The sequence below is a fragment of the Syzygium oleosum genome, unplaced genomic scaffold (assembly GCF_021117445.2).
Source record: "Syzygium oleosum isolate NSW1041296 unplaced genomic scaffold, Sole_v2.1 Sole_v2.24, whole genome shotgun sequence".
NCBI lineage: Eukaryota > Viridiplantae > Streptophyta > Magnoliopsida > Myrtales > Myrtaceae > Syzygium > Syzygium oleosum.
In genome coordinates, this window is record NW_026607508.1 from 1432814 (window position 1) to 1493761 (window position 60948).

Below are 60948 nucleotides of genomic sequence, written 5' to 3' on the forward strand. Positions count from 1 at the left end.
CTGAAACCTTTCTCCACATAAATAGTGCCTCCAAATTTTAAGTGCGAAAATGATTGCTGCCAGTTTCAAATCGTGGGTCGGGTAGTTCATCTCATGAGGCCTTAACTGCCGCGATGCATAAGCAACCACCTTTCCATGTTGCATTAACACGCACCCCAAACCTCTAAGCGAAGCATCACTATAAATCTCATACCCGCCCGGTCCTGAAGGAATCGTCAATACTGGCACCGTTGTCAATCTCTGTTTCAATTCCTGAAAACTCTCTTCGCACTTTTCCGTCCATTCAAACTTAGTTTCCTTCTTAAGCAACCTCGTTAATGGAGTGGCTATCGCTGAGAATCTTTCCACATAAATCGCCGATAATTTCCCCGCCAATCCTAAGAAACTCCGAACCTCAGAATCGTCGTCGGTCTCGGCCAATCCATTACTTCTTCAATCTTTGTTGGATCCACGGAGATTCCTTCTCCGAAATTATATGCCCAAGAAATGCAACTCGATTCAGCCAAAATTCGCACTTGCTAAACTTAGCATACAGTGCGTGCTCTCTTAACGTCCGTAGAACTCTTTCCAAATGTATCTCATGTTCCTCGAAACTCTTTGAATATGCTAGAATATCATCAATAAAAACAACGACAATTTGGTCTAAGAACTCCTTGAATACCCGGTTCATTAAATCCATGGAAGTCGCAGGGGCGTTAGTCCAAATGGCATAATCGTGGATTCATAATGTCCATACCTCTCGTCTTGAATGCCGTCTTTGGGATATCCTCCTTTTGGATTCTTAACTGGTGATAGCTAGTCCTCAAGTCGATCTTTGAAAATACCGAGGCTCCCTGCAATTGGTCGAACAGGTCGTCAATCCTTGGGAGGGGATACTTATTCTTAATCGTCACTTGATTCAAATTACTCGTAGTCGATACATAGCCTCAACGACCCATCCTTCTTCCCCGACGAATAGACCGGCGCTCCCCATGGAGACGCACTCGGTCGGATAAAACCTTTGTCCAGCAGTTCCTACATCTGAACCTTTAGTTCTTTCGACTCTGACAACGACATCCTATAGGGCGGCTTCGAGATTGGCTCAGTCCCTAGGGCTACTTTCAACCACAAACTCCACTTCCCTTTCAGGTGGCAATCCCAGCAATCCCTGAGGAAAGACATCGGGAAGATTACACATCTCGTTTATGTCCTTTAGCCTTGGTTCCTCAACCGACTAGTTAGCCACCAAATCATTATCTTTCTATACCTTAAAGACCAAGCTCAATCCATCCAATTTCAATCCAACAATCTCCCAAAAAACGAATCACATCGGTCCTTTACAAAATCGAAATTTCTAAGTAACACTTATCCTTCCAAACTCGTCCAAAAAACATCATCGCAACTAATTGAAATCCTCAAAATGATTGCACCTATTCACCATAAGTGATTATAAGTCTTACATGACCATTCAAGTTATAATTTCAAAATCCTCTTATTGCACCCACTATCATCACATAACGCATCCGAGACTTTCAAACAAATCCCTCACGATTCCTTCTCAACCACCGCTGCATATCTTTCCTTGTGCCTGCGGCTAATCCGAGGTTATTACGCAGGCAGACCTCTCGCTTAATGTCCGACTTGCGGTTGTTGTTGCCGTATTAACGATCTAGCTTATCGGTTCGGGTAGTTTCTCACTTGGTGACCATGTTGGCGACATCCAAAATACACTCCAGGTCCACTCCGGGCGGGGCCATTCCGTGCCTCTTTCCACAAGAGACCGACATGCGGTATTGGAGTAGTAACTCGATTCCCAAAGTCCTTTCTTACTAGAGGGACAAATCTCCGATTCTCCGTCATAGACTTCTTCCCAAGTTCTTATTGTCCCTAACCGGCGCGCACCACGATCCAGAAGCGGCCTATCTAGTCACTCATATCCATTTCAACTATCGAGCCCTCTCATACAGCTCATTGTAATCCCTTAAGACACAAGAGTACTAACCGATTGCAAAGTTCCGATTTCAATCCATCCCGTAACCTCCTTGTTCTATACACACGATCATTGACTAGCCTTGGTGCGTACTTAGACAACCTTACAAACTTGATCTCATACTAATCAACCTGACATTCAATTTTAGCGGCCAGAAGAAACTCCGTCATTTTCCTTTTCTCGCGCACTCTCGAAAGTACCTCCCATTGAAGGCCTCGATAACCACACCCAGGCTTGGAAATATGCTGCCTTCCGAAATATCCCACTTCGGGGCCCTCTTACCAATCCTTTGCATCTCCTTGAGAGTTGATATATAGCCGGGGGTCACTTTCTCCTCACTCGCCTTTGCACCCGAATACCTCCAAAGCAATTTAGCCTCAGGGGTCACCTTTACCATCGAACTTCGTAGGTTTGATTTCAAATATTTTCCAACCAGGTCGACGCATCTATCCGATCGCATTCACTTGCCCTTGACCTTGATTCCCAACATTTCCATTAACGGCTGCATAATAATGGCCTCGGCATCGCAAGTGGCATTAGTAGCAACAAGTGGCATTTCGCTCCTCGGCTTTGCCTTCCCATTAAAATTCCAACTTCTTCGAGTGCCCTCATAATTCCATCTACCCAGGGATCCTCCGCAACCTACCATGGACCTACTTGTGCGACCTGTCTCGACTCTCGACCTCAACCTCACAGCCTCAACCTCGACTACTCAAACTCACAAGGTCACACCACTCACTTACCCGCTATAATCCCATTCGGGGAATTAGAGACCTAAACCAAGCTATTATCGGTCTAAGGTCCTAGACAGGTATACACATCAGCAGTCAAGCAACCAGCATGCGATCTTACACAATAGCACGACATCTCAACCAAGGAGATTCGCGTACTTACCTCGGGTCCTGCCGCACCTGCACTTTATACGGGTCAACTAAAACAAGCACTCAATCAATACACAAACAGTCAGGAGGTACACGTAGCACACGAGGTTTCCCTACTGGCTACTCAAGGTCATCACTCCTTAACACTCTAGGCTTCGACCGAATTAGACCAAGCTGACCTTGATTTGATACCAAATCAAACGGGGATGTCACGCCCGCACCCCTCGGCGAGCCACATCCCTCACAAAGGTCGATTCGTGTGCGACGTCCCCAGACACGTCGCCAACCCAACACCCAAACACAGAGATTTACAAAGCACATGCGGAAGTAATTAAACCACCCGAACAATTAAAATACACCTAACCAAGGATAGCCATACAACAATAAAACGGATAAATATACACTTGTTTTGACATCAGGGAAACATATACAATATTCATATACAGCAACCCAAAAACACTCAAAAATCAAAAAGGGGGTACGTGGCTCGGCGATCAAACACTATATCTAGCCGGGCTCCTCCCAAAAGCGTTTCAATGCGCACCGCCATCCTCAAGGCCGGGGTCCGAAAAATTGGGTTTCAACAACAAAGTGAGAATAAATCTCGGCGAGTGAATTCCCTAAACCTAAATTAGGCTAAAGTGCACCTCCTGACGAGCACAAATCAACACACCAAGCAAATCATAATTGACTTAGGCCTTCGGGCCCAAATCCAACACTCACCTTGCCCTGCAGGTTAGGCACTTACAGTTCAAGCATAAAACACAGGACCCAGTCGCACCACATGTACACATCATTTGGTCACAACGCATGTCATGCTTATGCTCGCGCTCATACGCGTGCTCACGCCTCATCAATGCATTTTCGCACGCTTGCACTCTAGCACACTTGCCATTTATCAATTTCTCCTCCGACCCGCGTAAAACGCATCAGGTCCATCACTTCGAGATCGATCTCTAGGCTCATGGCACAACACCCGCGTAAAACGCATCAGGTTTGGCCATCTTCCGGTAGACCGGGCATCGTCCCGCGTAACACGCCTCAGGACGGGTTCACAACCCCGCGTAAAACGCATAAGGGTTTATTGTGATCACACATTCACAAGCACCAATTTTTATCTGAACCCCGCGTTAAACGCATCAGGGCATTTTAGGTGATCACAATGCACATGTCACTCGAGTACACTTGTAAATGCACATGCCGTGCCAATGCTCGTGATGCAAACTCATGGCCATAAACTTCACACTCGGGCATTCACGATTTTCACAATGAGCATTCAATTGCACAACGCCGCTTATTCAATTCACCACATAATATGCTCAATTCAATAAATCACAAGCCCAAGTAATCAACCATCCATTCCAGCCATGGCACAAACTTGGCACATAATTTACGCATACAAATTACACAATTGAGTCAACATCAATTCACGCACTCGAGGCCCGGCAAGAGACTCCATTCTTAGTCACACTAGGCACGTGACACGGCACCACAAAATTGATCACAACCCAGTACAAATCAGCCACTTAGCCCGCCAACCTAAACATTCTCGAAAATCACACAATTAAGCTCCAAATTGATCGCTCATAGACCAATTCAAACCCGGTATGGACAGCCACCAAACAAATCGTCCTAGGCCAACAAATGTTCTCAAAACACTCCATTTGACTCCCCAAAATATCACTCAAATCAGCCACCATGAGGACCAAATGAGGCACGCACTATAATCCACATTTGAACTCGAAATTAACCCCAAACTCGGGCCGAATCATTCCAATACTTTCAGCCTTCATGCAGCACATTCCAAGTCATTACACCTCATTAAAATGATCCCGTTAGACCACCAAAACCGCCATGAAAACAGCCGCTATTCGGTCTTCAATTTACACCCGCCAAATTCACAATTTGTACCCGAACCAAGGCGTCAACGCTCAGCCACTATCCAACACACCACAGACCACTAAACCTCGATTAGAACATCATGCTAACCCACCGAATGTGCCACAACATCAGCCCTTAACAGCCTCCACAAACTAACCCCCAAATTGATCGCGCCTTGTCCGATTCAAACCCGATATGGACAGCCCCCACACCAGTCACTCTAGGCCACTAAATATCCTCAAAATGCTCCATTAGACTCCCCAAAACACCATTCTAGTCAGCCACCACAAGATCGAATAAGGTGCGTACTATAATCCCCATTTCAAACCCGAACTTTCCCGAACTCGGGCCATTCCGATTCAAACCTGTCCAGCCAATGTACAGCGCCTCTCGGGCCACTAAACCTCCATTAATTCATCACACTAATTCACCGAATCCGCCACAATGACAGCCCCTAATCACCTCCACAATTTAACCCCCAAATTAACCTAATTAAACCCTAAAACCCATCTAGAAGCACACATTAATCTAATTAGGGTTTAGGGTTGTACTCATCGGGTGTCCTAAGCTTCAAATCGAGCCGAACACGCGGCAATGGCGGCTGGACAGCGGCGGATCCGCGCCCGGAACGAGAACATGGCGAGCGGCGGTTCCGGCAAAGCCCTAGAGCGGCCGAGAAAGCGAGAGGGTGGGGGAGAGACACGGTCGGGAGGGAGAGGGAAGGAGACGGGAGCTGGTGATGGTGGCGTGGGATGGGTGGTTAGCGGTGGCACCGGCGGCGGCGCGCGCTGGGCGACGGTGAAGATTCGGCCAAACAAGAGGAAGAGAGGGGAGTGATGGTGGGGTGAGACGGGTGGTGCGAGCGAGGGTGCTGGGCGGCAGCCGACGGTCGGGCGGCCGGGCGTCGGGTAGCTGGCGGCAGCTGGACAACGCGGAGGACGGGCCGGGCCGAGGCGGACGCAGCGGCGCGGCTTTGTCACGCGCCCATGAGGGGGAGAAAGGGAACGGTCGGGGGGACGGTTGGTGGACGGCGCGGCACGACGGTCGAGCTGGCTAGCGATGGAGCGGCGGCGGCGGCGGCATCGGGCGGAGCGAGGCGGTCAGCGGCGTCGGCGTGGGCCGGCGTAAGGAGGAGGTGAAGCGAACCGACGCGGCGAGAAGGAAGAGAAAGAAGAAGAAAAGAAAAAGAAAGGAGAGAGAAGAAAAGAGAAGAGAAAGAAGAAGAGAGAGAGAGAAGAGAGAATGGACGCATGGGGAAAAGGAACGTGCTCGGCAGAGGAGAGAGTCGAGAGGAAGAGAGAGAGAGAGAGAGAAAATAAAAGAAAATATTTGAACATTCAAATATTATTTGCAATCCGATGGCCCAAATTAAAAACCGAAAGTGGTCTACCGGTCTAAAATAAACCTCGCACATAAAAAGGGACAAATGCCAAATTAATTAGACCAAATCATAACGAGGGAGGTCTACTAGTCCAAATTCGCACGTGGTCAAAAACTCCAATTTTTCCATCATTCCTGACAATCTCAACGCTTGGTCACAACAATATCGACACCGTCCAATTTATTACGTCCCGAAACTCCCGAAAATCGATCGCCAAGTTCGGGGTCTAAATAACGGTCACCCGATCGAGTGCGATTCTAGCGAAATCTCTAATTTAAAAATAATAACCGAGAGTGATCAGTTCTCGGGCGAGATTTTACTATAAGCACACTGACAAATTACACGTTTTATAAATCCCAAAAATGGGCCGAAATTCGGAATGTCACAGCAACTCTTCCCCCCTTACAAAAATTTCGTCCTCGAAATTCACAATCCAACCCAACTATTCAAACAAATGGGGGTATTAGTGTCGCATCAACTCTTCGCTTTCCCACGTCGCACCTTCGATTCCATGGTGTTCCCAAATCACCTTGACCATCTGAATTTTCTTGTTCCGCAATACTCTCTCCATTCTGTCCTCGATCCGAACTGGCTTTTCTACGTACGACACTCTGTCGTCCACGTCCATCTCCTCGAAATTCAGCACGTGGGTCGGGTCCGGTTCATACTTTCTTAACATTGACACGTGAAAAATATTATGCACTTGAGACAAATTTGGTGGTAGCGCGAGACGATAGGCCAAGGTGCCAATTCTCTTTAAGACCTCGAATGGGCCCACGTACCTCGGGCTCAACTTTCCTTTCTTACCAAACCGAGATAATCCTCTCATAGGCGATACTTTGAGGAAAACGTGGTCCCCTACTTGAAATTCCAACGGCCTACGTCTCCTATCTGCATAATTCTTTTGGCGGCTCTGAGCGGTTTTAAGCCTGTCCCGAATCACCTTAACTGTTTCGACTGACTGCTAAACCAACTCGGGACCCGTGATGCTCCTCTCATCAACTTCATCCCAACAAACCGGTGTTCTGCAAGCTCTACCATAAAGTACTTCGAATGGTGCCATTCTGATACTTTGCTGATAGCTGTTGTTGTAGGCGAATTCGACCAAATGCAGCTGTTCCTCCCAACCACCCTTAAAATCCAAAACACATGCTCACAGCATGTCTTCCAAAGTCTGAATCGTCCTTTCAGACTGGCCATCTGTCTGGGGATGATAGGCCGTGCTAAACTGTAACTTCGTTCCTAATGCCGCATGAAGACTTTTCCAAAAGGCGGCAGTAAATTTAGGATCCCGGTTTGAAGTGATTGTCACTAGCACTCCGTGCAAACAGACTATTTGTCGCACATAAATTTCGACATGCCTTTCCAAGGCGAAGTCCTTTCGTACTGGTAGAAAATGAGCTGACTTTGTCAATCGATCGACTACCACCCAAATCAAATCATGACCTATTTGAATTCTCGATAATCCCATTACAAAGTCCATCCTGATGTGTTCCCATTTCCACTCAGGAATTTCCAATGGCTGCAACATTCCACCTGGCTTGTAATGTTGCGCCTTCACTTGCGGACATGTTAAACACTTGGCCACGTGCTTGGCTACGTCCACTTTCATGCCGTTCCACCAGTAATGTTGTCGCAAGTTCTGATACATTTTCGTACTACCCAGGTGAATATTGTAATTGCTACGGTGTGCTTCGGACAAAATCTCTTCCTTCAGTTCTGCATCACCGGGTACACATAACCGACCACGGAACTTTAGAATCCCATCCTCGTGTTAGTGGTTTGCCCTAGGAATCAATCAAGGTTGATATTCTAATATTAGTTGTGGATCAGGTTGTGTCGGAAAATCGACCTTCACTATACTTAGGTAGTCATAATGTCTTGCTAGAGACCGCTTATGACTTGTAGGCCAAAAAGAGTTTTGAGCACACTGCTAATGTTTAGTGAACCAACAAGATCGCACACAATAGCGAACGGACTTAATATTTTCTGTGCGCCTTGATCTACTTAAGAAGTAGATTTTAATTTATTCTCTTATTTAAATTATCTATGCGGTCGTGCAATTTATGAGATAACGATTAAACGTACGATTAAAGGTGGACGGTTTGGCGAGCCCAAATCGCCCGGCCCACTTCTTTTAATTCCGCTGGATAATGAGGCTGTATAAATACATAGAGAATCGTTCTCTGTCTAGGGTTTTTCGACAGAGTATCGAAAAGCAAAAGGCGTTCAAGAAAAAGGAACTTCAAGATCTTTCGCTAGCACGTGGATCGTTGGAGAATTCCGTTCGTGTGTGTGGATACCGGTAGAGGCGCAACACTTGGGGCGCTAATCCAGACACAATCGGTTGCCGATTTATCTTCGATTTGCAAAGGTACGTATCGAACTTCCGTCTCGATTTCAATATACACATGGATCCTGTCTAGGGTTCTATATTCCGCTGCGTTGTTTTTCGTTGATGAACCCATGACCCCGCGAGGGGCGCTGCCCCTTGACCCCGCGAGGGGCGCTGCCCTTCGACCCCGCAAGGGGGCGCAGCCCCCTTGACCCCTGCATGGAATTGGTCGTTCCCGTATGATTGATGTACCTTTGTTATTATAAGTGATGTTTCGTTTATGTTTATAACATACATGCATTCATCACTAAATAAACATTAAGAGTCCCTAATAAAATTAAGTAATAATATGATGCCTTTCCAATTATACACCTATTAAGACTCGAATTGTCAAAAGATGGGCCTGCCAAAGCAGGGTGTCTTTAACTATTTGAGTAAAATAGGATGGATAATGGTTTTCCATATGTTAAGATTGGTTTACTTAACGAGGCTATCAAAACAGTTTTGGGTCTTGAGGCATAGTGTTTGGGGATAAGATATGAGATGTCAACCCCAACAATCAAGAGTTGTATTTGATACAATTGACAAAGAGTTGTCTACCTAAATAACTTAGTCTTGAGCGGTAAGCCAAAGTTTACTCGAGTCTTGGTTTAATATGGATCTTGGTCCACTATACTTATTTGGACATATATTATAAACGTATAGTGGGAGTTTATTATAAATAATATTAATGAACAATTCACTTTGCATATTTGTTGTAGATAATGGCAAATAGCTCTGCATCACACTTTTCACTGCGATCTGTCCTTGAGAAGGACAAATTGAATGGTTCAAACTTTTTGGACTGGTATAGAAGCTTGAGAATTGTTCTTAAGCAGGAGAAAAAGGATTATGTCATGGAGAAACTACTCCCTCAGAAGGCACCTCCTTTCAATGCTCCCCATGCTGAAAGGAATGCTTATCAGAAGCATAAAGATGATGCATTGGATACATCATGTCTAATGTTAGCTACCATGAACTCAGACCTTCAGAAGCAGTTTGAGAACGTGGATGTCTATGATATGATCATGAACTTGAAAAATTTGTTTCAGGAGCAGGCACGCACTGAAAGGTACCAAATGGTAAAGACCTTAATTGAGTGCAAGCTAGCAAGTGGGAGCTCAGTTAGCCCACATGTCATAAAGATGATAGGTTATATCGAAAACCTGGAGCGACTGGGCTCTCCCATTAGCCAAGAGTTGGCTACTGACATTATTCTTCAATCATTGCCTCAAGATTATGACACGTTTGTTATGAACTATAACATGCATAATCCGAATAAGTCTTTGACCGAACTGCATGGGATGCTCAAACTCGCCGAGCGTAATATCAAGAAGGACCCTACCCCTAATGTTCTCATGGTTCAAAAGGGGAAAGGCTTTAAGAAGCCAGGTAAGGTTAAGGGTAAGGGCAAGGGTACTAAGCCTAAACCCAAATCCAAGACCAAACTGGGTCCAACTGCTGATGCTGTATGCTTCCATTGTGGGGAGAATGGACATTGGAAGAGGAATTGCAAGAAATATTTGGAGGATCTGAAGAAAAAGGGAAGTGAAACTTCCGATTCAGGTATTTATGTTATAGAAGTAAATGTTACTACTAGTTCTACTTCATGGGTATTGGATACCGATTGTGGTACTCACATTTGTATGAATGTGCAGGGACTAAAACGAAGTAGAACACTTACAAAAGGTGAAGTAGAGCTACGCGTTGGGAATGGAGCAAGAGTTGCTGCATTAGCCGTAGGAACATATGATGTAGCTTTACCTTCTGGCATGATTTTAGGACTAAATAATTGCTACTATGTACCTGCTATACGCAGGAATATTATTTCTGTTTCTTGTTTAGACAAGGAAGGTTTCTGTTTTGATATAAAGAACAATAGTTGTTCGTTTTATCTTAATGGATTATTTTATGGTAGCGCCCATATTGTGGATGGGATATATGTTCTAAATTTTGATGTGCCAATCTATAATATAAATACAAAAAGGTTTAAATCTAATGATTTGAATCCAACCTACGTATGGCATTGTCGATTAGGCCATATAAACGAGAAACGAATTCACAAGCTTCATAGCGATGGACTATTAAATTCATTTGATTTTGAATCATTTGATACATGTGAATCTTGTTTAGTTGGAAAAATGACAAAAGCTCCTTTTACTAATCAAAGTGAGAGGACAAAAGAATTATTGGCCCTTATACATACTGATGTATGTGGACCACTAAGTTCTACAGCCAGAGGAGGTTATCAGTACTTCATTACATTTACTGATGATTTCAGTAGATATGGATATGTTTACTTGATGAAACATAAATCTAACTCCTTTGAAAAGTTCAAGGAATTTCAAAATGAAGTACAGAATCAACTTGGCAAGAATATCAAGGCTCTTTGATCTGATCGAGGAGGAGAATATTTAAGCCAAGAGTTCAATGACCATCTCAAAGAGTGTGGAATTGTTTCACAGCTCTCTCCTCCTAGAACACCATAGTGGAATGGTGTCTCTGAGAGGAGAAATCGAACTTTGTTAGACATAGTTCGATCAATGATGAGTCATTCAGATCTTTCATTATCTTTCTGGGGATATGCACTCGAGACAGCTGCGTTTACACTAAATAGAAGTCCATCAAAAGCTGTAGAGAAGACACCATATGAGATGTAGACAGGAAAAGTTCCTAGTATGTCTTTTCTAAAGATTTGGGGTTGTGAAGCCTATGTAAAACGTTTACTTTCTGATAAGCTTGGACCCAAATCTGATAAATGCTTCTTTGTGGGATATCCTAAAGAAACGAAAGGATATTACTTTTACAATCCATCAGAGAACAAAGTGTTTGTTGCTCGAAATGGTATCTGTTTAGAGAAAGAGTTTCTTACTAAAGGAACCAGTGGGAGTAAGGTAAACCTCGAAGAAGTTATTATGCCACAAGAAGGTGTTCCAGTTCATGAGGAACCTCAATTAGATCTACAAAGAGTTGTAGAGTCTACTCCAGTGGCACCTATAGTTCGTAGGTCTGAAAGAACACATCGTGAGCCTATGAGATATGGTTTTCACGTGACAGAATATCGTCATCTATTGTTAATAGAAAATGACGAACCTACGACCTATACAGAAGCTATGATGGGCCCAGACTCCGATAAATGGCTTCAGGCCATGAAATCCGAAATGGACTCAATGTATCAAAACAAAGTTTGGACTTTGATTGATCCACCCGAAGGTGTCAAACCTATAGGGTGCAAGTGGGTTTTCAAGAAGAAAACTGATATGGATGGAAATGTTCACATCTATAAAGCACGGCTAGTAGCTAAAGGTTTCAAACAAACTCATGGTATTGACTATGACGAGACCTTTTCGCCAGTGGCCATGCTTAAGTCCATTCGGATTATCCTAGCATTTGCTGCATATTATGACTATGAGATATGGCAAATGGATGTAAAGACAGCTTTCCTTAACAGAAAACTAGAGGAGGATGTGTACATGACACAACCTGAAAGCTTTACATCACCAGATAACACTGGAAAGATATGCAAGCTTCAACGTTCTATTTATGGATTGAAGCAGGCATCATGGAGCTAGAATATTCGTTTCGATGAAACTGTCAAAGAGTTTGGCTTCATCAGAAACAAAGAAGAAGCTTATGTATACAAGAAGTCTAGTGGGAGTGCAATTGTGTTTCTAGTGTTATATGTGGATGACATACTACTCATTGGAAACGACATTCCTATGCTTCAGTCAGTTAAGACATCGCTAGGAAAAAATTTCTCCATGAAGGACATGGGAGAGGCAAACTATATCTTGGGGATCAAGATCTATAGAGATAGATCTAAGAGACTTATTGGACTGAGTCAAAGTATATATGTTGACAAAGTCATCAATAGGTTTAATATGCAAGACTCCAAGAAAGGTTTTCTCCCGATGACACATGGCATAAGTCTTAGCAAGACTCAGTGTCCTTCAACACAAGATGAGCGAGACCGCATGAGTAGGATTCCTTATGCATCAGCTGTGGGATCCATCATGTATGCTATGTTATGCACTCGTCCTGACGTTACTTATGCATTGAGCATGACAAGTAGATACCAGTCAGATCCAGGGAAACCTCACTGGATTGCTGTCAAGAATATCCTTAAGTACTTGAGAAGAACTAAGGATTTATTCTTAGTCTATGGAGGTGAGGAACAGATCACTGTAAATGGTTACACTGATACTAGTTTCCAAACCAACAAAGACGACCTTCGATCGCAGTTAGGTTTTGTCTTTTGCGTGAATGGTGGAGCGGTGTGCTGGAAGAGTTCCAAGCAGAACACTCTTGCAGATTCTACGACAGAAGCTGAGTATATTGCTGCTTCAGAAGCATCAGAGGAAGCTGTTTGGATTCGAAAGTTCATAGAAGAACTGGGAATCAGTCCCACTAGTTCGATTCCAGTGGACCTCTATTGTGACAGCAATGGGGCCATAGCTTTGGGTAAAGAACCTAGGTCTCATCAGAAGACCAAACACATACTCAGGAAGTATCATCTCATTCGAGAATTCATTGAAAGAGGTGATGTCAAGATGTGCAAAGTTGCAACGGAGTTGAATACAGCTGATCCGTTGACGAAGGCTCTTCCACAACCTAAGCATGAGCGTCATTGTAACGCTTTAGGCCTTAGACACATTAGTGATTGGTCTTGATTTGAGTGGGAGTATATGTGATATACATTTTCATTGTTCATTAATAAAATATATATATTATATTTGATTTTGATTTAATTTGAGTATATAGTTGAATTTGAAATATTTATCCCCTGAATATTGAATATCCTTAATAGATAATCATATACGTGATTTGATCATGAAACTCTATTAATAGAGTGGATATTAATATTCTAAATGTCCCTAGTCAATTGCCATTGTACATTGGGAAGCAAATGGTGTTTGAGACTAGCATGTGAGTCAACTGATGACCAAGTTTCACGGGTCATGAATATAGAGATATAAAGTTGATCACATGGAATACATGTTGGAGAACATTGTATTGGACAGACCCACTATGAGAATACTGTAGGATTGTTATATAATGTCATCAGTATTTCTCATCACAACTATAGAGTATAGTCCTTTGACCTGAGTCTGCCATGGTTTCCTAGACGTGGATTGGCATGCTTTAACATTGTCAAACGTCAGCCGTAACATGTGATTATAAAGGTAATGGCTGGGCATGTCATGAATCATGTCGAGTGATGTGAGTAGACAAGATGGGATTTGTCCCTCTCATATAACGAGGGTATGATTTCCTGGCCTCCCGTAGAGTTGAGACTGTGAAATGCATGGCCATATTCAAGTGAGTTGAAAAGTCAACTACTTGTTTTGACAGTCTAACTGCGGTATCGGGAAAATGAGTTTGAGCTATATAAGGATGACACTTGTCCTGCCTTATGCTTAACTCGGAAATCAAGTGACAAAGAGACTTAGTTTATATGATTGGTTCTAGTGCAAGTGGGAGATTGTTAGTGGTCTGCCCTAGGAATCAATCAAGGTTGATAGTCTAATATTAATTGTGGATCAGGTTGTGTCGGAAAATCGACCTTCACTATACTTAGGTAGTCATAATGTCTTGCTAGAGACCGCTTATGACTTGTGGGCTAAAAAGAGTTTTGAGCACACTGCTAATGTTTAGTGAACCTACATGGTCGCACATAATAGCGAACGGACTTAATATTTTCTGTGCGCCTTGATCTACTTAAGAAGTAGATTTTAATTTATTCTCTTATTTAAATTATCTATGCGGTCGTGCGCGTTATGACATAACGATTAAATGTACGATTAAAGGTGGACGGTTTGGCGGGCCCAAATCGCCCGGCCCACTTCTTTTAATTCCGCTGGATAATGAGGCTATATAAATAGATAGAGAATCGTTCTCTGTCTAGGGTTTTTTGACAGAGTATCGAAAAACAAAAGGCGTTCAAGAAAAAGGAACTTCAAGATCTTTCGCTAGCACATGGATCGTTGGAGAATTCCGTTTGTGTGTGTGGATACCGGTAGAGGCGCAACACTTGGGGCGCTAATCCAGACACAATCGGTTGCCGATTTATCTTCGATTTGCAAAAGGTACATATCAAACTCCCGTCTCGATTTCAATATACACATGGATCCTGTCTAGGGTTCTATATTCCGCTACGTTGTTTTTCATTGATGAACCCTACACCTTGGATACCTGAAAATCTGATTTCCTTTTTGAGGCACCCATACTCAAAATCTTCTGAATCTCTGAGTCCGTCGATTGTAAAGCCTTAATCTTAGTATGTATTTCCGGCTCGATCCTTAGTGCTGCAAGCAGACTCGAGACATGACTCACTTCAAACTTAAATTCCGAATCCCGAACTCCCTCCAACAGAGTCCACTCTTTGACCATCATATGCGCGATGCTCGATTTCCGGCTTAGTGCATCCGCTACTTTGTTAGCTTTTCCAAGGTGATACATAATCTCGCAGTCGTAATCCTTAAGGAGTTCCATCCAACAGTGTTGTCTCATGTTCAGTTCCTTCTGGGAGAACAAGTACCTTAAACTTTGATGGTCCGTATAAATCTGAAATTTCTCCCCACACAGGTAGTGTCTCCAAATCTTAAGAGCTAAAATAACTGCGGCCAATTCTAAGTCATGCGTCAGATAATTCTGCTCATGAGGCCTCAATTGTCGCGATGCGTATGCCACTACTTTCCCGTGTTGCATTAGTACGCATCCCAATCCTCTTAACGATGCGTCACTGTAAATCTCATATCCTTCCGGACCTGACGGGATCGTCAACACTGGCGCGGTCATCAACCTTTGTTTTAATTCTTGGAAGCTCCTTTCACATTTATCTGTCCATTCAAACCTCATCTCCTTCTTTAATAACCGCGCCAACGGCGTCGCCAATGCCGAAAACCTTTGTACGAAGCATCTATAATAACCTGCTAGACCCAAGAAACTCCGAACCTCGGTTACTGTTGTCGGCCTCGGCTAATTCGTGACGGCTTCAATCTTTGTCGGGTCTACCGCAATTCCTTCTTCGGATATCACATGTCCTAAGAACGCCACTTGATGAAGCCAGAATTCGCACTTACTGAACTTAGCGTAGAGTGCATGTTCCCTTAAGGTCCGTAGAACTTTTTCCAAATGTACCTCGTGCTCGGCGGAACTCTTCGAATACACCAGAATATCTTCTATGAACACGATCACAAACTGATCCAGAAATTCCTTGAATACTCGATTCATTAAATCCATAAAGGCTGCTGGGGCGTTCGTCAGTCCAAACGGCATCACCGTAAACTCATAGTGTCCATACCTCGTCCTAAATGCCGACTTCGGTACATCCTCCATCTTGATCCTCAATTGGTGATAGCTAGTCCTCAAATCGATCTTAGAAAACACCGACGCCCCTTGCAACTGATCAAATAGGTCATCTATCCTTGGCAACGGGTACTTATTCTTAATGGTCACCTGGTTCAGTTGTCTGTAGTCAATGCACAACCTCAATGATCCATCCTTTTTCCTCACGAATAACACTGGCGCTCTCCATGGAGATGCACTAGGGCGAATGAAGCCTTTATCCAATAACTCTTGCATTTGGACTTTTAATTCTTTCAATTCCGACAGTGACATCCTATAAGGTGCTTTCGAGATCGGTTCCGTCCCTGGGGCCAACTTAATCACGAACTCCACTTCTCTATCAGGTGGCAGTCCCGGTAATTCCTGAGGAAAGACATCGGGAAAGTTGCACACCACGACTATGTCTTCTAGCCTCGGCTCTCCAGCCGTCGAATCAACTACATTTGCCAGAAATCCTTGGCACCCTTCATCCAACAGCTTTGTTACCTCAAGCGACGAAATCCAGGGGATCGAGGTTCCTCCTCGGTTTCCCACAAACTCAAATCTAGGATGTCCAATTGGATTAAATTGGATCACCCTGCTACTACAGTCCATAACAGTTCTCTGTTTGACTAGCCAGTCCATACCGACAATCACATCGAAGTCATGCATACATAGTACCGCCAAATCTATCTTTCCTTCCCTATCGCCAATCACTATCTTACAATCGGGACATCCAAACGTAATCAACACTTTATCATTCAGCGGAGTAGTCACACACAGCATAACATCAAGCGATTTTGGCTCAATCCCAGATAATTCAATGAACTGCTTAGATATAAATGAATGCGACGCCCTCGGATCAAACAAGGCATATATTGCATGATCACAGAGAGAGACCGTACCTGTGACCATGCCAGGCGCGTCCTGTGCCTCCCTCCTTGCCATTGCATACAACCTTCCTTGGGCCGGCGGCCTATTTTGATTTGCCGGCTGGATAGCTCTAGTCTGATTACCATTCCGAGGCGGCGGCGGTAGAAGTGCAGGTGACCCAGCCTGTCTACTATTCGGGCAGTCCTTCATCTGATGGCCCCTTCTGCCACATATAAAACATGCCCTGCTCCTATTCGAGCAAGGTCCATTCCCGTGTCTTCCTCCACATAGCCTACACGGGGCGTTCTGATAACGGTTTGGCTTCCCAATATTCCTCCGAACGGGAGGGACAAAGCGACTATTTTCTGCCATGGGTCTTTTCCCAAGTTGACGGTCGTCCCTAGCAGGGGCATACCGCGATCCAGAAGCGGCAGCCCGATCCATATGATCTCGCTCAAATGCCTGAGCCCTTTCATATATCTCATTATAACCTCTCAAGTTCAAGGAGATCATCCGACTACGAAGGTCCAGCTTCAGCCCATCTCGGAACCTCTTAGCTTTGTCCGTTGGATCCTCCACCATTCTAGGGGCAAATTTGGACAATCTTGCAAACTTGGCTTCATACTGATCCACTGACATCTGACCCTGATGAAGTCTCATAAATTCTGCCAGTTTCCGCTCTCGGGCGCTTTCCGAGAAGTATTTACCATTGAAGGTCTCAGTGAAGACGGCCCAATTCGGAGCAATACCAATAGGGAATACTTCACTTCTGGTGGCCCTCCACCAATCACTTGCATTGTTCTGAAGCTGGTAGACTGCTAGCATTACCTTCTCTTCCTCAGTACACCCCAGCACCTCAAAAGCTTTCTCTAGCTCTTCTACCCATCTTGGTGCAGCCTCGGGATCGCCTCTCCCATCAAACTTCGGGGGCTTCAACCTTAGAAATTGTTCTACTAGCTTGGACATCGGCCTGATCACATTTACTCGCACTAGACCAGGATTTTCACCAACTACATTATTCCCCCGGCCTGCATTATTCCCAACAATCTCGCTGGTAGCTGCAGCGGCTACAGTAGCGCTCTTTTCCCCCGTCTGTCTACCCGATAATAATCCTGCTTCCTCAAGCACCCTCCACATTTCATCCAATCTGGGATCTCCCACCACTCCAGCTTGTGGGGCTACACGACCTCGACCTTGACTGCTCATTCTCACTGGCTCTCATAAATGCTCACCTGCTAAATTCCACACAGGAATTAGAAACCTAGGCCAACTATACCAGTCTAAGACCTAGGCAGTGAATCACAACACAATTCATTAAGCAGGCAGCCAATCACAATGTCACTCGATCACAACCAATAGGGTTCGTGCGCTTACCTCAAGTCCTGACGCACCTGCGTCTCACATAATCTTGCATAAAAAATCACTCGGCAATCACAATCACACAGTTTGGGGTACGCATAGCACACGAGTCTCCCTAACTGGCTACCCCAAGGTCATCGCTCCTTATCACTCTAGGTTTCGATCAACTTGGATCGAGCTGACCTCGCTCTGATACCAAATCAACCGGTGTGTCACGCCCCGAACCCCTACGGGCTCGCGACACCCCTTTCCACGAGGTATTGATCGCGACGTCCCAAGATGCGTCGCTGACCCCAAATGAATCACCCAAAGTCGTACACAGGCAGAAGCGAAATTTAAAAACAACCCAGACAATTAATAATGACAATGGGGTAGAACAAACGCAATTTAATAAACACATAACATTAACTTGAAAATCCAAGCATTCATACGTTAGGCCTCTAGGGTTAGAATCCTCCTTTGTCATCAAAAAGGAACAGGTGGCTGGGTAGACTACTGGCTGCACAAAAAGGGACTTTACCAAAAGGGTTTCCAGGCCCAACTCCTAAACATTCCTAAGGCACCCAATCCGCATCGGATCCTGAGGATTCTGACTCCGTGTCCGGTTCAATCTCGATTGGCTCCTCCTCCTCCTCCTCATGCTCAGACACCATGGGCTCCTCTTTGGGCTCGGGCACGGGCTTGGGCTCCGGTACGGGCTCTGGTTCAGGCTCAGGAACGGGTGCCGGTCCTGGACCAGGGTTCTTCGGTGGGCTATTGGGATCTGACACCTCGCCGTCGGGAGTGAACTTGTCCTAGGGCTCCCAATTGACCGCACCCTCGTTGGCGTGCTGCAACCCCTCAAAACCTCGGATTGGCCCAGAATGCATCAATCCGACTCTATGGGACCAAGCCAAATAAGTATGGCATTCTAGCTCCTTTAGCCCCACATCTACCCAGACAGTGGTACGATGCCTAGTATATGACTCGTCGGGGTTCAGTCCCGGGTACACATCCTCCTCATGCATTGTATGCATGGGAACTCCAAAACGCCTAGGCAGCGACATAATCAAGGTCGGGGATCTGAAAGAAATAATTTGCACTACAGCAATGAGAATAAATCTCAATAAGCAGACAACCTATACCCCACCTAGGCTAAGACGTACCCAGACAAGTCTAACATGCAATTCACTAGCCAACATAATCAATTTCACACGACATGCTTACCTCACCTCGAACCACGTGCCAATCCTGCATTTTAGTCCAAACATGATATTGCAACAATAGTATGCAACCATATCACAATCACTCAGGCACATACCCCCTCGCATTCAGCCAAGCCAACCAATCACATTGCACACACGTGTCCAACTAACTTTCTCACGACTCGTGTCAACACGCCTCAGGTCAAACTTTTCTCTCACGGAACACCGTCAACACGTCTCAAGTCCGGTCTCACAGGCACGCAAGCCACATAATTCATTCAATTCCAATGGCCACCGTCAACACGTCCCAAGCCACACTTTCCTTTGTTGGACCACCGTCAGCACGTCTCAAGTCCGACTTTCCATTTGGCACACTGGTCATTCATGCTTTCACACGGACCGCCGTCAACACGTCCCAAGTCTGACTTTCCATTTGGCACACCGGCCATTCATGCCTTCACACGGACCGCCGTCAACACGTCCCAAGTCCGACTTTCCATTTGGCACACCTTCCATTCATGCCTTCACACAGACCGCCGTCAACACATCCCAAGTCCGACTTTTCATTTGGCACACCGGCCATTCATGCCTTCACTCGGACCGTCGTCAACACGTCCCAAGTCCGTAGCCATCCGATCAATCCGGGCTTGCAATCGACAGGCATACACACGCCATTCAATTCAATCAATTTCGCGTTAATTCCACCAAGCAATCCACATTCAAGTCGGCCCAATCACTCTTTAATTTCACCCACAAGCGCCACGTCAATTCGATTATCGCACTCACATTTATTTGCCACTAAACATGCGACAAATCATCATAATCCAATCCACTAATTAATCACATTTATAAATTGGTCCGTACTCAAATTTACCCAACTAATCCGGTACTAATCACATCCTAAACAAGTCTAAAATTACCCATTATACTAAGTAGGGTTTGGGAAGTCACTTACCTAAGTTTGGCCCGGGATAAAACGGCTCGGGCCTAAAATGGCCCGGGTGAACAGTGCCGAACTAGGCACGTGCGCGGGCTAAACGGGGGCACTGGCCGGCCAACATGGGCGAGGTGGCCGATCGGCGTGCCTGGCGTGCGGGCGCGGTGGCTGAACGGCATGCCCGGGGCGACGGGCGAGCCGGACGGGAGACGCGCCTAGTTGGACGGGCGAGGCGCCGGGCGGTGGCCTGGGCGAGCTTGGCCACGGCCTGGGCTGGCCTGGGGTGGCCGGCGGGGCTGGTTGGCCGGCTAGGGCTGGGGTGGCGACGGCGATGTGGCGATGACGATGTGGAGGGAAGGGAAAGGTGAGCCGGGAGGGTGGTGACGGCGAAGAGAGAGAGAGAGAGATCGGGGCTGAAGGAGAGGGGCGAACCGGTGGCGACGGGGCAGCACGACGCGGGGACGGCGACGCGGCGGCGATGAGCTGAAGGGGAGGTGAAGGTCGGCCGGGGCGGTGAGGGCGAGGGAGAGAGGAGCTGGGGTCGAGGGAGGCGACGACAGCGAGCTAGCCGGGCGAGCTGGCCGGCGATGGGGATGGCTGGGCGAGTTGGTCGGCGGCTCGGTGGAGCTTGGCCTCATTAGATGCGTCGGTGAGTTGAGCTAGGCTGGGGTGGGCTCGGCTCGGCGAAGGAGAATAGGGGAAGGAGAAGGAGAGGGGGGCTCGTGATGGAGACGGCGCGACGGCTAGCGGGCCGACCGGCGTCGACGCGCGGTGGCCAGGTGAGCTTGGGCAGACGGCGTCATGCAGAGGCGAGCAGAAGCGGAGACGAAGCAGAACCAGACGCGGCGGAAGAAGGTAGGAGAAGAAGAAAAGAAGAAAAAGGGAGAGAGAAGAGAAGAGAGAGAGAGAGGGGACGTTTGCATGGGGGGAAGGGGGAGGGGACGTGCGTGGGCAGAGGGCAGACACGGCAGAGAGGAGAGAGTAGAGAGAGAGAGACCCCAAAAGTCAACATCTCACTCGAGCGCGATCCAACGGACACGGTTCAAACCCAAAAACGATCTAACGGTCCACAATAACCCTAAATAATAATATAGGCAAAAAGGCCAAAAGGAAATAACCCAAAACACACTACGAGGGAGGTCTACTAGTCGAAATCCGCACCTGGTCAAAAATCCACTTTTCACATATTCCTGGCAATAACAACGCTGGCCACAATAATATCGACATTGTCCAATTAAATTCGTCCCGGAACTCCGAGAAATTCGACACCAAAGTTTGGGCTCTAAATAACGGCCAAATTCAATCGAGTGCGATTCTAGCGAAATCTCTAATTTAAAGAAAATAATAACCCAAGAGTGATCAGTTCCGGACGAGATTTTATTATAAGCGCATGGACGAATTACACGTTTTATAAATTCCAAAAATAGGCCAAAATTCGTAATGTCACAAAAGTTATCCAAGGCTACACGTTGCGAACACTAGAAGGATGATAGCTCCAAAGCTACAATCCTGCGATCACTTGAGAAAATTGTAAAAATCACCATATTCAAAACTGCAAAATCGCGATCACTCATGAGAATCATCATTCAGAGGCTACGAAGTGCAATTTGCTTTGAAATATCTATTTTAACAAAGTGTGATTTTAAGAATAATTTCACGAAACTTTTGTATGGTTTTTTAGTTAACCAAAAACTATTTTAAAACATGGTTTTGAAAAAACAGCATTCTTCATGTCGATGCATTTTGACAATCAAATTTCCTTTTAAAGGAAGTATTTGAGCAAATGACTCGAAATCTTTCAAGAAATGTTTTGAATGATCATTTAGAAGACCTTCATTAGAAAAGATTTTTCTCGATCTATGAATTTGGTCTTTCTTTCATTTGATTGAAAGGGGACTGATATGATATCCCTCAATTTTATCTCTCCTAACCAATCCTTAGGTGTTTGGAGATATTCGCAATGTATACAATCCAATTGACCCGATAAGGTCTTTCAAATGGTTGTAATGTTGGCTTGGTCAATGGCTATTCAAAAGATAGGCATTCTGAGGCCAAGAAAAAGATCTTATCATCTTTCAACTCACTTCGGGTCTTCAAGTTAAGAACCTGGAGGATAAGATAAGACAATATTGCACACACTTCTTTAAGTGATGGCTTCTGTTATGAAATCATATTTTCACTCTCAACTTCCCAATCCGAAGAGTCTTTGGGGAGAGGTTGTAATGTTGGTATTGGGTAGGCTCAAAAAGGCTCAATTGTTTTTTAATTCAGGGTTTTTGTGAAACTGGTGATCTTCTGGGCATCACAACCTTTTTCTTTTGTCCACTAGGGATCTTTTCTTTTCATGACCACAAGAGTCCCCTAGATGCTTATCGAGATTTTTTTCAATCACTTTTCTTTTGACTTGACTTCTGTCATTCTTTCTTTTGAATGCTTTTTCTTTCTTTTCTTTTGCTCATTTTTCTGGGCATTGGCCTTGCTTTTACCAGGCACACTACTTTTTCATGCCCCAGACTCCTTTGTCCTTGATCTCTTTACATTCTAAGGACTCTGTGTTCTGCCCTTTTGTTTTCTATTTGTCAAAGTGGATCATATGCTGATGCTCCAGTACGAAGAGACGATCACCAACTTTGGGTTCTGAAATGAATATTTAAGCTCAATTGAGCTTTACCAAAGGTAAATGTGTTTGGGATATGGAAACGAAATGCTCTTCTTCCTCTTGGGATGTTGTGAGCTTCCATATGAATTCATCTAAGGTTATCACAGAAAGATTGATGCAAGTGTATGCAATAAAATCTTTCTTGATCATATTCTCCATAAATGTCAACCGTGAACCTCTTAATTTGCCCCAGTGTGGGGTGGTTCTTAACAGGGTTATTTTTGAAAATTTCTCCACTGTTTAGGCTCAAATTTGGTTTGCAAGGGATAATCATGTGTTTGGGATAGTGAAATGATTGCCTTTCATCATTTCAATCCATGTAATCATTGCGAATATCCCCTATTTCCTTCGGATGAGTTTTTCTCACTCGTTTCAACACTTTGACTTTAAGTGTATAGGGACGTGTTTGGATATGGCTTACCTTTTATCATTTGAAGGTCTTTCCATTTGATTTGATCGAAACTTTTTCTCTGAAATTTTTCATGACTTTTGTAAAAAATTCCTTTTTAAGGAATTCTGATGCGTAATGCATGCTCAAAGAATGTGTGTTTCAAAACTTTTTTGTTTAAAGCACTTTTGTGGTAATCTTTGAAACAATCTTTCATATTAATCTGCTTGGGGAAAAGAAGTTTCATTTTTTCATAAAATTAACCTCTTCGAGACCCAAATTTACAAGCTAGGGATACTTACTTGATCGGCTTGTTAATATCCCTCTTGATTGCTTTGATTTGATTTTTCAAGAAAAATTATATTTTCAAACTTCTGCATTAATTTGCTCCACTGGAGATTTGAAAATAAAATGTTTGAACTCAAATTCATAGGTTAGGGATACTTACCTGATCGGCTTGATAATATCCCTGTAAAATTAAAACTTAGTGTTAACATTGATTCAAGCGTTGTTCATTTCAGATTGAAACGATACAACCAACCTCTTGTTTGTCTTGTCTTGATCGTTCATGAAAGATTATCTCTTTTGATCTCTTGTTTTGATTTACCCCACTTGGGGAATTGGAATCCCTTTTGAATGACAACTCACCTTTTGGATTGGTGAAAATTCTGCAAGGATTAAAAATCGAGTGTTAGAATTTATTTGCATAATCCTCATCATCAATTGGAACAATACCGCCAACTTTTATGTGCTTCCAATTTGATTCCACTGAGGATTTGTTTTTCGTAATTTCCTTCCTTTGAATTCCCTGGGGATGATAAAGGGGAATTTGAAAAGTGAATTCAACTTTTCGGAATTTGAATTCAACTTTTATGTACATTAGAAAGCAACATTGAGAAAAGTGAATTTGAAAATGGCACTTCCCTTTTGTTTTCCAACTCCATTGAAGGATTTTATAAGGCTTGAGTCATTTTAGATTTCCTTTTGTCATATCCTGTAGAATGAACGAACATGTTCTATGAAATGCATAATATGTATGATATGCACATGTTATAAAGGGTGCCAATCTTGTTTTTGAAATGTTCAACTTTATTTCATGAGTAGAACGTCTTGACAGCATCTGGAATGAATTTGTTGCATGAGGTTTTATGAAAAACCATTTTTGAAAAATTATTTTGAAATCTATTTTGAAGAGATCAAGAGAATAGAGCTAATCCTCATATCCTTGGACTTCCTCGCTCTTAAAACCATTTTCGCAATTAGGAATCATATGGAAAACCAAAGCCTTAAGCCTCACGTGTGAGAGCAATATTCATCATTGGTTTGGTTTTGTTTCCATATGTCCTTAACAAAACATTGAACACTTTTACTGAATTGAAAAATGCAATTACATCTATATCGAAAGAAATGTAAATTGCAACTGAATTGAAATTGCAAACAACATCAATATGAAACAAACAAATTGCAAAGGCAACAAATAAGGAAAACGGTTCAAAAGAATCTTCCTATTCCAGTGCGTAGGTGTCTTCATCCTCAGCTATAACGACATTGATAATGTTCTCTTCAAATAAGTCCAACAAGACAGGCTCTGCTTCCTTCTATGTGATGGGTTAATGGTTCGATCACCTCGGCTTCGACGGCCTTCATGATTCTTTTGACCTTGGCCTCGGCCTCCATGGTGATTACTAGTGACTTCATACCCCACCTCATACTTTTCTTTGTGCCAAACGGGACAATGGGTTCTTTAATTCCTTGCGCTTTTGTCCCAAGCCCACCATTATGGTTAAATCCATATTGGCACAGTACCTTTCCAGACATAATATACGATGCCGAAAATTCTAGAGTCTTCATGACACTTCCAGCGGGAATTTGTATCATGGAAATCATCTTAAAGGAATGATAACTAGGCTCTTCTTTTATCTCAGGCTCGACATAAGGCATGTCACTTTCCTTGTAAGTGGTAAAGTCCGTTTCCCCGTGCACGGTAATCATTTTACCATTAATAACGAATCTAACTTTTTGATGAAGACTAGAAGGAATGGCACCAGCCACATGAATCCAAGGCCTCCCCAGCAGTAGGTTGAAAATCCTTGGAATGTCTATCACTTGAAAATCGATCAGAAAAGGCACAAGGCCTATATTTACTTCCAGCTCGATGTCATCGATAACATCTTTCTTCATCCCATCAAACGAACGTACAGTCACCTTTGAGGGTTTGATGAGTTCTTTACTAATCCCCAAGCGATGCAGTGTGCTTAGTGGACACAAATTAAGTGCGGAACCATTATCGATCAGCACCCGTGACACCTCCTTGCCCCGACATTTGACGGCAATATACAGGGCTTTATTATGGGAACGCCCATCAATTGGGAAATCTTCATCAGAGAAGGCAATTTCATCTTTTAGAAGAATAGCACCAACAAAGTCTTCTAATTATACCTCATTAATTGTTCCCGGGACATGCACCTCATTAAGAAGCTTCCTAAGCACCATTTTGTGGCTTTCTGAAGTCTTGAAGAGATCCAGTAAGGAAATCTGTGCCGGCATCTTTCTTAATTGCTCAATTACCTCATATTCACTTGTCCTCATAACTGACAATAATTGCTTGACATCTTCTTCAGTTACTCCCTTCTTTTCATGCTCACCTTCTTTTGGGACATAACATCTTCCTGATCTGGTTATTGCATCGACCTCTTTAGGCATGTAATCCGATGGTACACATTTGGTATCGAATTTCTCCTTTGGAGGCAAAGCGATGATCACAGGCTAGACCTCTTTCTTTTCAATTTTTAGTTGACCAATTGGGAGCTCAATGGTAATTGGTTCAACATGATCCTTCTCTTTGTCAAGTCTATCCACTTCATCAAGATTACTCAATAGTGGTGTAATCATGGACACCATGCTTTTGTTAGCTTCAATAGTATCCATTCCACCCCAACTGTCAGGCACGATGTTTTCCTCTTTGGATGCCCATGAAGGTGGCATGTATTTGGCACGGTAGTTGTACCGACCACTGTCTTGTCCCAGATAATCCACAATTTCGCCCCGTTTTCGTGCTTTGCGAACAAATCGTCTATTTCCTTGGCAAGCCTTTTTCTTCATTTTCTCGTCTTGATCTTCTTTCTCCTCAAGACTTAATTTATTGATTGGGACTTCATCCATGCCTCCTCATCCATCAGGCACAATAGTTTCGTTTTTGAAAGCCTAGGGTGGAGGTGTGTACTTAACACGAAAGTTGTACTTTCCACTGTCTTGACCAAGGAGGTCTGCAGTGTCACCCTGCTCAAGTAATGTTTGGGTAAATTGCCTTTCACCCTGCCGAATCCTTTCTTTTGCTCTTCAAACTGATTCTCCTCATCGCCGGATGGAGTCTCACCTTGTTTGCTGAGCTCATCGTCCATACCGCCCCAACCATTGGGTACAATCACTTCACTTTTAAAAGCCCATGGTGGTGGACTCTACTTTACTTGAAAGTTGTATTTGCCAGAATCTTCTCCCAAGTTGTCTATAATTTCTCCTTTTAATAATGCTTCAAGAAGAAAGCGAGCATCTCCTTATCGAGCAAACTTTAATTTGGCCTCATATTCATCCTCTTTATCAGGCCTTATTATTTCTTCTTCTGTAAGGACCATACTGTGCTCAGGAAGAGGGTTCTGATGCACATTTAGCTCTGGCTCTTGAAAACTTAATATCTTCTTGTCTATGAGTTGTTGAACTTTGTTTTTCAAGACTAGACAATTGTCCACATCGTGTCCTCTTTCTCCCATGTGATATGTACAAGTCTTTGACTTATCATACCAGAAGAACCTTGTAGGATTATCTCTTGGCACTTCTTTGGCCACCAAATATCTTTCTAATAGCATCGGTAGTAACTTTGATAGGGGTCGTGGCAACAGAGTGAATTGTCTTACGGACTTTTTCTTTGCCTTAAACTGTTTCGGATTTCTCCAAGGGACGTTAGATTGTTTTGGGAATGAAGCCTGATTAACATTGGGGCTAGACACCATAGCCACATCACGCACAGGTTCTTTATCCTTCTTTCCAAGATAAGGTCGTCGCATTGTTATTTCTTGAGATTTCTCTTCTTTCAATGGCCATTCAACTCTTTCACCGTCCTTCACCAACACGGTGAACCTTTGAAGCTCATATCCTTGGCTTGCAAGGCATTCTTCAATTTCGGCCAATTTTTTGGCTTCCTCTTCATCTTTAGATGTCTTTTTGACCCGAATGTCTTCTTTCAGATCCATTATTTCAGGTGCAACTTTTAGATTTGAGACAGTAGGATAGGATCCCTTCGCAGCTATAATGAAGGCTTTCATTTCTACCATCATGGCAGCCATTTGCGTCATCCAATTCTCCACTTCAGCTAGTCGAGTGCGAGTTTCTTCCTTGGCCATTTTAATTTGTAAACGGATTCGGGGTCTTTTGCCTTCCGTTGCTAGAAAACCTGTCTTCATGAAAACCATCAGGATATTATAATTGGTGAAATGAATATGAAAACCTACATTCTTTTAATTGTATGGTTTCTTGTGATTAACAAGGATAAGAACTTTTACACAAGCCTTAGCCTTGTATAAAACTTCTCATCAATGTTTTTTCTCAAGGAATCATACCATTTAAAGAATTGTAATCCATGGTGATCCCCCTCTCTTTTTTTTATTTAAAATCATGATTCTGAATTTATCCAAACGGATTTTGAAAAATGAGTATTTCATATAAAATCCAAGATCGCTTTACAAAATGATTTTAAACTCGCATGGGAATTCTAAATCATCCAAGACTAGGCTTCTTGCTAGCTAAGGTAGTTTCCGCCTCATGGTAGTCCTTCCACTCCTTGATTCAGGATTCCCATTCTTCAACATCAATCACGACTTCTTCGGGAATGTAAGACTCAACTCCAGGCACGTGTGGGATGATGTATTCTGGGACATACTCCTCCTCGGGATCCGTTATAATGCTCAATGGAATATATAGCTCCACATCAATTGGTCGTTTACTTTCTATCCACTTGATGTATTCCTTGGATGCCATACAAATCTTCATATTTCCTTCCAAGTTCTTTGGCCATTCCACTACTTGTGAAGGTAAATTATCGAAAGAAAGGATAATTTTGTGGACTTTGGCTTGAAAATGTTTCTTCTTTTGTTCGGGTATAATCCCATTTGGGATGTCAAAAGTGAACTCCTCAGGGTTCCATGCCAGTGGGACTTGTTGAAGCATTCCAAATTGTCTGACAACACGCAAGGGACAATAAGCGGCTTCCCCATTCAACCCGAGTAACGGTACCACGTTCCCTTCTTGGCTTGTAATCCTTGCCTTGCTAATCTTTGGCCAATTGATCTGCCATTGGATTTGACTAGGAGTTAAAGCCCTAATGATGTTGGCCTAATCTAAGAAAGATTGTTTGGGTAATTTGCTTTGGATACAAATGTATCGCTCAATTGGATTTATTGCCGAACAAATTTGGCGAATGTTCATAAAACAACACCAAGGTTGAATATGTGAGATGAATCATAATGACAAAGGCCAGTAGAAGCTTGAAAGATACCCTTTCCATGATTTTGGTATGTGTTTAAGGAGATGACGGTTTGGGTAAGAAGCATATTAGAAAAATCCCATTTTAGACATGCTTGCCTCGTGATTATTGCAACTAAAGGATCAAATCCCGTTCTAGATACGGGGAATAGAACGAAGCCAAAGAAGGCTAGAATGAAGACCCGAGCTGAAGTGTTTTCCATTTCCCTAGGAAGTTTGGAAAAATTGGTTGTTAAAAAGGATAATGGAAATCTACCCGTGTTTGACTTGATTAACTTTTCAATTTTTGAAACTTTGAGGTTAAGGAATTCTACAATAATGCTTATGGGATTGAGTCCAACGGGTGGCTTTACGATCCTAGGCTTGGAATCAATTCCAATGGCGGCTTGGTACTCTTCCAAAGTTGGTGTCAATTCATACTCTCCAAATTGAAAGGTGGCGGTGGAAACTTCCCAAAAATGTGCCAATGCTTAGACCAAACTGACTTGATGTTCCACATGGATCAAGTCTAGAAGGTATCCCAACCTATCTTGAACATAAACTTGATTATTTTTTGACATGTCTTTCCACCAAGCCATGAGCTCCTTTCGTGGAATAGGAACCACTTGGATGTCTAGTTTTCCCATCGAGCCTAATCATGCAAAAAGTTCATTATTAGTCACCATGGATTAATTTTAAATGCCCCCATTTTAATTATATGTCCTTTTATGGACAAAATGGAGGTAAAGTACATTTGCATACTTATGACGTAATACAAATGCCACTTCTAATCCATTTATGCCTTAAAAGAGTATATACTTGAAAATGTGAATGAAACCAATGTTTAATGCAAATGCCTTTTGACATGCTCCATTTTGACCATAAAGGCCTATCATATGGTTTACAACTTCGAATACATCGAAAATAATCTTTCGGTAAATGGGATTGTACTTGTCATATCTTGAGCATTCAATCTATTTGAATTACATTGAAAATCATCATAGACCTATACATTCCATCTAGAAATGAAAAATGTGACCAAATGGAGCATGTCACCCTTATTCATTCATTCTAGTATGAAAATGCATTTTAATCAAACATTGATTGTCATTTGGGTATTATTTAACAAAATGGCGTCAACTAACTTTGCATAATTGAAAAGATGAGAGAAGTGGAACGACACTTACTTACCGACACATTTTTGTTTGGTTTTAGGTATACCAACCACAAAGGCAAGCATATGCAACAAGTAAGGTTTTTACACCTAAAAAGGTAGGATATACTAAAGGCTAAAGGTCACCACCTTAATGGACAAGGGATTCCATTCCAATAGGTGATCGGCCTAAAGTAATGGAATATTATTCCATCTTGGTGATCGGTATTGTATTTAAACGATCCCATAAGTAATCGGCTCATAGTTCCGCCTAAACACATACCTCCTAAGGGTGATCCTAAATGTAGCCGGGGTTGGGCCACGGGTGGTGTGTGCAAAAAGTGTAGTGCTAAAGCAATTTAAAGGCAAGCACAACAATTTATAACCAAACAGCACTTCTAAAATTTGGTCAAAATCACATTCAATCCCAACACCATCCTGCAAAACAAAGATAAGCACAGACTACACCCCTTATACCTCCCACCTATATCACCATTTAACACGCCATTAGTGGAACGTACCTGGGATCCTTGCGAGCATAAACACATGCATATCATTCTATCTAGGCCTAAGTCCACTTAGAAATTTAAGATTCCCCAGCGGAGTCGCCAAGCCTGTCGCGCCACGCTCTCGCGTGTTTAGGATGAAGGTATTTTTCTATACGAGACTCTCCCAGACCATACCTCACGTGACAGCGGGGTCTATTTAATCTAAATTTGAACTTTGAGTCACCACTAGTCATTTACGATAGGTCGACTAGAAATCTAATTGAGGTACAGGAGAAGTACCGCAATCCTACGAATCAAAGATTCTGGATAAGGGACTTGGTTATGTTAACGATCCCAAATTGAGACCATTAACGCCCTTTCGATACCTAAGAACGATATGGCATGTCAAACGTATCACACGAATCCCTAAGGTCAATTCACTAATCTAATCATGGATAGACAATTAAGCATCCAAAAATTAAATGCACAATCAATAGCAAATCAATCACAGCAACCCTAATTTGGCCACTAGAAATGAAAATCTATTAAACACCCAAACCCTAACGAAGCTCTAATAGCTTGTTCACTTCATTTTTTAAGGTTTAGGATTTTTTTAGGGGTTTTGGCCTTAAATTTGGAATTTTCCAAATCATGCCACTTAGGCATTTTGGAAAATTCAAATTTCATTTTTTATGACTGGCCACAATGATTTTTAATCATTCTGTGGATTTTCAAAATTTTTGATTTTTTGATTTTTTTTTTAGTGCCATTTGGACACTTCAAAAATTCAAATTTCATTTTTTATGGCTGGTAATGATGATTTTGGACCTTTCTGTGAATTTTCAAATTTTTTGAATTTTTTTGAATTTTTTTATTTGTTTTTTATTTTTTTATTTTTTCGAAAAAATTTCTTTAAATCGAGAAATGATTTTTTATGATTTTCTGGAAATTTTCATGAATTTTCCAATTTTCTAATTTTTTATTGATTTTCCAAAATTTCCGAAATTTTTTTATTTTTATTTTCTGAATTTTAGAAATTTTTATGGATTTTCTGAAAATTTTTGTATTTTTCTGAATTTTTTGTAATTTTTATGATTTTTATAAATTTTCTGCAAATTTTCCTAATTTTCTAAGAAAATCTAATTTTTTTAGATTTTTGTGATTTTTTTTTTAGAATTTTTCTTATTTTTTTATTTTTGAATTTTCCCGCCGAGGGGAATGAACCAGACCAGACCAGTTCGGACCAGTTCGGCCGAGACCGAACCACCGTTGCCGGCGCCGGCGCCGGTCTTCTTCTCCGGCGGGCACGACACGCTAAAACGGCGCCGTTTTTGGCCTTCTTCATTGGGGCATTTTTATAAATAGTTGGTGGGTATTATTTCACATTTCAATTTTCAAGGCCGCGACTTTGGGCTCACCGTCGGCGACCTTCCGGCGAGTGTTTCACCGTTCCACTTGTACTATTACCAAGTTCACATATTCTATTATCAAACTAGCCTAATTAGGTCGCAGCCGGACCTTCGCTGGCCGGCGAAAAATCGGTTCAAAAACCCTAACTTCTTCCGTTTAAATTTTCATTTTTCAAAATTTAAATCCTAACACTAGCCGGCCTAGCCGTCTAAATCGGTTCAAACAGCCATCAAAACATCAAACAAGGTCACGGAGACTAACCTGAATGGCCTTACGGCCACGGCAATGCTCCGGCGAGATCATCGAAGCTCCGGCAAGGGGGTTTACATGGGGGACTGACTCGGTTCATGCGTTTTTGAGGTCCAAAATGCAATCAAATCACATCAAAATGTGTAGAAACTAATAATGAACATTAAAATGTCAAGATTTGGCATTGAAATCACTCAAACATGCATATTGAAACCAAAATCAAAATCTGGAAAATTTTGGTTAAAACTGATCACGAAAGGTTTTTACCTGGTTCATTCGTCGATCAAATGAAATTGTTGAAGTAATCAGGACCTCGAGGGTTGTTCCTTGACACTTTCTCTTCCTCCCGATGTTCTTAGATTTGCCGGAACAGGTTTGGATGCATCGGTCGAGGCTGATTTTCAGACCTTCGCGGTCAGCTTTCCGGCTTGGCACGGCGAGGGGAGGTCACGGCCAACTTGCGATTCGTCGGCGCCCCGCCGTCTAGGGCGGCGCCGAACACTCACGGGGGGACCTCTGACCCTCTCTCTCTAGTTTTCTCCCTTTGGTTTTCCTCTATTCTCTCTCTTTTCTCTCTCCGAAATTTCGTCGAACACCTTCCGTTCATGTTCTTCAGTTTTTTCTCGTTTTTGTTCTGTGATTTCCCGCTCAAAATTCGTTGAAACCGACTCCCAATCGGTTGGGATCGTTAACTAGTGCCAGCCGATCAACACGTGCTAAAATGGCTGGAAATGTTTAACAAAGTCGCAAGTTTGAGTTAGTTTTTCTGGGTTTATCGCGGGTTGGGTGGTCGGGTGAAGAAGATGAACTGTTCGGGTCGGGTCGGGTCGAACCGCCCAACCCGGCAGTTCCGGTTTTGCCTAAATATCCAAATTGGACTCAATTTCGACCGATTTTTTCAAATTAAACCCCAAAATTGGATTTCCCGTTATATTCCGAACCCAAAAATGTAATTTTCCCCAATTTTTATTGTAATTTTGCCCAAGATTTTCTCATTTTTATATTTGGGTTAATAGGGTTTTGTTCAATTTGAGATCCTAATGACCTGATTTTGCAAAATTGATGCCAAAATTGAATCACCCACCCCTGATTAACCCTGGAAATGATAGTCTCACATTTCGACAATTTCTTTTTGGGCACGATTCCCAATTTGGGTTCAAAATTCATAATTTTCAATCAAATTTTGAGAATTTTTTATTTTTATGTCAAATTGTGCAATTGTACCGACCATTATGCAATTAAATGTCCAAGAATCAATTGTTGTGAAGACACTATGACTTAAAAATGTCTAGAAAAAATTTAATTTCATTTTTGGTTCAATTCGGGTTTAATTTTGCCCAATTTTGGGAAAAACATATACCCAATTGAGATTTTCTAAAATTGACAATGTATTTATGAAATTGGATTTAAAAGAAGATTAGTGACTATTTTTATGAAATTTTCTGATTCCATTTACTATTTTTCTTAATTTTCTTGCATATTTTGACTAAAAGAAATTAAGAAAAAATGCAGAAAAATGCTAAAAGAATATTTTTTTGGTTTAGAAATAGGTTTCTAGGCTTGGCCAAGATCCCTAGACCTAATTTTGAAATTTTTTAAAATATGACAAAAATGAGCTAAAAATTAGGTGTCAATACTTGGTGGACAGTTACAACCTTTGGAAATTCCCGAATGGAAGTGGTAACATATCATGATAGACTTCATCATGGGTTTGCCAAGGAGCTAGAGAGGCCATAATTCCATTTGGGTTATCATCGACAGATTGACTAAGTCAGTACTTTCTGGTAGTGCAAAAAGATTTCGCAATGGGTAGGTACACCGAGCTGTATATGCGACAAATAGTCCGTTTACATAGAGTGCCAGTTACGATTACATCAAACAGGGATCCTAAGTTTACCGCAACCTTTTGGAAAAGTCTTCAGACAGCTATGGGGATGAAGTTGCAATATAGTACGGCCTATCATCCACAAACAGATGGTCAGTCTAAGAGGACGATTCAAATGCTCAAGAGCTTGTGTAATAGACTTTAAAGGAGGTTGGGAACAGCAGTTACACCTCGTCGTGGTTGCCTACAATAACAGTTATCAGCAGAATATTAGAACGTCATCTTTTGAGGCATTGTATGGCAGAGCGTGCAGAATTCCAGTTTGTTGGGATAAGGTTCGTGAAAGTAGTATAACGGGTCCAGAGTTGGTACAACAGCTAGTTAAGGCAGTTAAGATCATCCTAGACAGGCTTAAGACCGCTCAGAGTCGTCGGAAGAGTTATGCGGATCAGAAATGTAGGCCTTTGAAATTTCAAGTGGGGGATCATGTCTTCCTTAAGGTGTCGCTAATGTGAGGAACGTCCCGATTTGGCAAGAAAGAAAAGTTGAGTCCAAGGTACATAGGCCCGTTTGAGATATTAGAAAAGATTGGAACTCTGGCCTATTGACTAGCCTTGCCGCCGAATTTATCTCAAGTTCACAACGTCTTCCACATGTCCATGCTAAGGAAGTATGAATCGGACCCGACTCACGTGCTGAATTATGAAGTCATAGACATGGACGACAAGGTGTTGTACGTGGAAAGACCTATTCGGATTGAGGACAGAAAGGAGCAGGTTTTGAAAAATAAGACGATCCCATTAGTTAAAGTCGTATGGTAGCATCATGGTACGGAAGGGACCACCTGGGAAAGTGAAGAGATCATGAGGTATCAACACCCCTATTTGTTTGAGTAGTGTAGTTTGGTTGTAAATTTTGAGGACGAAATTTTTATAATAGGGGAAGAGTTGTGACATTTTGAATTTCGACCCATTTTCGAGATTTATGAAATGAATATTTCTTTAATGCGCTTTCTGTAAATCTCGCTCGGAATTGATCACTCTCGAGTAGACTAACCGTTAGGGAATGGCTAGCTAGGAATCAAGTACGTGGACCTAAGAACTTGGCCATGGATTGACATTTCGATCATAAGTATTGGCGAGGGAATATTTTGGGCCATTAAAGGCCGATCCAAGGATTGTTACGAAACGATTCGCAAATGTCGTGCAATTGGATCGCGGGTGATTACGCTTGGCCATTGTATAAATTTCGAACGATCATAAACCTAATCCAACCAATCACGTCATTTGGAACTAGTGATTGACCCTTGCAATTACATGACAACCGAGGTCGCCATGGCTCGAGTAAACTTAGATGTGGCTTGATATCAAATCGGCCACGAGTCGATACGCCTAAATTCCTAAAAGCCGCCCGTTAGTTCGAGATGTACTAAAGTCGCGTTCGATTGAATTTGACCATTAATTAGAATCCGAATTGAGTATCGAAGTTTCAAGATTTCCACGACTAATTTATTGGATGTTGTCTCGTTAAAGTGTGGCCAATTATTGGGTTGATCGGAAAAAGGAAAAAGGAAAATTATGGACAAAATATTTGGGTGGATAATGTTGAAAATCTCTCTCTCTCCTCTCTCTCTCTCCTCCTCCTTCCCTGCCGAGCATGCCCACGTTTCTATTTCTGCTTCTGCGTTGCTCACGTGCTTCTGCTTTCCTTTTGCTTTGCTGACTCCCAAGTTGCCCCACGTTGTTGACTCCTCTGTCCCGCTAACTACCCAAGATGCTGCCCTCACATTGCTTCTGCTTGCTGCCGCTGACACCCCTTCTTCTGCTGACTTGTTGACCTCTCCTCCTTGCTGACTTCCTCTGCTGACCTGTTGCTGCCCACGCCTTTGCTGCTGTTGCCCATGATGAACCTCACGTGCTGCTTCTGTCCTTCATTGCTGCTGCCACCGCTTCTTCTTCACTTCTGTTGCTGCTATTTTCTTATTCATTTTGCTTCTTTGCTTCTTGATTTTTCTTGCTGCTGCTCACTAGACCAACCAGCTCCCTTGCTCAGCCGCCGTGAGCGCCGCCGCCGAGCCACCCGTACATCCACCGGAACAGGTATTGCTTGCTTGGCTTGACATTGCTTTGCTTTGTTAGGCTCCCTAGCTTGAAAATCTTGCTTAGACCTTGAGTAAGTGCTCCCTAAGTCTTGGTTAGGATAATGGGTTACTCATAGACATGTTTAGGGGTGGATTAGGGCTATGAATAGTTGGTTTAGTGGCTGGTTGTGTTTGGTTTGCTTGGTGGTGCTTGTTGGTTGATTTCCAATAAGGTTACTGCGGCATCACTGGATTTTTGTATTTTTTCTGTGATTTGTGTGGGCCGAATTTGAGGAAGTGCTCTCTATGAAAGTTGCTCATGACATCTCGTAGTATAATATAAATTAAATCTGAAATTTTTGGAGATCATTTAGGGTCATTCGTAAGTCCATTTTTGGACCATATTCAGTCTGTCGGATTTACTGTTCACCCGACCTTCTTGTCTTTCCGAATTTTTATAAAATTTTACAGGCCTTGTTTCAACAAACTTCCTTCATGAAACTTGTTAAGAACACTTGTTTCTATGGTATATAAAAATTTCAAGGCTTTCCAAAGTGATTTTGGTATTGGATGAGATGCATTTTGATGGTCAGGCGGTCTGACCGGACGGGTTGAATTTCATCTGATTTCAAGTGACAAAAAAGGTGTTTACAGTTGGAACTGGGTTTCGAGTTCTTCATGGAAAATATTTATCAAGATTTTTTATACGACATATCCAAAATTTAAAATTTTTGAAGTTAGAAGCCAGACCTTCGCAGTCAGATGATCTCATTGAACTTGAGGGGCTATAATGAGATTTATGAAAGGGCTCAGGCAATTGAGCGAGATCAAATGGATCGGGCTGCCGCTTCTGGATCGCAATATGCCCCGACTAGGGGCGACCGTCAACTCGGGAAAAGACCCATGGCAGGAAATAGTCGCTTTGTCCCTACCGTTCGGAGAAATATTGGGAAGCCAAACCGTCATCAGAATGCCCCGGTATGGCTATGTGGAGGAAGACATGGGAATGGACCTTGCCCAAATAGGGGCGGAGCATGTTTTATATGTGGCAGAAGGGGCCATCAGATGAAGGACTGCCCCAACAGTAGACAGGTTGGGTTGCCTACACTACCGCCGCTGTCGTCGCCCCGGAATGAAAATCAATTTGGAGCTGTCCAGTCAGCCAATCAGGTTAGGCCACCGATACAACCATGGCAACCATGAGTAAGACATCAAGCGGGAGCTGCTCCACCGAATAATCAGAATTGACTACGGGCGTAAGGAAAAGTATAAGTTGTGGTTGGGAAGGAAGCGGAGGACTTGTCTTAAGGGTCTAATTACGATGTGTAAGGATATTTGGTGTATTAGAAGTGATTTTTAGAAATTTTAGATTTGAATGGTCATGTAAGACATACAATTGCTCATGGTAAATTGACGCAATCAGTTTATGTATTTTGAAATTGCTAATGATATCCTTTGACAAGATTTGGATGAATGAGTTATCGTTTGAGAATTTTGAATTTTGTAAAGAACCGGGGGAATTTACTTTGGCAGACTGTTGGATTAAAATTGGTTGGATTAAGCCTTGTTTTTGAGGTGTGGAAAGATAACTATCTTGTGGTTAACTTGTTGGTTAAGGAACCGAGGTTAGAAGACATAGCCGTGGTGCACGATTTTCCCGATGTCTTTCCTCAGGAATTGCCGGGATTGCCACTTGATAGAGAAATGGAGTTTGTGGTTGCATTGGCCCCAGGAATGGAACCAATCTCGAGAGCACCCTATATGATGTCGTTGTCAGAATTAAAAGAATTAAAGGTCCAAATACAAGAGTTGCTGGATAAAGGCTTTATCCACCCGAGTGCGTCTCCATGGGGAGCGCCGGTGTTATTCGTGAGAAAGAAAGATGGGTCTTTGAGGTTGTGCATTAGCTACAGACAGTTGAATCAGGTGACCATTAGAAATAAATACCCATTACCAATGATGGATGACCTGTTTGATCAGTTGCAAGGGGCGTCGATATTTTCAAAGATCGACTTAAGGACTAACTATCATCAATTGAGGATTAAGAAAGAGGATGTGTCGAAGATGGCCTTTAGGACGAGAAATGGACACTATGAGTTTATAGTGATGTCATTTGGATTGACTAACGCCCCAGCTACTTTCATGGATTTGCTGAATCGGGTGTTTAGGGAATTCTTGGATCAGTCATTATTGTATTCATCAACGACATCTTAGTGTATTCAAGGAGCCTCGAGGAGCACGAGCAACATCTATGGATGGTTCTATGCACTTTAAGAGAACACGCACTCTATGCCAAGTTTAGTAAGTACGAGTTTTGGCTAAATCGGGTAGCATTTCTTGGACATGTGACTTATGGGAATGGAATTTTCGTGGACCCGATAAAGATTGAGGTAGTTACGAATTGGTCGAGATCGACAACAGTAACCGAGGTTCGGAGCTTATTAGGTTTGGCAAGTTATTACAGACGTTTCGTGAAAAGGTTTTCGGCAGTAGCTTCACCGTTGATGCAATTACTAAAGAAGGAAACAAGGTTTAATTGGACGGATAAATGTGAAACGAATTTCCAAGAGTAAAGCAGAGGTTGACGACTGCACCAGTATTAACAATCCTGTCGGATCCAGGAAGATATGACATCTATAGTGACGTGTCGCAAAAAGGACTAGGATGCGTGTTAATGCAACACGGAAGAGTGGTGGCACACGCATCACGATAATTGAGATCGTATGAGCTGAATTATCTGATGCACGACTTGGAATTGACCGTGATTATTTTCGCCCTTAAGATTTGGAGACACTATCTGTGTGGGAAAAAATTTCAGATTTATACAAACCATTAAAGTTTAAGGTACTTGTTCTCCCAAAAGGAATTAAACATGAGACAGCGCCGTTGGATGGAACTCCTTAAGGACTATGACTGTGAGATTATGTATCATCCCAAAAAAGCTAACAAAGTAGCTGATGCACTGAGCCGGAAATCGAGCATCGCGCATATGATGGTCAAGGAATGGACGCTGTTGGAGGGAGTTTGGGACTTGGAATTTAAGTTCGAAGTGAGTCATATCTCAAGCCTGCTTGCAGCATTGAGCATTAAGCCGGAAATCCAGACAAAAAAATTAAGGCTTTACAATCGACGGACCCGGAGATTCACAAGATTTTGGGTATGGATGTCACAAAAAGGAAATCGGACTTTCAGGTATCCGAGGATGAGATTCTGAAGTTCCGTGGATGGTTATATGTGCCCGACGATGCAGAACTTAAGGAGGAGATTTTGTCTGAAGCACACCGGAGTAATTATAGTATTCACCCGGGTAGTACGAAGATGTACCAGAACTTGCGACAACATTATTGGTGGAACAGCATGAAAGTGGATGTAGCTAAGCACATGGCCAAGTATTTAACATATCAGCAGGTGAATGCACAACATTGTAAGCCAGGTGGAATGTTGCAGCCATTGGAAATCCCCAAGTAGAAGTGGGAGCACATCATGATGGACTTTGTGATGGGATTACCAAAGAGTCAGAAAGGCCATGATTCGATTTGGATGGTAGTCGACCAATTGATAAAGTCAGCACATTTTCTGCCAGTGCGAAAGGACTTCGCCTTGGAAAAGTATGCCGAGATTTACATGCGACAAATAGTCCATCTGCACGGAGTGCCAATGACAATCACTTCAGACCGTGATCCTAAATTTACTGCCGCTTTTTGGAAAAGTCTTCATACGACATTAGGAACGAAGTTACAGTTTAGCACGGCCTATCATCCCCAAACGGATGGCCAGTCTGAAAGGATGATTCAAACTTTGGAAGACATGCTACGGGCATGTGTACTGGATTTTAAAGGTAGCTGGGAGGAAAAGTTGCATTCGGTTGAAATTGCCTACAACAATAGCTACCAGCAGAGTATCATAATGGCATCATTTGAAGCTCTGTATGGCAGAGCTTGCAAAACACCGGTTTATTGGGATGCAGTTAGTGAGAGGAACATCATGGGTCCCAAGTTGGTGCAGCAGTCAGTCGAACCAGTCAAGATGATTCGGGACAGGCTTAAGACCGCTCAGAGCCGTTAAAAGAATTATGCGGACCGGAGACGTAGGCCTTTGGAATTTCAAGTGGGGGACCACGTTTTTCTCAAATTATCACCGATGAGAGGATTGTCACGGTTTGGCAAGAAAGGAAAATTGAGCTCGAGGTACGTGGGTCCATTTGAGGTCTTAGAGAGAATTGGCACCTTGGCTTATCATCTCGCACTACCGCCGAATTTATCCTAAGTGCACAATGTGTTCCACATGTCTATGCTAAGGAAATATGAACTGGACCCAATCCACGTGCTAAATTATGAAGAAATAGACGTGGACGACAGAGTGTCGTAAGTGGAAGAGCCAGTAAGAATTGAGGACAACATAGAGCGAGTGTTGCGGAACAAGATAATCCCAATGGTCAAAGAATTTGGGAGCACCATGGAACCGAAGGTGCGACATGGGAAAGCGAAGAGTTGATGTGACACCAATACCCCCATTTATTTGAATAATTGGGTTGGATTGTAAATTTCAAGGATGAAATTTTTATAAGGGGGAAGAGTTGTGACATTCCGAATTTCGGTCCATTTTTGGGATTTATAAAACGGGTATTTCGTCAGTGTGCTTATAATAAAATCTCGCCCGGAACTAATTACTCTTGGATTATTATTTTTAAATTAGAGATTTCGCTAGAATCGCACTCGATTGAATTTGGCCGTTATTTAGAGCCCAAACTTTGGTGTCGAATTTCTCGGAGTCTCGGGACAAATTTAATTGGACGGTATCGAAATTATTGTGGCCAGCCTCGATATTGCCCAAGATATTTGAAAAGTGAAATTTTTGACAGGGTGTGGATTTGGACTAGTAGACCTCCCTCGTAGTGTGTTTTATTTAGTGTCTGTGGGCCAATTCTAATTTATTAATTAGGATTTTTCATGGCCGTTAAATCGTTTTCAGATTTGAACGTAAGCCGTTGGATTGCACTCGAGGACAAAAAACTAACTTTTGTCCTCTCTCTCTCTCTCTCTCTCTCTCTCTCTCTCTCTCTCTCTCTCTCTCTCTCTCTCTCTCTCCTCTGCGCGCCCCACTTGCCGCGCACGCCCCCCCTGCGTGCACGTTTCCCCCTTTTCGCATGTGTTCCATCCGCCCATACCCTCCCCCATGCAACTCTCTCTCTCTCTTCCTTTTTCTTCTCTTTCCTTCTCTTCTTCTTCTTCTTCTCTTCGATCTTCTACTTCCTTACTTCTTGCTTTGCCCGATTGCTCTGGCGTCCTGCTTGCTGCTCGCCACCCGAGCTTGTTGCCGCCCACCGCCGCGCGCCGCCACCGTCGCCAGCCAGCTCGACCGCCACACCACACCGTCCGTCCAGCCGCCACCCCAATCGACTGTTCTCTCCCTCTCCTCCATGCGAGCAGCAGCTCACCGCTGCGTCCGCCACAGCCAGGCTTTGCCGAAGCCGTCGACCCAGCCTGGTCATCCAGGACTCACACAGTACAGCCGCCCCGCCGGCCCGCCGTATGCCAAGTATCGCTTGATCGGCCTTACCGATTTCCCCCCCTCAGCCTCAGCTCTTCCCTTCTCGTCACCCCCGACCTAGCTGACCTCTCCCTTCCCTTAGGCGCCGTCGCCGCCACGTCGCCGGGACCTGCTCGCCACCGCCGCCGTCGCTATCACCGTCGTTGCCACCACTCTCCGTCCCAGCCTAACCGGCCACAAACTTAGCTCACGGCCGAAAGCAGCCCCAGTGCAAAGGGGCCGAGTCACCCGGCCGTGCCCGTTGCCTAGGCCGCTGCCCTTGCCGGTGGCCGAGTCACCGGGCCATGTGCCAAGCCGTGGTCGAGCCCTATGCCCGTCATGCCCTCGCCAGTACCGAACCCAGCACTATTCACCGGGGCCATTTTTAGCCCGTGTGGGTTTTTCCCGGGCCAAAACCTAGTAAGTGACTCCCTAAACCCTACTTAGTATAATGGGTATTAATCGGACTTGTTTAGGGATTGTTTAGTGTCGGTTTGAAAGCTAAGTTAGGGGCCGATTCGAGGATTGCATGCGGCAAGTTCTTAGATTATATTGTGGTGATTTTTGGGGTAAATTGGTGGTTGTTTATGGCTGGTTTAATGGTAGTTTAGTTGGCTAAATGTTGGTGGAATTATGGCTTGGATTGTGAGCTTAAATGGGATGGATGGTGGGCGCGTCTACGACGGGTTTGTCGTGGTGCTTGTGAGTGCAATTTGATGTTTGAATGTGGCCGACTTGAATGTCGGATGGGTGGGCTTGTTTGGTGAACTCGTGATTGGAATTTGATTAGTATGACGTGTGAGAATGACAAATTGAATTGTGTGGCATGTGTACCTGTAAGAACGGACTTGAGACATGTTGACGGTGGTCCGTAGAATGAAAGTTAACGGACTTGAGACGTGTTGACGTGGTCCGTGGAAGGAAAGTTAGACCTGGGACGTGTTGACGGCAGTCTTTGGAAATTAATTGAATTGTGTGACATGTGTACCTGTAAGAACAGACTTGAGACGTGTTGACGGTGGTCCGTAGAATGAAAGTTAACGGACTTGAGACGTGTTGACGGTGGTCCATAGAATGAAAGTTAACGGACTCTAGACGTGTTGACGGTGGTCCGTGAAAGGAAAGTTCGACCTAGGCGTGTTTACGTGGGTCGTGAGAAAGTGTGAAATGTCTAGTGAGGGACAGAGCCCGGATTGATCGGAGGGCTGACCTGAGGCGTGTTTACGCGGGTCGTGAGAACATGTGAAATGTCCAGTGAGGAACGGAGCCCGGATTGATCGGAGGGCTGACCTATGGAGTATTGACCCGGGTCGTGGAAAGTTGCTTGGCCACGCATGCGAATTGAATGTGATTGAATTGATCGAATATGCGTGGTTATGGTGTTTGAGTGGTGATGTTATGTTCCTGGATTATTATTGCATTATGGTGTAATTAACATGCAGGGTGGGCGTGTGGATGGAGACGAGGTAAGTGCGTGTATGTGAATTCTATACATTACTGGTTCGATTGCATGTTAAGACTTGTCTGAGTACGCATTGGCCTATGTGGGATTTAGGGTGCTGCTTATTGAGACTCGTTCTCATGGTTATTATATAACCATTTCAGACCCTCAACCCGGACCATGAATGGTTCGCCACAGCGTTTTGGGATCCCGAGGAAGAGCCGATGGAGCAAGACCCAAAGAGGAGCCCATGGAGTTGGTGGACCTTTTTGTTTATCTAGGCTAGTCTCCCCTGCCACCTATTCCTTTTTTATGATGATGGTAGATTTTAACCCTAAGAGCCTAACGCCTGAATTGTATGACCGAATGTTGTAAGTGACGGTCTACTAATGTTATGATATTATTGATTTGTGATATTGTTACCCCTCTGTCATAGTTTAATTGTCTGGGTTGTTTTAAATTCGCTTCCGCTTGCTTACTCGTGTGAGTGTTTCTTTTGGGTCGACAACTCGTCCTGGGACGTCCCATTCGAAATACGACCGTCGAAGAGTTGTCGCGAGCCCGGTGGGGTTCTGGGCGTGACACATTAAATTGTCATTTTCAAACTACCAGCTTTTTTTTAATCTTTTACAGATATTTATTTATCTTTCTCACCGACGACTTAAATTTACCAACTTTTACCCTAGTTTATCAATTTCTCTTTGAGTTATTTATCAACTTCGTTTCTATTTAATTACTAACTAATTTTGGATTGTCGATTCTCATTTAAGTTACTTGCCAATGTTTTTTTTTAATTGATTGATTTTTGTCGATGTTTATCATCTTTAATTTATTTTTCTTACAAATGCTTTAAACTTATTAACTCTTATATGAATATATCGTTACCAATTTTTTGTTTGTTTATGAATCCTCATCTAAGTTGCTTGATAAGTAGCGCTATGGCACTTACTCCCTTTCTTTGGAAGGAATAAGAAAGTTCGCAACGCTTGATAAATCACATGTAACAATAAAAAAAAAAAGTAATTGTCATGTATAAATCAGGACAACGTGAATCACTTAGATGACTAAAATTTGAACCATGAGCTTTTTTGGATTGGTGTGGAGCTCTTGGACTTCTAATTCGTCTCAGTGGACTACATTTTGTTTTGGCTGTGATTTTCTGAAAAAGTGAAGCCCTATTTGCTGGTGATTGTCAAGTATTGTTGGCTGGTATTTGCTTATTCAAATTGCTAAAATGATGCTACCACTTCTTTTTTCCATTTTTATCAGAGATGAGTCAGAGCTTATATAGAGAATTGTGAAGAAAATCTCCACTCACCTAGACAGAACACCTTTGCATGTTACTAAGCATCCGGTTGGGATAGATTCCCGAGTGGATAAGCTGAAATCAATGTCAAACCTTGAGTCTGATAAGGATGTTGTTGTGGTGGGATTACGGGGAAAAGGAGGCATAGGAAAAACAACTTTAGCAAAAGCCTTTTACAATGCTGTTTTTAGACAATTTGAGGGTTCATGTTTTTTGGCAAATGTTCGAGAAACTTCAGAAGGTTGCAGGGGTTTAGTTATTTTGCAAGAATTATTACTAAACGACATATTATTACCGCAACAAAGATTAGAAGTGTCCAATATGGATGGAGGTATTAATCTAATACAACATAGACTTCATCACAAAAAAGTTCTCCTCATTCTTGATGATGTGGATGACTTGCGATAGTTACGTGCTTTAGCAGGAGAAGGCAACTGGTTTGGTAATGGAAGTAGGATCATCATTACCACAAGGGATAAACATTTACTAACTTGGCTTGGGATAGATCAAGATCATGTGTACGAAGTTAAAGCACTGGATTATGGTGAAACTCATGAGCTGCTTACAAATCACGCTTTTCCAATGCACCAAATATTAAAAATCAGGACAGAGCTAGTGGATAGTGTTCTGAGTCATGCTAAAGGCCTTCCTTTAGCACTTGAGGTGTTGGGTTCCTTCTTATGTGGTAGAAGAGAACATGCATGGGAAAGCACACTAAAGAAACTTTCTAGGATTCCTAACAAAACCGTTAACGATGTACTCAAAATAAGTTATGATGGGTTAGAGGAAAATGAGAAAGAGATTTTTCTCCACATTGCTTGCTTCTTTAAGGGGTGGGCCAGAGATTACATAAAGAAAGTTCTTGACAGTTGTGATCTTGAGGCAATTATAGGATTAGATATTCTCATTGAGAAGTCCTTGATAAGCTTTGAGAACGGAATCCTAGAAATGCATGACTTGATTCAATTTCTGGGTATGGATATTGTGAACCAAGAATGTCGCGATGATCCAGGAAAACGCAGCAGACTTTGGTTGCATGACGATGTTCTCAATGTTCTGTCAAGCGACACGGTAAGACTTGCAAATATGATCAAAATTCTGCTCCTTATCTTTGACTCAAATTACTGAATATACATAACCTAAATAGTTTTTTATATATAGGGAGATTGTGCTGTAAAAGCCATGGTGTTGAAGCCACCTGAGTTGAAAGATATATGTGTAACAGTCTGAATTTTCGATCCTTTTCTCGGGATTTAGGAAATTAATATTGATCAATGCACTATAGTGAGATCTCACCCGGAAATGCGCATTCACGGGATGCTAACCTTATGGGTAAGGCCATTACGGGACTGAGTTCGCACGACCAAAGAAGTCGACCTGGGTTCGATCTTCAGCCATATGGATTGACGAGGGAATGTTTTGAGCCAACCGAGACCGGTCTATTTGATTGATCGTGTCCGAAGGGAACTAGCGACAGACCCTCGCAATTATATGACAATCGAGGTCGCCTTGGCTCGAGCAAACTTAAACGTGATTTGACTTAGTGTCGGTCACGGGTCAAGAGCGCGTAATCCCAATGAGCCACCCGTTAGCCTGAGATAAACTAAAGTCGCGATTGTTCGATCTTAGTCATTTCTTGGAATTCGAGCCCGGGAATCGAGAATTTTGAAAAGTGACAATTTTGGACGGCTGATGACTTTTTTGGCTTGGCCAACCTTGGGGCCAATCATTTCTGCAAAAAAAATGGATTTCGGTTCGAGACCGGGAAAATTACGATTTTGCCCCTGTAGACACCGATGTTGGATTTTGAGGCCGTTTGAGGTTATTTTTCGAGGCCGATGCCGTTTTTGGGTGGCCATGCATATCTGGAGTGGTTTCGGACGAAAATTGGAATTTTGGTTCGGAAGTGAAAAATAATATTATTTTATTCCCAGAACTTTGCGGTCGATTTTTGAGGGCTTAAGAGGCTATTTTCACGAATCCGATGCCATATTATGTTGGCCACTCACATTTTGGTTAGTACGGTCGAAAAATGGAATTTCGGCCTGGGGCGGAAAAATTACTATTTTGCCCCTGGACCCGGTACTGGGTATTTCGAATTTTGGACTGGAGAATTGGGAATTATTAAATTAGAATTTCGGCTGTATTATTGGACTTTGGACATTTTTTCCCTTCAATTATTGGATAGAGACAAATAAGGGCCGTCGGATCAAGGGCAAAATGGGAAATCGCATAGGATCGCGACACGTGGCGCCCTCTAGTCCCCCATTTTTGACCAGTCTGACCTTCTCTCTCTCTCTCCTCCCTCATCTGGCCAGAACCCCCCACGATCAGCCCCTCCTCTCCCATTTTCTCCCTCTTTCTCTCCCAAAATTCTCTCTCTCTTGTTTCCTTGCCCTGATCATCGCCGCCGGAAGAGCACCGCCGGCCATCGTTCGCCGCCGCTGCTGCTGCTGGTCCGGCTGTTCCAGCCCCTTGTCCAGCCAGTTTGTCGCGTTTTTCTTAGGTAAGTGTCTCCCCCAAAAACTACCTAGGACCTCGGGTATTGCTAGACGCGGTTCGGACTCGGTTTAGGGGATTTAGAGGTTGATTAAGGCATTGATAATGGTTATTGGTGGTTGATCATGGTTATTGGTGGCTGAGTGTGGCTGTCAGTGGTTGTTGCGGGTTGGATTAGACGTCAGGAAATGAGTTTTGACGGTTGGAATTCGGTAGAAATCGGTTCGGGTTTGAATCCGTGAGGTTCGGGGTGAATCGCGGATTCACGGTTACTGTACCCGCCCGGTTTGCTATTTTAGTAGAAAATATTGTGGGCCGAATTTGATGAAGTTTTCTTCATGAAAGTTGTTCCCAACATCTTTAAGTATAATATATTTTAATTTGGGAATTTTGGGAAATCATTTCATGCCATTCGGAAGTCCATCTTTGGACCGAAATAAAACTGCCCGATTTACTGTTCACCCGACCTTCGGGTCTGTTCGAATTTTTATAAATTTTTCCAGGCCTATTTTCAAAATACTTCCTTCACAAAAATTGTTGGGGACATTTGTGGATATAAGATATAAAAATTTCAAAGCTTTTCAAGGTGATTTGTGTGTTGAAATAAATGTATTTTGAGGACAGAATAGTCTGTTAGAGCGAACTGATTTTGGTCTGATTTCGAGGGACAAAAAGGCATGGTTGTAGATTGAACCGGATTTCGTATTCTTCATAAGAAATGTTGATCAAGATGTCGTTTATGATATATCCAAATTTTAGAATTTTTGGAGTTTGTTTACTATTTATTTTGATGGGATTTCGGTCACTATTTAGGGTTCGATTTAGGGGTTTATGTGGCTGTTTTGGGGGCTGAGATGAAGGCTGGTATTTGGTTGTCGTGGGCTGATTTGGGGACTGATTTGGAGAAGAAATTGGTGAGGATTTGTAGGCTCGATGATGGCTGTGATGTGTGGAGCGATCGTAGTTAATTTGTATAATTGATTGGAATTATTGTGACTGTTTGGAGACTGATTTAGAGGCTGGATATTTGTTGGTTACGGATTGATTTGGCAATGAAAATTTGAGGTTTAGTAGATTTGGATAGGGCAGTGATATTGTGGATCGATCGGGATTCATTTGTGTGATTGAGTGGGATTGTTATGGCTTGATTGTGCTTAATTGATCAATTGTGTTGTTTGTGATTTGTTGGCTGGATCGGGATTATGTGTTGGGCTGAATATGGCGTGGTTGTGTGCCGTGTGTATGTGGCCGTGAGGTGTGACGGTGTGGTAGTGTGAATGCACATTGAATTCGCGTGTTAAATGTGTATGGTCGTGTGGTGTATTCGTATGACGAGAACGTCTGTTTGTGAAGTGTACGTGAGATGTGAATTGGTGCGTGGCTACGAATGCGTGTGAGGTGTGTATGTTTGGTCGTGCGACTGTTGACCGTGTGTAAGTGTGTTATGAGTGGAACGAAGGTACTGGAATGTAGGATTGGTTGGGAAAAGGGTCCGTCCTGAGGCGTGTACGTTTATGCGGGACGATGCCGTCCCTGACGAGGTGACGATGCCCGGCCCGACGGGGTGTCGATACCTGACATGGTCAGAAAATCATTGGCCTGATGCGTTTTACGCGGGCGCGGTTGAAGGAAAGTGTGTGTAGGATTCCGTCCTGAGGCATGTACGTTTACACGGGACGATGCCGTCCCTAACGAGGTGACGATGCTCGGCCCGACGGGGTGACAATGCCTGACGAGGTCAGAAGACCGTTGGCCTGATGCGTTTTACGCGGACGCGGTAGTGGTGGAAGGGTTGAAAATGAGTGGATTTGGCAAGACGAGTGAAAGGATTGTGAAAGGTTACGTGTGGTGTGAGTTCGTGTGCGAGTGTGGGTGCATCGCGTATTGTAGTGCTCTATTATGGGGAAAAATCTGCTAGGCATGGTATGAGACGTGCTCAAGTAGGTTTTGCCTTATAATCGAGGCATGCGCGTGGTTGTGATGTTTTGCTGTGACGTGTTGGCTACCTTATTGTCTAACATGCAAGAATGTGCTTAATGAGTTCCAGGTAGGTTCGTAAGTATTTGTTGATTTGGTTGAACGTTGTGAGTGGTGCGTGTTTCGTTTGGCGGTACGTGAGTGCCTACGTGGGGTTTGGGGTTGTACACTTATTGAGATTCGTCTCATAGTTGTATAATCCACAATTTCAGACCCCCAGTCATAAACCTGGGAAGTCCGCCTCCTCTTTTTGGAAGTCCGGGGAACTGCCTTTGGTGCCCAGGGGAGCTGCGGGTGAGTTCGTAGGCGATGCCCAAGAGATTTCCGGAGGCTCAAGCCAGAGATTCAGGAGCAGATCGGAAGATGGTGATCAGTAGTTTCCCCCTAGGGTACTTTAGGGGTTGTGTGAAATGAGTTGACCCATAGGGAAGTAAAGTTAACCAGACCCTGATCTTTTATTATGACGGTGATTTCGGATGCCGGTTTGCTGTATATGTGTGTAATATGATGTTTATATATTTGGTGCTGTATGAATATGTGTTATTTGATTGTTAGGGTGGTCTTCCCTGTTGTCGTCATCTTTCTGTCCGGGGTTTTGTTTTATATATCCGCTTCCGCGTGTGGCTCTGATGTTTGGGTTGGGTCGGCGATGTTCCTAGGACGTCGCATCATTTCGACCGGAGCAGGGGATGTCACGAGCTTGATGGGGTTCGGGGCGTGACATCCCCATTTTGAATTGGTATCAGAGCAAGGTTAGCTCAATACCGGTAAGGTCGAGACCTGGAGTGATAAGGAGCGGCGACTTCAGGGTAGCTAGTTAGGGAGCCCTTTGTAGATGCGTGTTTATGTTGTTGATGCATGTCCTGTGAGTACGCGCCTGTGATTGCTGGGTGATTTATTGTGATTGTGAGGTTGGTTGAGACGAAGGTGCGGCAGGACTTGAGGTGAGTACGAGAACTCTGTTGAGTGCTTGGTGATGTTGGCTTGAGGTTAGGTGATTGATTTGATGGTGGGTTGTTGGTTGTCGAGTGCTGGTTGTCGAGATTGATGCCTAGGGTTTGGACTAGTGTAGTTGGCCTAGACCTCTGATACCCGTGTGGACTTATAGCAGGTAGGAGAATAGTAGGAGGCTGATTCAATGAGCAGCGAAGGAAGAGGAGTAGGAAGAGTCCCAAGAAGGGGTGCTGGAAGAGAAAAAAGAGGTAGAGGTCATGCTAGAGCTAGAGCCGTAGAGGACATGGATATGGGTGCTAGAGTGGTAGAAAATCCTGACGTTGGTGTTGGAGCTGCAGTGGACCCTAGAGCTGATGTTAGACCTGCAGAAGATCCGCATATGGAAGGAGTCCTCAGAGTATTAGAGAGGATTGGGAATATGATGGATAGGCTGTGTTGATCATGTGTGATTTTGAGATAATTGTGGGCTTGGATTGGTTAGTTAAACAGAATGCTGTAATGGATTGCAGCAGTAGGGTGATTCAGTTTAGTCTGGCTCGACACCTTAGAATTGAGGTTATAAGGAGTTGAGTAGGAACCTCGATAGTTGCGCTGTTGACAGGATTTAAGTAAGAGATTTTATCGGATGGCCAGTTTGGAAGGACTATACGGACTGTAGAGGATATGTTGGGAATATGTATATTGGATTTTAGGAGCAAATGGGAAGGAACCAGTTTTAAGGAATAAGACGGTCCCATTGGTCAAAGATGTTTGAGATTATTACGGGATAGAAGGTACCATTTGGGAGAAATGAATAATGAGACGTCATCACCCCCATCTGTTTGGATAGCAGATATAGTTGTAAATTTTGAGGACGAAATTTTTATTAGGGGGGAAGAATTGTAACAGTCTGAATTTTCGATCCTTTTCCCGGGATTTAGGAAATTAATATTGATCAATGCACTATAGTGAGATCTCACCCGGAAATGCGCATTCACGGGATGCTAACCTTATGGGTAAGGCCATTACGGGACTGAGTTCGCACGACCAAAAAACTCGACCTGGGTTCGATCTTCGGCCATATGGATTGACGATGGAATGTTTTGAGCCAACCGAGACCGGTCTATTTGATTGATCGTGTCTGAAGGGAACTAGCGACAGACCCTCGCAATTATATGACATTCGAGGTCGCCTTGGCTCGAACAAACTTAAACGTGATTTGACTTAGTGTCGGTCACGGGTCAAGAGCGCGTAATCCCAATGAGCCACCCGTTAGCCTGAGATAAACTAAAGTCGCGATTGTTCGATCTTAGTCATTTATTGGAATTCGGACCCGGGAATCGAGAATTTTGAAAGTGACAATTTTGGACGGCCGATGACGGTTTTGGCTTGGCCAACCTTGGGGCCAACCATTTCTGCAAAAAAAATGGATTTTGGTTCGGGACCGAGAAAATTACGATTTTGCCCCTGTGGACACCGATGTTGGATTTTGAGGCCGTTTGAGGTTATTTTTCGAGGCCGATGCCATTTTTGGGTGGCCACGCATATCTGGAGTGGTTTCGGACGAAAATTGGAATTTTGGCTCGGAAGTGAAAAATAATATTATTTTATTCTCAGAACTTTGCAGTCGATTTTCGAGGGCTTAAGAGGCTATTTTCACGAATCCGACGCCATATTATGTTGGCCACTCATATTTTTGGTTAGTACGGTCGAAAAATGGAATTTCGGCCTGGGGCAGAAAAATTACTATTTTGCCCCTGGACCCGGTACTGGGTATTTCGAATTTTGGACTGGAGAATTGGGAATTATTAAATTAGAATTTCGGCTGTATTATTGGACTTTGGATATTTTTGCCCTTCAATTATTGGATAGAGATAAATAAGGGCCGTCGGATCAAGGCAAAATGGGAAATCGCATAGGATCGCGACACGTGGCGCCCTCTAATCCCCCATTTTTGACCGATCTGACCTTCTCTCTCTCTCCTCCCTCATTTGGCCAAAACCCCCCACGATCAGCCCCTCCTCTCCCATTTTCTCCCTCTTTCTCTCCCAAAATTCTCCCTCTCTAATTTCCTTGCCGTGATCATCGCCGCCGGAGGAGCACCGCCGGCCATCATTCGCCGCCGCTGCTGCTGCTGCTGGTCCGGCTGTTCCAGCCCCTTGTCCAGCCAGTTTGTCGCGTTTTTCTTAGGTAAGTGTCTCCCCCAAAAACTAACTAGGACCTCGGGTATTGCTAGACGCGGTTAGGACTCGGTTTAGGGGATTTAGAGGTTGATTAAGGCGTTGATAATGGTTATTGGTGGCTGAGTATGGCTGTTAGTGGTTGTTGTGGGTTGGATTAGACGTCGGGAAATGAGTTTTGACGGTTGGAATTCAGTAGAAATCGGTTCGGGTTTGAATCCGTGAGGTTCGGGGTGAATCACGGATTCACGGTTACTGTACCCGCCTGGTTTGCTATTTTAGTAGAAAATTTTGTGGGCCGAATTTGATGAAGTTTTCTTCATGAAAGTTGTTCCCAACATCTTTAATTATAACATATTTTAATTTGGGAATTTTTGGAAATCATTTGATGCCATTCGGAAGTCCATCTTTGGACCGAAATAAAACTGCCCGATTTACTGTTCACCCGACCTTCGGGTCTGTTCGAATTTTTATAAATTTTTCCAGGCCTATTTTCAAAATACTCCTTCACAAAAATTGTTGGGGACATTTGTGGATATAAGATATAAAAATTTCAAAGCTTTTCAAGGTGATTTGGGTATTGAAATAAATGTATTTTGAGGACAGAATAGTCTGTTAGAGCGAACTGATTTTGGTCTGATTTTGAGGGACAAAAAGGCATGGTTGTAGATTGAACCGGATTTCGTGTTCTTCATAAAAAATGTTGATCAAGATGTGTTTTATGATATATCCAAATTTTAGAATTTTTGGAGTTTGTTTACTATTTATTTTGATGGGATTTCGGTCACTGTTTAAGGTTCGGTTTAGGGGTTTATGTGGCTGTTTTGGGGGCTGAGATGAAGGCTGGTATTTGGTTGCCGTGGGCTGATTTGGGGACTGATTTGGAGAAGAAATTGGTGAGGATTTGTAGGCTCGATGATGGCTGTGATGTGTGGAGCGATCGTAGTTAATTTGTATAATTGATTGGAATTATTGTGACTGTTTGGAGACTGATTTAGAGGCTGGATATTTGTTGGTTACGGACTGATTTGGCAATGAAAATTTGAGGTTTAGTAGATTTGGATAGGGCAATGATATTGTGGATCGATCGGGATTCATTTGTGTGATTGAGTGGGATTGTTATGGCTTGATTGTGCTTAATTGATCAATTGTGTTGTTTGTGATTTGTTGGCTGGATCGGGATTATGTGTTGGGCTGAATATGGCGTGGCTGTGTGCCGTGTGTATGTGACCGTGAGGTGTGGCGGTGTGGTAGTGTGAATGCACATTGAATTCGCGTGTTAAATGTGTATGGTCGTGTGGTGTATTCGTATGACGAGAACGTGTGTTTGTGAAGTGTACGTGAGATGTGAATTGGTGCGTGGCTACGAATGCGTGTGAGGTGTGTATGTTTGGTCGTGCGACTGTTGACCGTGTGTAAGTGTGGTATGAGTGGAACGAAGGTACTGGAATGTAAGATTGGTTGGGAAAAGGATCCGTCCTGAGGCGTGTATGTTTACGCGAGATGATGCCGTCCCTGACGAGGTGACGATGCCCGGCCCGACGGGGTGTCGATACTTGACGTGGTCAGAAGACCATTGGCCTGATGGGTTTTACGCGGGCGCGGTAGAAGAAAAGTGTGTGTAGGATTCCGTCCTGAGGTGTGTACGTTTACGCGGGACGATGCCGTCCTTGATGAGGTGACGATGTCCGGCCCGACGGGGTGACGATGCCTGACGGGGTCAGAAGACCGTTGGCTTGATGCGTTTTACGCAGGCGCGGTAGTGGTGGAAGGGTTGAGAATGAGTGGATTTGGCAAGACGAGTGAAAGGATTGTGAAAGGTGACGTGTGGTGTGAGTTCGTGTGCGAGTGTGGGTGCATCGCGTATTGTAGTGCTCTATTATGGGGAAAAATCTGCTAGGCATGGTATGGGACGTGCCCAAGTAGGTTTTGCCTTATAATCGAGGCATGCGCGTGGTTGTGATGTTTTGCTGTGACGTGTTGGCTACCTTATTGTCTAACATGCAGGAATGTGCTTAATGAGTTCCAGGTAGGTTCGTATGTATTTGTTGATTTGGTTGAACATTGTGAGTGGTGCGTGTTTCGTCTGGCGGTACGTGAGTGCCTACGTGGGGTTTGGGGTTGTACACTTATTGAGATTCGTCTCATAGTTGTATAATCCACAATTTCAGACCCCCAGTCGTAAACCTGGGAAGTCCGCCTCCTCTTTTTGGAAGTCCGGGGAACTGCCTTTGGTGCCCAGGGGAGCTGCGGGTGAGTTCGTAGGCGATGCCCAAGAGATTTCCGGAGGCTTAAGCCAGAGATTCAGGAGCAGATCGGAAGATGGTGATCAGTAGTTTCCCCCTAGGGTACTTTAGGGGTTGTGTGAAATGAGTTGACCCATAGGGAAGTAAAGTTAACCAGACCCTGATCTTTTATTATGACGGTGATTTCGGATGCTGGTTTGTTGTATATGTGTGTAATATGATGTTTATATATTTAGTGCTGTATGAATATGTGTTATTTGATTGTTAGGGTGGTCTTCCCTGTTGTCGTCATCTTTCTGTCCAGGGTTTTGTTTTATATATCCGCTTCCGCGTGTGGCTCTGATGTTTGGGTTGGGTCGGCGACTTTCCTAGGATGTCGCATCATTTCGACCGGAGCAGGGGATGTCGCGAGCTCAATGGGGTTCGGGGTATGACAATATGTATCGGTCCTGATGTTTTTACAAAAATGAGAAGGTTGAGATTGCTCATCGTGTGCAAAGTGCATAACTCTTTCCAAGGTCCTCTGTGTCTTCCTAGTGATCTAAGATGGTTTGAATGGCTTGGATGTGCCCCTTGGATTCGAGAATTTTCCTCTTATCCAAAGAAATTAGTGGGACTTGATATGAGCAAAAGCAGTATCATGTTTGGGCCAAAACAATTTAAGGTGAGCATTTACCTACATAGACCTCTTTATTAACTGCTTCATAATGTATATGTAAATGCATATTATATGTACTAGTACACAAAAGGAAGTAGCGTTCGTATGTTTTAAAAATTGCTTCTCGTTTTTTCTTTCAAAATGACCTTAACTACTTGCGTTAGAAATATTTTTATGTCTAGCAAAATTGGCATTAGAAAATTTATGCAACACAACTTTATTAGAAGCATTTAATGGAAACATTTTCTAGACAAAATAGACAATACAAAGAAATAGAATAACCAATTTCACGTATATGTCCATAAGAGTGATGCCCGTAAAATAAGTAATTGAGGTTAATGAATGGAAAGAATAACAAAAAAGATTGAATTCCCCAAATATAGGAGGTCTTCTTTACTTTATACAATAATATAGATGAAGTTCAAATACTTTATAAACCTAAACCCTCTAACTATCGATATAGTTATATTTCAAAATCGAATCAAATCTACCTAGTGAAGAAATGAAAAATACAAATTTGCAAGTGTAAGCTGTGTAACCTAATTGTGACTGTGTTGGTTGTTTACATATAACCTTTGCAATTTTGCGGAAAATTTGTCTAATGATAGAGTTAAAAGGGAACAAATATATGCGTATATAAAAGTAAAAGCACCCAAAAAGTAGCTGGCCGGGTGGTCAAGTGTTTTGTTTGGTTGTGGCAGATAAGACATCCTAATCACAGCATTTCCCACTCAAAGTAACTTTAGAGGCCACGTAGTCACGAAGTGACGGAGCCTTACATGATGCATATACGTAAACAGCAGGATTTTTCCTGCATGAATAGAATTAGCTCAGTCGAAGGTTTGAATGCACCGTGCTGTAAAACAAGGCATTATTATTTTCTTAAATCAGCTCTTAAGGAGCAGCATTGCTAAGTGGATGTAATAGGATAATTATTAGAAAGTTTCTCGATAATGGGTGCACTGCGTGCACAACCAATTCGATATAAGTGTTCAGGTAGGGCCGTATCATGAGTTTCTTAATAGAAAGTTAGACCCAAATTTTGAATTGAATAAATGAAAATTTGATTTTCTTCATAATGTTTTTCAAAGTTGGCGTCATTGTCTTTGCTCTTCAAAAAAAATCTAATGTAATGGAATTTATATCCTTGACATTCATCTATTATATATAAGTAAAGTCATAATTAATAGAGTTTTCATTCCTGGGCTTGCCACGTGAGATTTTACCTTGTTTCTATGACTTGCACAATGACATTACACGTGGAATAGTTTTTGTCACAGAGCCAACATGCACGTGCTGGCGACATTACATTTCACTTTGCTTCCATGATTGCCACGTAGCATGACACATGGCAAAATTTTGTCATGCAGCCCACATTCTCATGCTCGCCTTGTGACACTTCACTTTACTTTTATGATTGCCACATAGCATAACATTGGCATAGTTTTACCCCAAACGAATTTTCGTCAGCTCGCAGAGGGTAGATTTAGGTTAGGGGTAATAGTTTAGGATTTTTTGTGAGATGTAAATTAGTTTGGGATAAATATGTCACGGGGTATTAGCTTGGAATTTTTTGTGAGATGAAGATTAGTTTGGGATAAATGCGTCTACCGGTTTGAGATTTTTAATGGTGTTAATCCTAATTTTTTTAATGAGTGCCCAACGCAATTTATTTGTGAATTTTTTCATGTTGTGTAACCATATATTATTCAATTCTTTCAAATAATATCTAAAGTATAAAATGATAAGAGTTATCTATGATATGCTAAAGTGATCATGAAAACTAAATTGTTGGGTAAAGTTCACTCTTGAATGTGCCACGTGGCTTAGTCACGTGCAAGATTTATCGTACATATACATATATATATTTCTAATTACTGGTAAAGTTTCTAAGTGTTTAGTAATTTCTCAATACAATATGTCATTCTCACAAAATCAATTATAGTATCTTTGGATGAAAAGTTAATTAATAGGTTAAGAAATTTACTTAGAAACCTAAATAGCGTTGCATAATCCAACGATGCTCCTTGCTTCCTTCCACATGATGAGTATTGTGGGCTAAGGATGAAAATCCTTAATTGTGGCAACAGCATCATACAGACACCCTTATTTTCCCTTTCATAATGTTTATGAAAGTTGGTTTCGCTGTTTTTGCAGGACTTCCAAAACTTGAAGTACCTTAATTTCAGAAATTGCGAGTCACTGGTTCGTATACCCGACCTCTCATGTACTCCAACTCTCGAAGAATTGGATCTCTCTAATTGCAAAAACTTGGTAGAAGCACACGAGTCCATTGCATATCACGACAAGTTACAAGTGTTGAATTTATGGGGGTGCTCTAAACTTAGTGTTTTCCCAAATGTGCTCAAGTCAAAATCTCTCCGTGATCTTAATATTTATGATTGCACAAGGTTCAAAAGGTTCCCAGATATTCCACAAAAACTCAAAGGCCTGAAAAAGCTTTGTTTACGAGGCACCGCTATAAAAGAACTTCCTGCATCAATAGAATTAGGAAATTGCAAGAATCTGGAAAGTCTTCCATCTAGCATTTACAAGTTACAAAATATTGACCACTTGGAGCTTCGGGGTTGCACAAATTTAGTAGGGTTTCCAAAGTTCGAGGATTCGGCTGATCCGCTTATGAGGACCGGACCTTCACATTTACGTCGGTTAAGCCTTGATGGATGTAATTTGTCTGAAGTAGAGTTTCTTGACAACCTTTCCTGTTTTCCCTTTTTGAGAGAGTTACATTTGGACGGGAACAATATTACTAGCCTTCCTACATCCATCAATCAGCGGGATAGATTATCCCTACTAAATGTTACAAATTGTCATCAATTACAAGAAATTCCTGAGCTTCCACCATTTTTGAGTTATTTTTGGGCGGATAACTGCAAATCTCTGCAAAAAACTGGAGATTTAACTTCATTTCATGATTTTGTCCGTAGAGGGTTGACCATGGCTGATATTACCTCGCTTGACTAGGTTAGACTCTCTCTCTCTCTCTCTCTCTCTCTCTCTCTCATCCATGTGGAGTATATGCTGGATTCAGTGTGTGCTTCTACATTGCAATAGTAGATAAAGGAAGACTGGAGGCTTAAGAAAAGCAAGCGGATATAAAGTGGTTCTGCACGTATATGCATGTAATGGAGGTGGCTACCTTACTTTTATGGGATTGATTTCTATCACATGAGACTTGTATGTTAATGCAAGCAAGGATCAACGGATCTCTGCTCGTTTATAGAGCTCTAGTTTGAAGTGGAATCCACTAGGATTACTTACTAAACTCAAATTGAATTTTTCTATTTGGGTACTCAAGCTTGGGTACTTTCTAATGGTCTGCCTTTATGACATTAGGATTCTAATTACTCTACTTTTCTCCCCGGAGGAAAGATGCCAGAGTGGATCCTTTCTGTTGAAGAGGGTTCTTTATCTTTCATGGCTTCAGAGGACTTGTATGACAAGTTTCTTGGATTTGCTTTCTGTTTCGTTCTCGGCCATCATAAAAAGGAAGCCACGTTTGAAATTTTACCACATGTTAATGGCAAAAGGCTGCAATACCCTGCGCATGCTCTCTTTCCGTTGGATTCGGATCATATTTGGCTTGAGTTTGTAACGCCATCTAAGCTGTGGGGAGAAGTCAATTTTGGCCAAATTGATGGGAGTTATGTACAGTTTAGCCTTACAGTACAGGGTGAAACTGTGAAAAAGTGGGGATTCCGAATAATATGTAAGTAACTAGAGAACGATTTAAAGGCTATGCTTCAAGACAATCAGCTAATTGATCCAGTTTTACTCTACGAGGTTGGTCATGAATCAACAAATTTAGAAGCTGAGAGTTCACTTATGCATGAAGATAATTCAATGGACTTTCAAGAATGTCAAATATATACTGAGAAACAAAGTCATTTTGTATCAAAGAGAGATCATGAGCTTATTATCCCTCAAGGCTCGCAAACCCCAGTTCAACCTCCTGAAGTTCAATCGCCGACCAACTCAGGGGAGCAGACGAATGCCAGAACTGCTACCGTTGGTGATTCAGCCGCAGATGAACCTGAGCCAGAACCAATCAACAATCCGTCTACCTCAGGCTCAAGGACTGCACCAGCTTTGACGTCAACCGCGAAGCTGACAACATCGACAGCATCTATGCCCTCTCAGGGAGCAGCAGAAACGGTTGATCTCCCAAGTGCACAACCATCCACGGTGGCTGAAGAGTCTGAAGTTTCGGACATTGAGATGTCCGATTTAGAAGCAATCGATGAAATCTTGGGAGTATTAAAACCAAGACGTAAAACGCCCCTCCCATCAGGTTCTGACTCATCGACACCTGGAGCTGTTGATGGCATGAGAGCTAAATGGGAGGAGTTGTACCAACTCACAAAAGAAGGATACTCCAAGATTGCTTCTAAATCAAGCGTCGAAGAGAGAATAAAGAATCTGCTCGCCGAGTTGAGTTCTGGCAATGATTGCTTCACCAAGACTTCCGAATTTCAGTACAGCTGCGAAGTGTTTGCTACACTCTTTGCCGATGGCGTTGTAGTTTTTAGACAGAACTGTGACAAGATTGAGTCATCAACAGCTGTTGAAGAGAGCTTCAACAAAGTGGAAGACAGACTGAAAGCTGGAAAGAAAACTCTGAAAGAACGTCGCAGTTCTTATCAGGCTGCCATCAACAAGAAGGATGAACTTACTGAAGAAAAGGAAAGGCTTGAAGCACTTCTTGCTGAAGTTAAACGCCAGATCGAACTTAACCATATTGATATTCAGCATGAAGGGAAATCTATGAAGCGACAGTTTCGGGACGTCGATGCAACCATGCAGGAGTGCGATCGAAAACAAGCTGAAGTTGAAAAGCATTTATCCATCAAAAGGAAATGTATGGAAGAGAACAAGACCTTGGATGAACGCCTGTCAACTTTTAGGAGAAATGTGAAGAGACGGTTGGATGACACACAAATATGTGAAAATATTGCATAGCCCAATTTTGCCAAGTTAGCAATAAATCACTCCATTAAGCTCTCGTTGTTGGTAGTTTGTTTGTAAAACAAACAATGAGGTGCCTTGTCCCACATCGAAAGGATGTGAGTGCGCACGTGGACGAGATTTGACACTAATCAACGATCATTTTTATTTATTTATTAAATTTCGAATTTATTATTATAAAATAACTGTTTTGTCATATTGAAACAATGTGACCGTTCGCAAAAGAGTGGCGGTTATTTTTTAATAATTTAATTTCGAATTTTTATTTTCTGCCTAATGGTAATTAGGCTCTCTTACAACCTTTGGAAGGTTGTGTCTATTCGGACATAATTTCTTTACATTCGAAAGGTTGTGTTTGTTCAACGTATAAATAATTCAACGTTTTTGTTCATTAAAAACAACAACCATTTTTTCCATTTCTTCCAAGAGATATACAGCCATCTTTCTAATTGTTTTCTTAGAGAGACCCTAGAGATATACCGAAATTGCTATTCGGTATTCTCAATCGAGACTTTGTTGTATCCTGGAGGAAATTTGCCGGTGACCATTAGCAACTTCGTGGGGCAAATAATTCCTTAAAGATTTAAGGAATTATTTTTTGCCGGTGACCATTAGCAACTTCGTGGGGCAAATAATTCCTTAAAGAAAGTGATATCACGCCTCAAAGTCTGACTTCGTTGTTCATCCCATTTGACGTTGAAGTTTCTTTTCTTCTACAATTCGGAGGAGCATATTTTTCCAACAATTTTAAGGAATTATTTTGCAACAATGGAGTCAAAGTCAATTACACACTTTGTGCATGTCGGTGGCTCCCAAACATTTTGCTGCTCGAGATAATCTTGACAGCATATTTTGCGACGGAGAAGAAGATGAGGACGGTGGAATCTCGAATTGCAAGGCTAATCTCCCGGAGTAGAAGATGACGCTGGCGGTTATTGTGAGGCAGTCCAAACCGTGGCACGGAAAGAATGGGGATTGCGTTTGGATTCAATGAAGCAGAGAGAAGTGAAAGGAATTCAATGGAAATGAGAGATATGAACGACTTTCCATTCTGTCAAATAAGATCCTCTATTTACTTTATGCACCATCTTAGACTGGATCTCGCTCATCTCCCGCGAACAATCTCTTGGAGAGGCCAAGAGTAGATGAGGGAAAAAATGCGTCACCATTAACAATAAGATCCAATTTGGCAACAAGATATGTGAGGAGACAGAATTGAATAAGGCTCAGTGGAGCGCCTATACCTACAATATATTGTTCTT

At 42.9% G+C, this 60948-nt stretch overlaps 1 protein-coding gene and 1 pseudogene across 1 annotated transcript; both read left to right on the plus strand.

Annotated features, from left to right (window-relative positions):
* The first annotated feature begins 42093 nt into the window (after positions 1-42093).
* Positions 42094-54653, plus strand: LOC115664550 (disease resistance protein RUN1-like; annotated as a pseudogene).
* A 3806-nt stretch (positions 54654-58459) lies between these two features.
* On the plus strand, positions 58460-59680 carry LOC115693099 (uncharacterized). The gene has a single exon (XM_030620071.2). The coding sequence runs from the start codon at positions 58460-58462 to the stop codon at positions 59678-59680; it is 1221 nt and encodes a 406-aa protein (XP_030475931.2).
* Positions 59681-60948: the final 1268 nt, after the last annotated feature.

What these genes read in the sequence shown, in the direction of transcription:
- LOC115693099 (XM_030620071.2), top strand. Translation starts at nt 58,460, where the DNA reads ATGCTTCAAGACAATCAGCTAATTGATCCAGTTTTACTCTACGAGGTT.